This window comes from Nicotiana tabacum, chromosome 8 (genome assembly GCF_000715075.1).
Source record: "Nicotiana tabacum cultivar K326 chromosome 8, ASM71507v2, whole genome shotgun sequence".
NCBI lineage: Eukaryota > Viridiplantae > Streptophyta > Magnoliopsida > Solanales > Solanaceae > Nicotiana > Nicotiana tabacum.
Window position 1 is genome coordinate 117,677,909 of NC_134087.1, and position 72,089 is coordinate 117,749,997.

The 72,089-nt window shown below is 39.3% G+C and overlaps 1 protein-coding gene and 1 pseudogene across 9 annotated transcripts; one reads left to right on the plus strand and one right to left on the minus strand.

Moving 5' to 3' along the window:
• The first annotated feature begins 11,156 nt into the window (after positions 1–11,156).
• LOC107772674 (ABC transporter A family member 2-like) lies at positions 11,157–15,735 on the plus strand (annotated as a pseudogene).
• LOC107793820 (ABC transporter A family member 7) lies at positions 14,923–36,618 on the minus strand. 9 transcript variants are annotated; one of them, XM_075219564.1, is made up of 20 exons: positions 36,422–36,616; positions 35,982–36,264; positions 35,805–35,884; positions 35,516–35,645; positions 35,070–35,189; positions 34,852–34,976; positions 34,052–34,213; positions 32,443–32,605; positions 32,245–32,370; positions 32,054–32,137; positions 30,696–31,057; positions 29,335–29,535; positions 29,025–29,134; positions 28,825–28,909; positions 28,514–28,642; positions 28,312–28,417; positions 28,019–28,107; positions 26,515–26,565; positions 26,031–26,353; positions 14,923–15,404 (listed from the first exon to the last, which is right to left on the minus strand). In XM_075219564.1, exons 1-19 carry the CDS (start codon positions 36,476–36,478, stop codon positions 26,075–26,077), a joined length of 2,742 nt encoding a protein of 913 aa, XP_075075665.1. In that variant the 5' UTR covers positions 36,479–36,616; the 3' UTR covers positions 14,923–15,404; positions 26,031–26,074. The 9 variants fall into 9 exon arrangements, 8 of the variants coding, with proteins under 8 accessions (XP_075075665.1, XP_075075666.1, XP_075075667.1 ...); XM_075219565.1 differs by having other exon boundaries at positions 35,516–35,636; positions 36,422–36,614; XM_075219566.1 differs by lacking the exon at positions 26,515–26,565 and having other exon boundaries at positions 36,422–36,612.
• Between the last annotated feature and the right edge of the window lie 35,471 nt (positions 36,619–72,089).

The window sequence follows — 72,089 nt, forward strand, 5'->3', positions numbered from 1 at the left end:
TCTTTACTACTTCGTTGAATGATTTACCTACCGCTGAAACCAAATGGGCATAGTAAGTTGGTTCCAAGGCTTGAAGGAAATAGTCTACCATTTCACTCTCCTTCATAGGAGGATCCACTCTTGCTGCCTGTTCTCTCCACCGGAAGTCATACTCTCTGAAACTTTCATTGTGTTTTTTCTCAAATTTTGTCAAAGATAGTCGATCTGGGATGATTTCCAGATTGTATTGGAAATGGTATGCAAATGCCTGTGCCAGGTCATCCCAGGTGTACCATCTCCCATGGTCCTGGCGTGTATACCACTCCAAAGCTGATCCGCTTAAACTTTGACTGAAGTAAGCCATCAATAATTCGTCCTTTCCCCCAGCTCCTCGCATCTTGCTGCAGAAACCCCTTAAATGGGCTACTGGGTCGCCGTGCCCATTGTATAGGTCAAATTTAGGCATCTTGAAGCCAACTGGTAATTGTACATTTGGGAACAAGCACAAATCCTTGTATGCTACACTGACTTGCCCACCTAACCCTCGCATGTCTCGGAACGATTGTTCTAGGCTTTTGACCTTCCTGAACATCTCTTCTTGTTCAGCATTTTTGGCTGGATTGTCAATTTCGGTCGGGAGGTCAAAATGAGAAGTAGTTGAATGGATTTCGGAGGCTTTGAGGGTGGGCTCCGGGGGGTAATATTGGTTGTCTTGGGCCTGGAATGTAGGCTCACTAGGAAATTTGTGGAGTGTAGCTGTGGGAGGTGTCACAAAGATAGGAGTTTCAAGTGGAGGAAAGTATGGAACTGGTTTAGGAGGGGGAGACTGCGGTGTCTGAGAGGTGGTGCCTCGGTAGTGTTGGTAGATGGGGAAATTTGGGGATAATTCAGTGGTAAGATTATCCTGAGTTTAGGCCATTGATGGAGCCGGGTTGGTTGGGTAAGATGGGGGTGACTGCCTTGTAGACCAGGCCCGGTACATCTCAGCCATTTGCTGCTTGAGTTTAAACATCTCTTCTTTCATTTTCTCAACATCCATCTCCTCTAGCTCAATACCTGTGTCAACATCTGGGATAGACATACTTTCGGGTATTGGTCCTTTTGATCTCGTGTGATAATGATAATATGCCAGTATACTCTTTAGAGAAACTAACTGCTTGAATTCTGGAAATGAGCAAACTTGTTAGTTTTGAGAGTTTAATACATATATAATTACACGTTGAGATACAATGCTCTTAGACAAATAACCCATTTCTATTATGCACTTGCTCGGCTGCTTGTGTCATCCCAGCTTTTCTTGGTCTTTTATTGTTGTTCAATCTTATTTTATTTTATTATTCTTTTTTTATATATTTTTTATTGTGGTGAATCTTATAGAGATTGCCTACGTATCATACCCCCGCATGAATTAGACCTTGCGTAGTTCGTACATAAGGCAAACACTTTTATTTATTCTTGAAAATAATACCCAGATGGAACAGACATTACATTTGAAAACCTTATAAGAAAATGGTTTGAAATACACATACCCAAATCAAAATAAAAGACACAACTCTTAACATCTCTTATCATGCTCCACTTTCCACTTTTGTTGTCAATTATTGGATTATCTGCTCAATGTGGGGCTTGACCTGGATGACCTCCCAGCGTACGATACATCCTTTCTAACTCCATTGCCAGATGACGGGCAAAAATAGGTGCATGCTCTGTAAACCTTTCATAATCCATTCCTTGGCAGTTTACATAACTTTGAGAGGTGTAGACCGCCAGGTCGTGGATTTGTGCCCTGAAATCTTGGAGACGTTGGTCTTGGTTTTGCAGCTGCTGTTGGCAAGTGGTGGCTATATCTCTGATACGGTCCTCACGATCTAAAGCTGACTCTAACTGAACTCGGAGTCTGGCCAGATCGAGTCTTGCCTGCGCTCTTTCTCTGTCGATGTCTGCTTGTTGATGTTCTCTGTTGTATCTTCTCGCCTCTTCCAGTTGTGCACGAAGTTGGTCTTCTGAACGTATCCAATGGTCTTTTTCCTTTTTGAATTGTGCCCTGTCTTCTTCGGATTGCCTTACTTGGCGTTCCTTATTAGATCTGGCTTCTTCGTTTAATTGTTGGATTCTTTCTTTAGCTTTGCTCAACGCCCTTTCGTTTTCTGCAAGAATGGAATCATAATCTTGCATTCTTTCAAAAAGATTGGTGATGGTTTTTTTATCCTTCCAACTCCTCATTGGTGTTTCAGAAGCTCTTTTCATTTTTTGAAATCGAGCGTGAAGATTTTCATTCTCACAAGCTAAACTCTTTTTCTCGCCTTTGGCTTCTTGTGCTTGCAAATCTTTCTCCAGACTGAGGCTCCTCGGATTTTCCTTTAGGGCATGGATAGTTGCTTTGTACCCTTTTTCCTTTTCTCCCCAAATCAACCGCTCTTGGATTTTATCATTAAAGTTTTGAACATGGGGTCTTTTTGTTGGCCTTCTTAGCTCGGGTTCTGGTACATCATCCACGCGAGACCGTTTCTCAAACCACCTTGCATATCCAGGATTTATCTCACCCCTTGTAGTGTCCGGGACTTGAGTATCACTTTTCAAGTATCGACATCCATTCCACATCTGCTGAATTAGAGCCTCGGGAATAGTGGCTTCCGGGTGTAATTAGATTACTTGCATACTCAAATCTTCATCATCAGGAACTACTTGGTATCTCCCTAGTTGTCTTAGAACTCTTAGTGGCACATATGGCTGGATGCTTCTCAATCCCAATAGTAGCAAATAACTACTTGAGGTTGACATGTGTATCACTTCCCTCATCGGGAGCCATCCCAAAGTCCACTCAATTTGATTTGCCATTAAAGCCCTTAGATGAGATACCCATGCTTCTATCCCTTCTGGGGACTTATAATCTTTTATTCTTTCCTCATAACTTTCGATGAAATTATCATTGCTTGGCCCATACTGTATGATCTTGGGCTGATGTTGGAGATGTTCAATCACCCACATTTGCAACAAAATTTTGCATCCTTCGAAGACTTTTGCTCCTGATTTACATAAAGTCAACGCCCGATAAATGTCTGAGAGAATGATTGGGACAAGGGTATGATTTTCCTTGGTGGTGAGGACCTGCACAACTTTCGCGGTGCGAATATCAATTGTTCGCTCTTTGTTTGGGAAGACCATGATTCCTAGAAAAGCCACTATGAAGGCGAAGCGACGGTGAATCTGCCAGGTGTCTTTGTTTTGCTTGTTAGTAAGGCCTTTCTCATGAATTTCAAATCCATCTGGCTTTCCGAACCTTGAATACAAGAAGTTGAAAGAACAACATCTGTTGATGACATTGCTTTTCCTGATTTGGTTACTGATGTTCAGAAGACCGAAGAATCGATGTACCGAGGGAGCCTTTGTGAATATCAAGTTTTGATTTCTTAGACTTCCGTCAAAACCAGCATATCCAGCTATCTCCTCTAATGTAGGAGTAAGCTCGAAATCAGAGAAACGAAAGACATTGTGAACAGGGTCCCAAAAAGTTACTAACGCCGCAATCAGATCATCACGTGGTTTAACTTTCATAATATCCGTGAGATTTCCCAAATGCTTGACGACCCATTTTTGACCATCTTCGCCTAACTCATACCACCACATTTGAAGCTGAAATAGAAACTCGTCTGTATTTGTGGATGGGGGGTTTTGTGTGGTGCTCATTTTGTATCTGAAATTTAATTTTAATAAAATCAAGACTCATTTTGAAAATATATACTAAAAAAATCATTTTCAATTTTTATTTATTAAACACTTTTTATTTCAAGATTTAAAACTATTTTTGGGAATTTCATAAAACAACCCATTTTATTCCTCGGCCCTCCCAATGATTTCGATTAAGCTGGTCAACAAGCAAATCCGAGGCAAATGAATGCACAGGTAGCAAGTAGGATGCATCAGGATGGTCTTTTTATTTCGGGTTCACCTGTCCTAGACAGACCCAACCCCTGTGTTGAGTCTCCAAGGCCAAATGTACATGATGCAAATAGACGTTCCTACTAGGGATCCGGTACATGGCTGGGTTATTCTAGGTGAAAAACCTGAGGCATATTGTTCTAAACCTGGCTCACCCAAACGGACAGTTTGAGCCGAAGTTGGGGCAACGTACCGGGAGCACGAAAGTCTACCCGGCCTAGTTACTTGTCCCAACTTCGTCTTATTTGGTATGACCTTTGACAGAAAGGTGGGCCACGCGCACGTGTACACCATAAATTCAGAAGACTCAGAAAGAAGGGGGTTTCGTAGCAATTAAATATGCACAATTCAAATAATATTAAAGAAGTAAAAATTTCATTTAGCATATTGAGCATATAATCATGTAAAAATCAAATAATAAATAAAGCCAACTATAACAGTTATTTTAAGCTCGAATTCTTAAACCCTGAACCAGTGGTTCTGGGTTACATAAAAATCCCCAGCAGAGTCGCCAGAGCTGTCGCACCTACTTTTTCCGCCCCGCGAGGGTACAGGGAGTTTTCTCCAATTAAAGGACAGTCAAAACGGGATTTGTTTATTTGTTTCAGAGTCGCCACCTGGGAATTTTAAGGCGTCCCAAGTCACCGGTTTTAATCCCTGAATCGAGGAGAATATGACTCTGTTTGTTATTCTGCGAACCGGAAATCCCGAGTAAGGAATTCTGTTAATTCGGGAGAAGGTGTTAGGCATTCCCAAATTCCGTGGTTCTAGCACGGTCGCTTAACCATTTTTATATTTGGCTTAATTATCTTGATTTACTAAATACCCTTTTTCTTGTTACCTGATTTTATTACCGCTTTGTTTAGATTGTTTACAATTATATAAACGAATCACGCGTACGTATATTCGTATTATATACCTTTTATAATTGTAGAGAATCGTGCCACGCATACGTGTATACAAAAAGGTTGATAATATTTTTTATATTTTTTTATTATAAAAAAAACATATGTTCAAAATTAAAAAGAAAATTAAGAACATCGTCGCCCTTGTATGATTAAACAATAAACTGTACATCTCGGGTTTTTAGGAAATTAATTTTCTATTCTCCGAAAAATTCCTTTTATTAAATATTCGCTCGAAGTTGCGCGAACGCATAATCCGAATTACTTTTAGAAATATAATCAGGTTACGCGAACGTATCCCTAGTCACAAAAACATTCTTGATGGTAGTATAAATTTGTTTACAAATTGTTTATTACATCCATATTATTTTATATGAAAATCATGAGAAATCCTTATTTGAGTTACCCTTAAATTCTTTGAAAAGAATTCACAATTTATTAAGTGTTGACCGCTAATTATATTTTCGCGTGTGAATTATATTCCTCCGAGCCATTCAAATTTTAAGAGTAAAAATAAACGTATGATTAATACTACCATTTTTCTTGTAAATATAATATATGTATATTCAAAATGTGAATGGCGTATAAAACTAAAAAAATCGATTCATGCAAAGAAGTGATATTTTTTAAGAATTTTCATCGTTCTATTTGTAACGAATGCTATTTTTACACTCTTAAAATTGTTACACATTATAAATCCAATCTCCTTCTACATTGCTTGTTCCTAATCCGATAGACATAATTATTTTGATTAATTCTGCTTATGATTGAGTTTGGATTATACATAATCAAACCAATTCGATTCTCAATCTATGTGAACTATTGCTAAACACTAATTTTCGCATTGTATAAATTCCTAGGCCATATGTTATTAAGAAAGAGAACAAATCTACCTGTTGACTTAATAAGATGATATTACATTATTCACCATAAGATGATATTACATATAACATTATTCACCATATTTCAACATTGTGAACATAACGGTGGATTGTACTAATGCATCTTTCAACTATTGATTATAAGCATAACCATTATTATGCCATATATGAACAAAATAAAACTAACATCATTTGATCTACAACTAAATCGGATGGTTAAAAAAAATAGGCTAGCGATATAGTTTTTGCCATTTCCATACTATTCTTTACTTAACTAACAATGCCACAAGACTTAATTAATGGCCAACTTTATGCCATATTTCCTATTTTTTTGATAATTCAATCAAAACTATACATAATGAAATTCTGAAATATATAACACTATTACAACACTTATACAAACTTCAAATGGGAATGATTAACTATAGACATTATGTCAAACATACTACCATGTTAAATAACTAAACCAAAACTGAAATTTAAACTAATAGATTAAAACGAGTAAAAGACATAATTATAATCCCAAACTTCATTTTTTCTTCCAATGTTCTTTTCACAACATGAATCTTAAAATATGTACCTGGAAATGAGGGCAGAAGGGGTAAATTTCAGCAGTAGCAGCAGTAACAAAATCAGCAGAATACCAGTATTTCCACAGATTTGAGCAACAAAAACAGGACCCGAGGAACCCAGATATGCAGGAGCAAAGCTTCTTAAAGAATTTCAGATTTTAAAACCAAGCAGTATCAACAAACAGACCCGGACAGATTCCAGAAAAATAATGTTTCAGATTTCCCTTTCCTTTTTTTTATTATCTGTCTCAGACTCTATATGTATATGAGCGTGCTTTTTTTTTCTGTTTCTTTTTTCTATTTTTCTTCTTCCTTTTCAGATTTCTGTTTCTGCTTTTGTGTGTTTTTTTCCTCTCTTAACTTCTATCCAGATTTTCTCTCTGTGTATATGTATTTCTGTATGTATTAAAATCTCCGTCCCTCTCTTAAAAATCTGCTTCCTGTATTTATACAGGTCTGCCCCTTTCCTTTTAGTGCTGCCTGGACCCCCTTCTTCTTTTAAAAACCAGAAAATCCCATTAAAATCTGCTTTTACCACTTTAAATCACATTAAGTGATCTTTTCCTGATTTTCAGCATTCCCATTACCCTTTGTTTCCCATTATTACATTAAATTATATCCATTACACTCCACTATCAGCGCACTACTATTATCAAATTACTCTCACTGTTTTATTCCTCAAATACCCCTGAAATCCTACTGTAATTACTGTTCTTAATACAAAATCAGAACAGATTCTACACTCTGTTCAAACAGCTATAACCAATCCTATTAACATTATCTAATCAAATCTTAACACAGTTGTATCTAATCGACCCTTGTAAACTTGAATTCAAACCCAACATCACATTAATATTACACTGAATTCAGCATAACAATTCAAACTGAACTTCAACATTTAACTAAAATCAAACAAAAACAGGAGCATTGTCAATATACTGACAATGCCCTGAAACTTAATGTTCAAAAATCAACACACACACAACATTCATTTGACAGACTCATTGAGCTATAAGGATGATTTAATTGACGAGTATTAATCAACTGACTATTTATAACATTTGTCAAAAAATATAAACAGATTATTTCAATCAGCATTTTCAGAAATAAGGGTCCATAATATAACTAATCGACGAATTTAATCGAGTCGATTACACATATTGAAAACAATCACAACAAATAGAAACAATGCCACAATTCTGATCAAATAAACAGGTATGAGGCAGAATCATAGAATCAAATGAAACAAATATGAAAAATTACACAGACAACTAAAATAGGCAACAATATACACGTAGGAAACAAAAAGAAATAGGAAAAATACCTCTGAATCTTTAAATTTACACGGACTCAGACTCAACTTGGATTCGGACCTTTTTTTGAGGCTGAACAGACTTTATTCGAAGTATTCTCAATTGAGAATACCTCGATTAAAGTCTCTTAGACCTCAATCCCTCACTTGAATTGGAAAAATTCCATGACTGGAAATTTTTAGGGTTTCAGATTTTTTGATTTCAAATCCGAACATTTCTAGGTATATTCGAATCAAACCAATGGTGTTCTAGGCACGAGGGGGGTCAGGCGGATAACTGGTGTGAGTTTGAGGTAGGTTGGGATAGGGTCAGGTTTCACTCGAATCTTCAGATGAAGATTCGAGCAGTTCCAGGAGGATTCGAACCATGCTATTAACAGATCCGTAGTGAGGGTAGTTAGGGGAAGCTGTGGTGTTAATTTGGAGGCCATTGGAGAAGATAAGGTTTTCAGGCCAACCTTCGATTTAACATTCGAAGGGTTGGGGACTGATTCGAAGGAAACTGACACCAGATCCGTAAAGAGGGGGTTGTGAGGAGTCGAGGGTGTTAAGGTGGGGTTGTTTGGACTACCGGAACCGCCGTGAGGCAATTTCCGGTAGGCGGTGTACGGTGGTAAATGGCGGAGTTCATCAGACCTCTTGAAAGAGATGATGAACAGGACACAGGGGTGGGGTATTTGGTTTGGGGGGCTGGGGTGTGGATTGGAGTTATATACGAGTGGGGTGGATTGATCTCATCCGTTGGATCAATTAAGATGCACGGTTAAGATCAATTCACTTAACCAAACGATGTCGTTTGGTTTAAGTTGGGGGAAAGGGGTCAGCCCGGGGGTGATATGGATCGGGTTTGGATGAGTTCCTGAGGCCGTTGGATCAAGATAGATGAACGGTTCAGATCTGATAGCTTAAAACGCCGTCGTTTCATTTAAGCAATGGCTGAACTGGACCGTTTGATTGAAACGAATCAAAGGCCCAAATTTGAAGTGCCCATACGGCGTCGTTTGGATTTGGTTGTATGCATACTGGACTTGGCCGGGTATTTTGATTGGGCTGTGGGAAATTGGTTTTGTTTAGGCCTGGATTTTAGTCCAGGTCCGATTTTTATTTTTATAACTTATTTTATATTTCCTAATTTTAATCCTAATTATAAAAATTCTAATTAAAATTATAAAAACAAAGTTATCCTTACAAAATATTAATTATTATTTTTTATCAACTATTTAACACATAGACAAAATGTTAATCACACAGTGAAACATTAAAACTAGAACAAATGCATATTTTTGTGATTTTATTTAAATTATATTTTAAATGCCTAATTAAATCCTATATATGCATGCGACATGTATTTTTATTTTGTTTTCGTTTAATTATAACAAAACAAACATTTACGGACAAAGCACAAATAATTAACAAATGTCACACCAATTCTAAAAATTGCACACTAAGAGAATTTTGTTTTATTTTTTGATTTATTTTAGAGTATTTTTCGTAAGGCAAAAATCACGTGCTCACATGATGTAAACCAACTTATCAAGATAAACTTTCTTGAGTAGAAAATCTGGAAATTATGCTCGAAATTAAATTATTGAGCAAGTTACCTCGTAAAACATCATATTGCGGGTTAATAATAATCGCACATGTAACCATCTCATAGATGCATCTTATGTGGTATACATGTCAAATGAATGGGTCCATATTCACCTTTTATATTTCCAGCATTCATGGGATTCAATCCCAGTTTTAGTTGGTCTATTAATTAATGAGAACAAACAATATAAAAGAATTCGTTTAATATTTACCCATGTAGATTCTCTTTTATTTTTGCACATCATACTTAAATTAATATGGCTAAACCAATTATGCCAACTGAATAAATTATCAATATTGATAAACTTCTGATTTACACATGGCATGTGCATTATCAATAAACTCCAAGTTTATTATGATATGAGTTTTTATATCAATAAACATCTACTTTATTGTGACATTCTTTTATTTATGTAGTACAAATTGGAGAATAAAGCGGGTAACTTTTCACATACATATTATCCCACTACAAGTTGTAGTAATAGAAGATATTAAATCTTTCCTTTATTTATAGTCTCAATATAATCAACCGTTTTCGCGTGTACTTTGGAAACTGAATAAGTTTCTTTGAGATTTACTACAACATAATACCTTATTGGTAATCAATTGTGTTTCTCCAAAATAGTAATAATTGGCTCTTCCAGAACTCTCAATTAATTTGGTACTACCACATATTCATCAACATCCATATGATGAATATCTCTTTTAAAGAGAAAGTTATATCATTATGGTTATGGTCAAAATTATATGCAAGATCTGTTTCTTGCATTACCGTTGTCTTTTAATAATTACATTGCCAAAATATTTTGGCGTACAATAAGTACGTGATTAACGATCATTTATGCCATAATAATGACATTATTTTCTTATTTCCTCTCAAACCTCCCTCTACAGGTGAGTGTGGTATATTCACTACCACTAGCACGCTCATATTCTTCCAACAATGAATATGTATTCATAAATTAGATGTTTTCACATTCACATCATGAATGGACAATAATCATTTATATGTGTTTTATAAAATTTCATGTTAAATCGATGACAAATATTACTTTCACAGAGTGAAGGATTATTTTGAGAATCCTTATTGTTCTCATTACCACAATAATGACGATTATAATTTCGTCTATTGTCACGTCCACATCCATTGATACATTCATAGTAATAATTTTGTCTTCTTTCAGACTTATCACATACTGCTATCACATTCTCTAAAGGGAATGAGAATGGAGTAAATTCAGTGGGACGAGTTTTCAATTCTTTGCCCACAATCATACATGAATTTGATCATGGCAAGACATAGAAATTTTACCACTTTGGGTGGTTATAATTTCTTTCAAACTCCATTAGAGTTACAATCACAATTTATCGTCTTTGCTTGTATTTAAAATCAAATTATAGAATGTCAAGAATTTGAAAGAGAAAAGTCAAATACTTACATTAAATCCTGAATTTAATCATGAAGGATGTTCATGGAACAATTGACAATCATTATGCTCAATCCCAAAGCTTCTACTCAATAGGTTAAAGTCTTGGCTGATAATGTGTTATAAAACAATAAAGAGAACAAGAGCAATATTGCAGAGAAAGAGAGAGGAAATTCTTATTGAATTTTGGGATAATTTACAATGGAATAAGATCCCTCTATTTATAGGGGAAAAATGACTTAGCCACAAAGTAAAACTCTCTACAAGATAGACATTCACTCTAAATAGAATTCTATTCATATCAGGTATAATTAAAACCGGTAAAGAATACGCAAAATGGTAGTTCAACATAAGCGCGAGTTAAGGTAAGAAAAATTAAAATTCATGGCGGGTAGGAGTAGCAGTAGGTTAGCCTTGTATGTTTTCCTAACAGAAAAGTACGATTTAGAATGAAACATGGTTGAACGTTAAAAACATCCCTTCCACATAAATCGGTTAGTCACTAGTTCAGATCAGTGGGTTTATTATTTAATCATAATAAACAAGGAAAGACAAGGAAAGTTGGCTTAGAGAATTTGAAGAGATAGAGAAGAAGATCGAGAGAAGAGCAATATGGAATTGCAGGGGGGAATCCCTCTGCTGGTGCAACAGTACAAAGCATTATTCAAGAAAAATTATTTACTGGCATGGCGTAACAAGCCAGCCACATTCCTACAGCTCTTCTCATCACTCTTCTTCATCTTCCTTCTCTTCGCCATTCAGAAAGCTAGCGAAGGTGGCTCGTCCTCTGTTGAGAAGGATTTGCCCGACCCTGAACCTCTTGTCGCCCCACCTATCCCCCCCTGCGAGGACAAGTTTTTCATTAAGGTCCCTTGCTATGATTTCATTTGGAGTGGCAAAGATAGTTAAACTATTGGTGATATTGTCAGAAGAATTATGGCTAATAATCCTGGTAGGCCTATTCCTCCCAACAAGGTATGGATATATAATGGACCACGTACAATCACTCGCGCGTTTCATTCATTCATTGATTTTCATTCTCTTTCCTTTCTTGTACAGGTTCTTGCATTTAACACCAGAGAAGAAGTGGATAAATGGCTTTTCAATAATCCTGTGCGTTGTACTGGAGCTCTGCACTTTAATATAATAAATGGAAATATTATCAATTATGGTATACAGACAAACTCTACCGAAGTCATGAAGCGAAGAGTTTTTCAAGATCCAACTTTTAAGTTCCAAATCCCACTTCAACTAGCAGCAGAGCGCGAAATCGCGAGGACTCTCATTGGAGGTAGGTATATATGTGATGTTGTTATGATTCATTTACTAGCTAGATATATAATGATGGTTTCTTCTTTAATTTTCTTTCAGATCCAAATTTCCCCTGGGTTGTCAGTTTAAAGGAATTTGCACATCCTCCTGGTGAAGAAGCCACTACCACGTCTAGTATGGGGCCAATCTTTTTCCTGGCAGTTACTATATTTAGTTGTCTTCCAAATCACTGCTTTCATCACTGAAAAGGAACTCAAGCTTCGACAGGTATATATCGCCTTTTAATTTTGCCATTTTGATACTGTCGAAAATATTCATTGGTTTATATTTGATTCTCTTACAGGCAATGACTATGATGGGTCTCTTTGATACTGCTTATTGGTTGTCATGGATCACTTGGGAAGGACTCCTCATTTTCATCTCTTCTCTTCTCACTGTCATCTTTGGAATGATGTTTCAGTTTGATATTTTCTTGCGCAATAACTTCATAGTCGTCTTCCTTCTCTTTTTCCTCTTCCAACTTGCTATGGTATGTATGCCTCCATGCATATAAAACTTTTACCTAATACATTCCATACAGTTTTTACTTATTGAGATATATAATTATGTTCCTTTTGCAAGACTACTTTTGCATATTGGCTGTCTGCTTTCATAGACAAGTCAGCTTCAGCAACAACTGTGGCTTTCTGCGTCTTTATTGTTGGTTTCATTACTCTGGTAAGGCCATATCTTGAAATGGTTTATTAATTAGTATTACTTGAGTAGAATAACATATATATTATGTTCCACTTCTCAGATGGCTTCAGGTGGTGGATATCCCTATTCAAATGCTTATGACCAAAGCCACAGGAATTGGTGGTCCTTGTACCCACCAAATCTTCTTTCTGCAGGTCTTCAGTTACTTACTAGAGCAACTGAAACTCCTAAAGATCCAGGTATTAGCTGGAGTACTAGGGCAAAGTGTCTACCTGCTGAACCAACGTGCGTAATTACCATGGTAAGACTAGACCACACCTCTCAATTATTTGATTTCAGCATCTAATCTATATATATATTGCATGCAACTAATATATATATTGTTTTAACAGCATGATGTATATATAGGGCTCGTATATATAGGGCTCGTGACATTGTTTTTTCTCTTTTTCGTTCTGGCTGTATACTCTGACAATATAATTCCAAATATCTCTGGTGTGAGAAAATCAAAATTCTACTTCCTATTTCCTGGATACTGGACTGGTAAAGGTGGAAGTAAAGTGAGAGGTAAACACAAATTTACTAAACTGTCTACTACTACTTTTATAATAAAGCTAGTCCGTTAATTCCTTTTTCTATGTTAGAGGGCGGTTGCTGTAGCGTCTGTTCAGGTTCATTGCCAATGCCGCAAATTACTACACCAGATGACGAAGACGTTCTTACAGAAGAAAACACAGTTAAAAAGCAAGCTATGGAAGGTGGATATTCCAAGATTGCAGTTCAAATTCGCGGCCTTATCAAGACATCCTGGAAAGTCAAAAGGTTTCTGTTGTTTATCAACAACTCCTCCTTTCCATAGTGTCAAGGTACTTCATCTCTATTGATGCTGCAAAATTTAGTAATAACAAAAACTTACGAGTCCCTCTATTTCTGACGACCATTCATGACTGTAGGGCTTATGGTTGAACGTCGAAAAGGATCAGCTACTTTGTCTTCTTGGGCCTAATGGAGCTGGGAAAACTACTACGATAAGTTGTTTGACTGGGATTAACCCTGTTACTGTTGGAGATGGTAATAATGGCTTAGTTTCTCACATTGTATGATCGATCATTCAAAGTTGCAAAATGTGTTAACATGGAGTGATTTTTTCAACAGCATCAGTATATGATCAGTCCATACGAAGCTCTATGGGCATGACAAACATTCGAAGGATGATGGGGGTTTGTCCCCAGGTAACTCCTCCTCTCTCTTTTTTTCTCTGTACTTTTCTCATTTTAAGTCTCTAATAGAACAAGCTGCGTGCTAATCCCCACAGTTTTAGATTGGAGGAACTGACTCTTTGATTTCAATTTGTAGTTTGATATTCATTGGGATACATTATCTGGTCATCAACACCTTCAGTTTTTTGCCAACATTAAAGGTCTACCCCCTGCTTCAATAGACACGGTATTACACATATGCCTAAACTATATCAATCCTCTTATACCAATTCTTCTATGGGTAAACTTATAAACAAAGCTGTTTCAAATATTACTAAATCAGTTCTTCTATCAAAAACAGGTTGTAGAGAAACTATTAGCTAAGTCAAAAATCACAAAGGTAGCAGCCAAAATGAGATCTTGTAGTTACAGTGGAGGAATGAAACGACGACTTAGTGTTGCTATAGCCCTTATTGGAGATCCAAAGTTGGTTATTTTGGATGAACCGGTAGGTAGTGGTAATTAACTAGAATTCTTACTTTTATGCTAAAAATAATTTTTGTTCAACATTTTCTTTTCATGATACTCTGTAGACTACTGGTATGGATCCGATAACGCGAAGGCACGTTTGGGACATAATTGAGGATGCTAAAAAAGGGCGTGCCATTATCTTGACAACCCATTCAATGGAAGAAGCTGATATCTTAAGTGACCGCATCGCTATCATGGCAAAGGGAAGGCTTCGTTGCATTGGAACTTCAATAAGGTTGAAATCTAGATTTGGAACTGGTTTCATTGCTACTGTAAGCTTTTCTGGGGAGACGACATCTCAACCTGAAGCTGTGAAACAGTTCTTTAAAAGTGTATGTCAATAGATACTTCTTTTACTCTCTTTTTTTCTCTTTCAAGGACTGGTAGTAATGACATATAAATTCTACTGACAGCAGCGTTTGGACGTGGTGCCTCAAGAAGAAAGCAAGTCCTTCCTAACTTATGTTATTCCTCATGACAAGGAGAGGGTGTTGACGGTAATACCTAGAATATCTTAAGAATTTAACTTATATATACTGCCAGTATAAAGAAGTTAAACTCATATCCGTTTGATGATTGGCCTTTACACCTATCAGGACTTTTTTGCTGAGCTTCAAGGTAGAGAGACAGAATTCGGCATAAAAGACATCCAGCTCGGTCTTACAACTCTAGAAGAAGTTTTCATGAACATAGCTAAACAGGCAGATATTGAAAGTGCAGCAGCTGAAGGAAGATTTACAACTCTTACTTTGAGTACAGGGGAATCAGTTGGAGTAAGTCAATTATCAGGATCTTCATTTACATAATATTAGTACTAGATAAAATTTGGTGGAAAAAATTTTAAATCTAAATTCATGGTGGAATAAGTGACATTTCTTCTTACTGTTCAGGTACCTGTGGGATCAAGATTTGTGGGAATTCCAGGAACAAAATCTCCACAGAATCCTGGAGGTATTATGGTGGAAGTATATTGGGAGCCAGATGATTCTGGTAGACTTTGCATTTCTGGTCACTCGCAACACATGCCAATACCACCTCATATTCAACTACCAGATCCTCAAAATGCCAAATCGGCTAGACCCCTAGGAGTTGTAATTGACCCTGCACAACTCAAAATGTTACAGTTATAACAAAATATTAGGAAATATAGGGACCTAGGTACGTAAACTCAGATAAAGTATGAGATCAAAAGTGTCCACTGTGCATAGTCTTATCCAATTCGAGTCTGAGTTTACCATAAGCAGCTAGCTCTTCAAAAGGTGAAAGTTTTGCAGTAGGAGCCTTTAGTTTGTTGATTTGGTTCAAAAGTTTTGCATATCATTTACGTGTATAGGACCATAGGTAACATGTCGTAAATTTTGCAGTTTTCTTGTAACACAAGTATCTCCTTTATAATGACATTTTTGGCTAATGTATAAGCATATTTACGACAGTATCATAGTGATACCAATTTTGCAAGTTTCACTTGCATATACAGATTTTTTCTGCCAAGAATATAGCACTTTATAAATTCGTTACTAGTTTAAAGTGCTTTCTGTGGCTCAGTGATGGTGAGAACTGAAGTGTATGAATAGAAATCTCTTGGTAAAGTCTAAGTGATGCTTTATTTTGTAAACTCATCTATGTGAGCTTCCATGTGACCAGGAGGTCACGGGTTCGAGCCGTGGAAACAACCTCTTGCAAAAATGCAGGGTAAGGCTGCGTACAATAAACCCTTGTGGTCCGGCTTCGTAACCAGTTCTAAGTCCATTGAAAGGAATAATGGTAAGTTAACAGTAGATGTAAACATATTCAGATTAAAATGAGTCCTTATTATACTAATAACATATATAGAGAATCCATATCACTAAGTCCAATTATTCTGGGATTGACGCTGTAACACTCCTCAAAATTATAAAGTTTCGAGACACGCTAATTATAGAATTAAATTATTATTATTATTATTATTATTATTATTATTATTATTATTATTATTATTATCTTGCCTATAGTGAAAATAATATATACACACACACTTAAATAATTGGATATACAATTAGAGGAATATTAATAATTTTTAATGTTAGTAATTACTAAAAGTATGTGTAATAAAATACTACTTAAGTCAAAAAAAGAAAAAGAAAAGGGGAAGCACGTGCCAAGTAAGGCCATAAAGGGCTGTTGGACCAAACATAATAGCCTCACAGAGGCGTGAATACTTTACAAAAGCAAACAGAATTAACATTCTGTTTGCTCGAGAAATAGAGGCACCAACTATTCACGCAGGGCAACGAAAATTCTAGGGTTCTTCATAACTCACTGATTTTTTTACTCAGATATATAAAATTTCCTATTCTCAATTACCCTACAGTAGTAATAGGTAAGAGATGAATAGTTAATTCCCTTCTTTCTCCATATCAACAATAAATTTCATGTTTAGGTGTGAAACTTTAAAATTGATTAAAATGCACTGGTTGTTGTAGAATCAATTGTTTGACTGGTGTAAATTAGACTGGGGTCTACGTATTGGCTCGAGAAGTTTTGAAGTGAGTTGATATAACCCTTTACTAAAGTGGTTTAACTCACAAAAGCACTCACACAAATGTTTGATGAATTGCATAAAAGAGTTAATATATACTTAATTGGAGTAGTAAGTACCTATTAGCTTAGAATTATTTTCTAGCTAAAGTTTAGATGATTACTTGGATATATGTGCATAAATTTCATATTTTTATGTTATTCTTATATGCCATTTTCATGTTGAAAATTCATGAAGGATCAAGAACCTTTATAAATACTTTTGAATGTTTATTTCATTCTTATACCATGCCTTACATTTAAGGATACTAGTATGAGTATGTATAAAAGATTTAGACTTGAAAAGTTACAAGAAGAAGTTTTAGAAAGAAAAGATTTTTGGGAGTATCCTTTATTCTGAGAAGGGGTCATCGTCCAGGCCTAGGGTCCTGACCAAGGCGTTGACTTCCTGAAACTACCTATTCGATCAGGTTGGGATCGAACCCGTGCCGATCACACGGTGACAAAGACAAAATTAAGTCAGGATAGTTGGAACTCCCAAAGTATAAAGTGAAGTATTTTTTTTATAAGAAAGAAAAAGAAAAGAATTTTATTTAGAATATTCATAAACTGCTATTATGCAATTATTTAGAATTATTCTTATAAGCTTTATGTTTTACATGCATTTAGAACCTTTGCGCATAATGTATATGTTATTAAAGTTTCGCCCCTATTGTTGAAACTCGCTGAGTATAATGGATGGTACTGACGTTCCCTTTTAGGAACCTACGCTGGTCAGCGGTACAACGTAGGAACCGGATTTGCAGGCGAATAGGCTACGAGTTAGGACTTCCTTCTCTTCCAGTGCTATTGGTGAGCTCCGCTTTTGTTCGTGGAGTATTCCTTAGAGCCATCTTTATTTAGTTATTTCTTTGTTACTTAGAGAATTGGCCAGGAAATCTCATGTCTTGAGCAGTGCATCAGTTTATCAGTAGAGGCTTCATAGACATAGTCGTTGGGTTAAGATTCAGATGTTTTTGATAATAACTTAGCAGTATTTTATTGGTTACTATGAATAAAGTTTTGGAGTTGATTTATTTAAATGTTTAAATTAATCAAAAGTATTTGGTTAGAGTATTGCCTTATTGCATATAAAGTTTGGAGTTATCATAGATTTGATAAGCAGAGATGGTTCGCTCGGTCATGTTTAGTGATCGAGTATCGGTCTTGGCTTGTTCAGAAAATGGGTCGTGACAAACTTGGTATCAGAGCCTCAGGTTTATGGAGTCCTGAGGGTCTATAAAGCCGTGTTAGTAGAGTCTTGTTTATGTGTATGAAGTGCGCCATACTTATAAACAGGAGGCTACCAACATTTAGGAAAAGTCTTATTTTTCTCATACTTTAGATCGTGCAGTAGATCCTGCCCCTAAGAAATTATCTAATGTATTCGTTTCTCCAAAACTCACAGAAATGACTCGTACTCGCAACTCTGACACCAACACTCAGGATGCTGCTCAAGAAACTATTGCTACTATTGTGGCTCAAGACAGAACTAAAAAGGCTTCAACTCAAAAAAGGAAGGGTAAATCTACAAATGGGGTTCAAGTACCCCGGGTTGAACATGAAGAAGGGGTGGAGCATGATTATCCAGTACCTCAAGATCCAGTGCCGCCCCCAACATCAGCTCCGGCTCAGACAACTATATCTCTAGAGGTGAGTCAGATGTTTAATGCAGTCAACAGTGCTATGGAGATGTTTAAAGCCTTCATGGACAACCAGAACGAGAGAAGAGATGAGATTTCACCTCAATCAAATAGACATAACAATTCTGAGTCGTCAAGAGTGAATGAATTTTTGAAGTTGAGTCCTCCAGTATTCCATGGTTCTATAGTTGACGAAGATTCAATGTTGTGGCTGGAGGGTGTGAAGAAAGCCCTCCGAGCGTAAAAGCATTTGATGATGAAGCTGTAGAGCTGCCTGCTTACCAGCTTAGAGATGTGGCTGGCGCTTGGTTTGAGATGTGGGAGAAGGAAAGAGATGAAAATGATGGTCCGCCTACTTGGGAAGAATTTGAAGAGGCTTTCATGGCTAACTTTATCCCGGAAGAGGATAGGGAATCTAAGGCTACAGAGTTCGAACAGCTCAAACAAGGGAATAAAAGTGTGCAAGAGTACTACATGGAATTCATAAGGTTAGCTAAGCATGCTCCTCACATGGTTAAGACAGAAAAAGCAAAGATTCGCAGGTTTGTTGGCGGTTTGGCTTACCACATTAAGGATACGACATCAGCTGCAGCGGTAGGAATGACAGCTTTCTCCTCTGTTGTGGGATTCGCCAAGCACTTAGAAAAGACAGACAACAAAGGAGAGAAGAAAAAGAGCACAATAAGAAAGCTCGGATAGCAGGCAGGTTTAATGGTACATCCAGCGGAGGTGAAAGGGATTCCTCTAATAAGGAGTCATTAGCACCAGCTCTGTCCAGTCATCAGTCAGGTGGTGGGTCTTCCTTCAAACGTACCCAGAGTTATGGAAATCAGTCTCGCCAAAATCAGAATTTTAGGACATCATCCTCACATAGCCAGAGTCATGCTGAGCAACATTCACACCAACAAAGTCTTTGTGGAACATGTAAACGACAACATTCAGGTCAGTGCAAGCTTGGGTTTCATGGTTGCTACCATTGTGGAAGCATTGGTCATATAAAGTCCAACTGCCCAAAGTTGCGATGTAATTTCAGTGGTGGATCAACTCGTCCTTCTAGTTCCTCAGCTACTGCAGTTGCACCACCTTAGGGTCGTGGTTCTCATAATCAGATCGGGCATGGGGCAAGCAGAGGTGCAGATCGAGTTACTCAGGGAGGGGGACAACCCCGTTTGTTTGCTACACTTTATCGTCAGAGTGCAGAGGCATTTGCAGAAGTTATTACAGGTATAGTTTTAGTCTGCTCACATAATGCTTATTCCATAATGGATCCAGGTTCAACGTTTTCATATGTGACTCCATACTTTGTAATTAACCTCGGACTAGAACCTGAATAACTTAGTGAGCCATTCCTAGTATCTACTCCAGTTGGCGAGTCAGTGAAAGTCACTAGAGTCTATAGAGGTTGTATAGTTTCAGTCCAAGGTCGCAACACCAAAGCAGATCTCATAGAGTTAGAAATGGTGGATTTTGATGTGATCATGGGTATGGATTGGTTGTCTTCCTGCGATACCATGTTAGATTGTCATGCCAAGATAGTCAGGTTCCCATTTCCAAATGAAGAAGTCTTAGAGTGGAAGGGTAGTTCAGCATCGCTTGTAGGTAAGTTTATTTCTTACCTTAAGGCACAACGAATGATCGGTAAGCAGTGTCTCGCCTATTTGGATCACATTATTAATCAAGAATCAGAACCACCAGCTCTCCAGTTAGTGCCAGTTGTTAGAGAATTTCCATAATTTTTCCCAGATGACCTTCCCGGACTTCCTCCCGAAAGAATCATAGACTTCGGCATTGATCTCATGCCAGGCACACAGCCCATATCTATACCTCCTTATAGGATGGCTCCAGCAGAACTTAATGAGTTGAGAGAACAGTTGAAAGACCTTCTGGACAAGGGTTTCATCAGATCGAGTGTTTCACCGTGGGGTGCCCCGGTCCTGTTTGTCAAGAAGAAAGATGGGTCTCTCAGAATGTGTATCGACTATAGGCAGTTGAATAAAGTTATCATTAAGAACAAGTACCCACTGCCAAGAATTGATAATTTATTTGATCAACTTCAGGGTGCAAAGTACTTTTCAAAAATATACTTGAGTCGAGGTACAATCAGTTGAGAATCAGAAAAGAGGATATATCGAAAACAGCCTTTAGAACTCGCTACGGGCACTATGAATTTCTAGTGATGTCCTTCGGGTGGACAAATGCTCCAGCTGCATTCATGGACCTCATGAACAGAGTTATCAAGCTATTCCTGGATACCTTTATTATTGTGTTTATAGACGATGTTTTGGTGTACTCTAAGAGCAAGGAAGATCATGCAGAACACCTCAAAATAGCCTTGCGGACCTTGAAGGAAAATGAGCTTTATGCCAAGTTTTCAAAATGTGAGTTTCGGTTGCAGTCAGTGGCATTCTTAGGCCACGTGGTATCTAGTGAAGGAATAAAAGTAGACCCTCAGAAGACAGAAGCAGTCAAGAACTAGCCTAGGCCGACAACGCCAACCGAAATCAGGAGTTTCTTGGGGTTAGCTGGCTACTATAGAAGGTTTGTGGAGGGGTTTTCCTCACTTCCAGCTCCATTAACTAAGTTGACTCAAAAAGCATTTAAGTTCCAATGGTCAGACGCTTGTGAGCAGAGTTTTCAAGAGTTAAAGAAGAGGTTGACCACTGCACCTGTGTTAACCTTGCCGACAGGTTCGGGTGGGTTCACAGTGTATTGTGATGCCTCCAGAGTGGGCCTTGGTTGTGTTCTTATGAAAAATGGAAAAGTTATTGCTTATGCTTCCAGGCAGTTAAAGAATCATGAAAAGAACTACCCCACACACGACTTGGAGCTTGCAGCAGTAGTGTTTGCATTAAAAATATGGCGACACTACCTTTATGGCGAGCATTCTAAAGTGTTTATAGATCACAAAAGCCTCCAGTACATTTTCAAGCAAAAAGAACTAAATTTGAGACGGAGAAGGTGGCTCGAGTTATTGAAAGATTATGACATCAATATCTTTTATCACCCGGGCAAAGATAATGTGGTAGCAGATGCACTTAGTAGGAAGTCAATAGGTGTCTTGGCCCATCTTGCAGTACAAAGGTGATCTTTTGGTCAAGAAATTCAAAAACTAGCAAACGATGGAATTAGATTGGATGAGACCGAAGAAGGAGATATAACTGCTTATGCCTTAGCGCAATCCTCCTTTGTTGTGCATGTTAAGGCTAAGCAAGACGAAGATCTGTATTTAGTGAAATTAAAAGAAGGAGTTAGAAGCAAAGAAATCACTGCTTTCACTCTAGGAAGTGACAGAGTTTTGAAGTTGAATGATCGGTTATGTGTGCCTGATGTAGATGGTCTTAGGAAGGCCATAATGGAGGAAGCTCACAATTCGAGGTACTCTATCCACCCAGGTTCTACCAAAATGTATCTAGATTTGAAAGAGTTGTATTGGTGGAAAGGCATGAAGAAACAAGTAGCAGATCATGTGGCTAAATGTTTAAATTGCCAGCAAGTCAAAGCCGAGCATTAGAGGCCTGGTGGCCTAGCTCAAGACATAGAGATACCACAGTGGAAGTGGGAGATGATTAATAGGGATTTCGTAGTAGGTCTACCTCGCACATACCGTAAACATGATTCAATTTGGATTATTGTAGACCGACTAACAAAGTTCGTGCATTTCCTACCAGTAAAGACGACAGATTCCGCAGAGTAGTATGCGCAGTTGTACATCAAAGAAATAGTCCGATTGCATGGTACTCCAGTTTCAATCATATCTGATAGAAGCCCTTAGTTCACGGCGCATTTTTGGCAGGCATTTCAGAAAAGATTAGGTACCAAGGTCAATTTAAGCACCGCTTTTCATCCACAGACCGATGGCCAGGCAGAAAGGACCATTCAGACTCTCGAAGATATGTTGTGTGCATGTTTTATAGATTTTGGAGGTAATTGGGATGGTCACTTGCCACTTATAGAATTTACTTACAATAACAGCTATCAGGCCAGCATTGGTATGGCTCCTTATGAAGCGTTGTATGGGCGGAGATGTAGGTCTCCAGTGGGTTGGTTTGAACCAGTAGAGGTGCCATTGATTGGTCCAGAGTTTGTTTGTGAGGCTTTGGAGAAAGTTCAACTAATTAGAGAAAGACTTAAAGCAGCTCAGAGTCGTCAAAAGTCTTATTCTGACAAGAGGCATCGTGAGTTAGAGTTCATGGTTGGTAATAAGGTGTTTTTGAAAGTTTCACCAATAAAAGGAGTTATGAGGTTTGGTAAGAAAGGGAAACTTAGCCCTAGATTTATCGGACCTTATGAAATTCTAGAAAAGAAAGGAAACGTGGCTTATAAGCTAGCGGTACCCGTTGAGTTGTCCTCTGTTCATCCTGTCTTTCATGTGTCTATGTTTAGAAAGTACATTCATGATGAGTCGCATATAATACCTGCCGATACCATAGAAATTAAAGAAGGTTTGACTTATGAAGAGGTACCTATATAAATTCTCGATAGACAAGTAAGAAAGTTGAGAACAAAAGATATAGCATCGGTAAAAGTTTTGTGGAGTAATCATGGTTCAAAAGAAGCTACGTGGGAGGTCGAGGAAGATATAAGGAAGAAGTATCCTTATTTATTTGAGTAACAAGGTAGGTGAACTTAGGTTTGGCTTGACATTTATATTTCATTTATTAAATACAAGTTAGCAAGTGTTTATATCCTTCCTAGATTATATTTAATCGTTGTAGTGATCTAGTTTATGCTAGAGTATATTTAATTCATTAAAGTGATTTACTTTTGCTAAAGTGTTGTGCTTTAGATTCTAGTTAGTTATTGTAGTACCTCCTTGCTGGAGCGTGAGTAATTAATTTATGAGTTGTGTATGGTGCCTATGAATGGCCTGTTATGATATATTTGGTTGTTGGTGGTGTATTTGTGGTATTTGTGACAGAGATATTTTTTGGACAGTCCAATTTACAAGGGAAACTCTGTCAAAAGTTTTGAAAATTTAGGGAGTTAGCGAAAATTTTGAGTCCCTTGGAAAGGTGAGTAGGGCTAAGAAAACTTAAGAGGCTCAAGGACCTAAGAAATGATTGTTAGCATAAGAATAAGGCCCTAGCAACATTCGAGGACGAATGTTTTTAAGGAGTGAAGTTTGTAACGCTCCTCAAAATTATAAAGTTTCGAGACACGCTAATTATAGAATTAAATTATTATTAACTTGCCTATAGTGAAAATATATATACACACTTAAATAATTGGATATACAATTAGAGAAATATTAATAATTTTTAATGTTAGTAATTACTAAAAGTATGTGTAATAAAATACTACTCAAGTCAAAAAAAAAGGGGGAAGCACGTGCCAAGTAAGCTCATAAAGGGCTGTTGGACCTAACATAATAGCCTCACAGAGGCGTGAATACTTTACAAAAACAAACAGAATTAGCATTTTGTTTGCTCGAGATACAGAGGCACCAACTATTCACGCAGGGCAACGAAAATTCTAGGGTTCTTCATAACTCACTGATTTTTTTTACTCAGTTATATAAAATTTTCTATTATCAATTACCCTAAAGTAGTAATAGGTAAGAGATGAATAGTTAATTCCCTTCTTTCTCCATATCAACAATAAATTTCATGTTTAGGTGTGAAACTTTAAAATTGATTAAAATGCACTGGTTGTTGTAGAATCGATTATTTGATTGGTGTCAATTAGACTGGGGTCTACGTATTGGCTCGAGAAGTTTTGAGGTGAGTTGATATAACCCTTTACTAAAGTGGTTTAACTCACAAAAGCACGCACACAAATGTTTGATGAATTGCATAAAAGAGTTAATATATACTTAATTGGAGTAGTAAGTACCTATTAGCTTAGAATTATTTTCTAGCTAAAGTTTAGATGATTATTTGGATATATGTGCATAAATTTCAGATTTTTATGTTATTCTTATATGCCATTTTCATGTTGAAAATTCATGAAGGATCAAGAACCTTTATAAATACTTTTGAATGTTTATTTCATTCTTATACCATGCCTTACATTTAAGGATACCAGTATGAGTATGTATAAAAGATTTAGACTTGAAAAGTTACAAGAAGAAGTTTTAGAAAGAAAAGATTTTTGGGAGTATCTTTTATTCTGAGAAGGGGTCATCGTCTAGGCCTAGGGTCCTGACCAAGGCGTTGACTTCCGGAAACTACTTGTGCCAAAGTAGGGAGCACACGAGCCGAGGGTCTCGTTACTGAGAATTTACTTAGCCATGCTAAGGTATGAGACATGAGCACCGAGAACCATGAAGCGAGTGGCACCTCGCGGATTGGGTCTATTCGATCAGGTTAGGATCGAACTCGTGCCGATCACACGATGACAGAGACACAATTAAGTCAAGATAGTTGGAATTCCCAAATTATAAAGTGAAGTATTTTTTTTTATAAGAAAGAAAAAGAAAAAAAATTCTTTTAGAATATTCATAAACTGCTATTATGCAATTTTTTAGAATTATTCTTATAAGCTTTATGTTTTACATGCATTTAGAATTTTTGCGCATAATGTATATGTTATTAAAGTTTCGCCCCCTGTTGTTGAGACTCACTAAGTATAATGGATGGTACTGACGTTCTCTTTTGGGAACCTACGTTGGTCTGCGGTACAACGTAGGAACCGGATTTGCAGGCGAGCAGGCTACGAGTTTGGACTTCCTTCTCTTCCAGTGCTATTGGTGAGCTCCGCTTTTGTTCGTGGAGTATTCCTTAGAGTCATCTTTATTTAGTTATTTCTTTGTTACTTAGAGAACTGGCCAGGAAATCTCATGTCTTGAGCAGTGCGTCAATTTATTAGTAGAGGCTTCATAGACATAGTCGTTGGGTTAAAATTTAGATGTTTTTGATAATAACTTAGTAGTATTTTATTGGTTACTATGAATAAAGTTTTGGAGTTGATTTATTTAAATGTTTAAATTAATCAAAAATATTTGGTTAGAGTATTGCCTTGTTGCATATAAAATTTGGAGTTATCATAGATTTAATAAGCAGAGATGGTTCGCTCGGTCATGTTTAGTGATCGAGTGCCGGTCCCGGCTTGTTCAGAAAATGGGTCGTGAGGCATAGTTAGTTGATTGCTTGATATCCTTTGCCAGAGTGTTCTTAATAGTACGTTATATTTTTACAGACCTATAGCTCTTTAGTTCGGTCTTCTTTTCAAAAAAAAATCGAATCAATTGAGACATGCTATATCAACTAGAATGAAACATTTTCTAAAATTACAATTCTTTGAGACCACTGTTTAATTGTTCAAAGATCTCAATTATCAATGCTGTCACACAATATCATGCAAACCAAGTTAGTAACAATAAAATGGCAACATTTATTTATTCATGAGTACCTCATGCTTGAGAGTGAGGATACGGGCGATAAGGGCAAAGAAGAACCTTTATGTTCTAAGTAACAAAACCATGATCCTTTATACCACAAATCAACAATCATTCTTGTCTAGAAAAAGAACAACTTCAATTCACATCTTACAAGCAAAAGAATGAAGGATTCAAGCAGATGAAACTTACTGTATAACATCATGCTTTAAGATTATTAGTAGAACTGTAAATCACTATGCCTCAGTTGCCACCTTGATGAAGACATCCTCCAATGTTGTGTCAGCCAAACCCCAAGACTGGACTGGAAATCTCTCCTTTGCTTGTCTAACTGTTAGGAACACATCTGAAAATTTCACCTCATCCTTTGGCAGCTCAAATTTCTGAGTTCCATACAAATGATATGTCTTCTTCGCATTTGGAGATAGATGTTTCACTAAGTCTTCCACTTCACTTCCATTTTCGGGTGATGTAGTCATGGTGAACATGTAGGATCCCCCGTACCTAGCCTTTAACTGCCATTTCACAGGTCAACATATTACATACTATATGGTCAGAAGGATGTTCCAGCATACACACTATAGCTTTACCAGTAAATAAAACTCTCCATTCAGCGGGGTTATACAGAGGGAGTTTCTGCTAATTGGACGGTATAGAGGTAGCGATTTTAGAGTACCATGATTTCCGATGAGGCGTCAATTGTTAGAAATAGTGCCTTCGGGGAAATCTGATAGAAAAATATAAATAAATGGTCATGAAATAAAATCACGGTGGGCCCACTTCCCAAATACAGTATGCAGAACATTAAAAAATGAACTTAGCTTCCAATATGAGCAACCTATGGGGCAATAACACGTAAGTATTTATAGAAATACGGGAATTCATCCCTCTCCATCCGCGAGGTCATAAGTTCTTTCTTTTGTTATCTACAGATAAGAACGAATCGGATCGATTCGACTGATATGATAGATGGAATGAGAGTTTGTGTTCTAATTGGTTAGGACTTTGTTTCCCTTTCATTATCTTCTGCTCTACTTGTATAGGTTGGGAAAGGGCCGGGTGAATTACTTTTGGGAGCTAAGTCGAAGATCTCGGTGATTTTATGAGTGGTTGATAAACTGCGATTGCACTTTTCTTTAGAAAGTCCCATGGCTGTGAGGCTTGGCAGATAAAGAAAACGGTGGATACTTTTCCGGGTAGAAGGTGACAACCCAAGGTGGCTCTTAGCTACACATCAGTGCTCAAATTCCTTAATCGTTATTGCCCAGGCTTCGATGATCAACCCCGGGCACATTTAGGTTTTGATCTTCGGCCATCCAGGTCCTCGGGACCCAAAACTATATTATTCAACTATATTTCCTTTAAAATGAAAAGATGCAAAAGGTGTTGATACTTCCTATCCACATAGAAACCTCTCTCTTCCACACGTTACCAGTGGATGCTACAACCGCTATCACTTTGGCAGCAGGATGGGAATAAAGGTTGAGGAGGCAGGGAAGAAAAGGTTATTTGCTATTGGTTTACCCTTATATCAAGCCTTGGTACGGCCTACACACGATGGATGAAGGTTTTGGCAAGGTTAAGAATGGATGGTACCTATAATCAGACCCAACTGTAGCAGTACTTGAGAAGAATACGATGTGCATTAAAGCTAACATGTTTATGCAGACATATTATGGGCTTTGAATTTCATACTCATTGAAAGTATGCTCATCTCATATTCTGCAATTTAAAATTCACTTCCAGATTCCAGAATCCACGTTTTACACAAGTTCATTGATCCTTAACTTGTTTCAGAGCCTTCCGTTTTTGTTAACAAAGAATTATGGAATCGCATAGATTTTTCCGGTACTTCTGCTCTAAGATATTCATATGGATCAATGAAATGAGCATCACATGATGAAAATTAATAAAATTTGATCACACTAGATAAGAATTTAGCAATCATATAATGGAATGATTCAGCAATAAAAAAAAAATATCCAAGCTCCAATTGCCACTCTCCCCACCCTACGCACGCCCACTCCTTCAATAGATGTTATCCTAGCTAATTCAGTAGGAAACTAATCTAGAATAATACCTTCTTCCAGCAATTCCGAAAACAGATACAAGCCTCAAATGTGACGGTCAAGTTCCAAAAAATTGAATTGTAAACTAGCTGGTAAGATCATAACAGTCACCTCATCTGTAGTTCCCAAGCACTGGAAGTTTCCATCCACAAAGATACCTATCCTATCACAAAGATATTCTGCCTCATCCATCGAGTGTGCTGAGAGGAAGAGAAAGAAAAAAATGTTATCCCTAAATGACAGCAGAATGGAACATAGAGCCTAAGTTTGCTCCATTTTCTAAAGATGCATAACAATGTTACGGGCATGTAATTATCGCATGGCAATTGCAGGCAAGACTTCAAGACAACTAAATAGTAGCAACCCAAAACAAAACTTGTATAAGTAAGAGTGGAGTAGAGTACTGGTGAGAATGATTGCTCTATCTTGCTTTGCATGCTTCACGACATCCCACAACATTTTACGTGAAGCAGGATCAAGTCCGGTGCTGGGCTCATCCATATAGACAATCTTAAAAAATTTGACTTCTGTTAGTAATAACCAACTGGAACCCAGAACTTCAGGACAATTTCAAGGCATAATATAAGAGGACAGATCTGTACATACTTTAGGGTCCCCAATCAATGAAATGGCTACACTGAGTCTTCTCCTCATACCGCCACTATATTTTTTTGCTAATCTGTCAGCAACTCCTCCTTGGGAAAGATTAAAACTTTTAAGAGATTCCTCCACTGCCTGTTGCAATAGGATAGTATCAAAGAGAGGAAACCAAAATGCATTAAACAGTAAATCATCGTGATATAGGGCTTTCTCGGAATATCACTAAACAAATTAATAAGAAAACTATCCAAACTGTTCCTCAATTTTGGCTTTAGATAAGCAGGTGTTGAAATGACGTTGATGGTTATGTTACATACTTGGCTTAAAGCAGCACCCTTGAGATTTTTCAGTCTTCCATAAAAGAGTAAGTGTTCCCTTCCTGTTAGGGTATCCCAGAGCAAGCTAATAAGCATTGGAGAAACAGAAAAATGGAATGAGTCAACACTTCAAAATTCAAAACAAGAGCAAAAATGACGCCGCAAGTGTTCTTGGCCATGATGAAAACAAATAAACTTACTCATGTTGTGGACACACACCCATGCTACCATATATTCCGTTCATTTGAGTCCGCAAATCTAAACCCTCAACATACGCACTACCAGAGCTTGGCTCCAAAAGCCCAGTCATCTATCATTTAGTACCATAGCTTGCTTGATAAGTTCCAACATATTGAGAATGATAGGAAAAGAGTGCAATTTACATAATTCACACCAGATCTTTATTTACCCCATGATAACATGGCGTATGGTTTTTTTTCTTTTCTATATAACATGGTGTAGGTGGGTAGCTAAAATTCGTTCCCAGTTACTTTAGATAATTTTACTAACCATGCCAATAAAAGTAGTTTTGCCTGCACCATTTGGGCCAAGCATGCCAAAGCATTCCCCACGCGGTAATGCGAGAGTTAATCCTTTAACTGCAATTTTATCAGGGTTCCCATCCTTTCCTGGATACATCTTTTTGAGGTTGTAGCAAATGGCAGAATAATTCGAATGTGGCTTTTCTAGCAACTGTTCAACCTTCTCTCTCTGCAAAAGAGAGCCAGAAAACGAGAATGAGATGACTCCAGTATAGGCATAGTGCAGGTCAATTCAAGTGACAGCGACTAAAACACAGAAAGCCTCCAAAAAATCATATTGAAGCCATAACTCAACCTCTAAAGCTAACTCATAATATGAGGATTTTCCAAGACAGTATAAGAAGACAACAACCTATACAGTGAACCAATGTGAGACAATATGACACCCATGCACGGTCAGGCCAAGGCATTTCAAATGTGGACAACATAATATATGGGAACCAATATTGGGTAAACTAAGAATAGAAAAGGGTTTGACTCTGATACAATGTAAGAAAATAGATTTTCCGTCTAACTCAATCCCAAAAGCTAGCCCATGAGGTAAAGATTGCCAAACTCAGAAGGAGAAAATAGCTCATTCCCTATCCCCGGCTTCCCCCTCCCCCTCCCACTCCCTCCCTCCTCTGCATGCCTAGGACTAGACATCTGGCTTAAACCTCGATGTACCCTTGGTGTAATTCAACTCCAAAAGCTAGCTCATGAGGCGAGAATCGCCCAACACCATAGAAATATAACATCCCGTTACTTCAACTAACATGGGACACTTAATACCCTGCATGCCTAAGACTGGACATTTGGAGCATGAACAATAAAACTTGGGGACCCAACATTTGCTAAACCAAGAATTGGGATGAGTTTTCCTCTAATGCCATGTTAAGAAAATCAACATTGTCCAAAAATATACAAGGAGACAACAACTCATTCTATCAACTAATGTGGGACTCTACCACCCTCCCCAAGGTTAGACATTTGGAGCGTGAACAACATAATATCGAGGCTCAACATTTGGTAAACCAAGAGTGGGGTAGGTTTGACTATGATATCATGGATAGAAGTACACATAGGACCTAGTTAAACCCCAAAAGCCAGCTCATGAGCTCAGTATTGCCCACAATCATATAACAAGACAACAACCCATTCCCTCAACCTATGTGGGACTCATAACAACCTCTGCATGCTCATGACTGGATATCTGGAGCGTTGACAATATATCTTTGGGGCCCAACTAGTTCGAAGCATTGTGCTTGCATTTATGGTCCATGAATTCATGAACCACTTCAAAGACTTTTGTACATGAAAATCTTAAGTAAAGGAGGCAAGATGAATCACCTCTTCGGAAACGTCATTGTCTTCAATTTGAACACTAGATTCCGCGCTCTGAAAAGAAGGTTTCTCCAATGATGGCGAATGCTTCTTTTGAGAATTTGGCAAGAAGAACAGAAGACTCCGACGGTTTCCACTTCCAGATGATATAACTTGGTCAAAGTAATAGGAAACAATCAGAAATACCACCCACTCCATTGACATGATAATCAGAACCTCTCTCATGCCATTATTGCTGTTACTAAGATACTCCCAGGGCATCCCATAAGTCCCTACCCTGAATCCCCCACGGGCATACTGGGACAGCTCATATAACCCTCGATAAAGAGAAAATCCAGGGTATAATTCCATGAAAATTATCCAACCACCTACTCCACCAACAAAAAAAAGAAAAGAAAACACCCCATGTTATTGTGGATGAGAGATACAAGTAGAATCCAAATATAATGAATAAATGAAGAAGAAAAAAGCATTAGACCAGAAAATAAAATTACTGCTTGAAGTAATCCACCAGAATTTCTATTTCTACTGAAACACAACAGGAGTAGATAAACAGCCATAATTGTCCAAACCACCAGATCAGGTGGAGGAATTATACCACATTGGTTGTCCAGAATACATAATGGTGACAGGCTATGATGGATCGGAACTACACCATTCTTTTCAGAAGTATTTGTAAGAAGTGTCTTTGGAAAAGAACATGGAACATCAATTAATAGATATTGCCAAATTGATGGGCTTTTTTTCCCTGTGAAAATGATCTATTTAAGATAACATGAAAAATATGAAAGGACAGTCGACTGTTTCATTTGTCATAGGTACAAAGAACCAAGCGATCTCGCAGAGAAGCAGACTGATCGGATGCGTAACTCGTAACGCAATTTTAGGCCTTCCAACATGTGGACATGCCTTGTTTCCTTAACCTTGAGCTGATCTAATTATTTTTCCATTTTGATCCTCTAAAGCTACTTGGAAGAGAAGACAAAAATAACGAGTCAAAGGCTACATCTAGAGCTGCCACCTCCCAAACAGCCAGTAAAATATGCTCAAGTGGACTTAAGGAATGATTAAGATACAGAAAACAAATTTATCTCTCTTATTTTAGATCAGAGGATTAAGATAAAGTTTCCGGCAGCTTTGCACCTAATCCAAGATGTATTGAGCAGTATTTATCGTGTTATAATGTAAAAGACATCAGTTAAAAAGAGTACAAGATCAGTTCCTTGATAACAAAATGAGTCTTATAAAGTTGAGTGAGTTGGCAAAGCTATAAAGTGCCCACATTTATCAGAAGATAATTGTCTACCACAGTTAAAGGTAGAATAATAGATTTATGAACAAAGTAATTGGGTTAACCTACTTACGAGGAAATGATGCATCATCAACTAGGGGCTGGAAAAGGAGAAAAGCCAAGATCCCCGTCCCAAAGACAATTGTATAGGCAACAACTGCAACATCCATTGTTAAGGTTATTATTCATGAAAATCGATCCTCTTTTGAGTTGATTACTCATGTACTGCAAAGAACTTCTACAAACTTCTGCACTGGAACCAACCTGAGGCAGTCTTCAGATTTGAGAATACTGCAGCTAATAGAAAGGCCATAGAGATTTGCAGGTTTGTGAAGACAAAGTAAAAGATGCACTGGACACCATATGAATTCAGCTTGAAAATCGTTAACCCTGTAAAACAAGAAAATATATTGAACCAGCTCGTGTAAACGTGAAATAAGCAGCTGAACTGTGCCGTATTACCTGTCAATACACCAAATCCAAAATAACAGCACATGTAGATCAAAGATATGACAACAAAATATGCGTAAGTAATCATCCAATAAGGAACATCTCCAAGGCCATGCATCTTAATCATGATCCGTAACTTCTGTTGCTTCTCGTAAACCAGCGATGATAATATAACCTACATTAAAAGAACTGTCCACTTATATCAAGATGGAAGAAGTGAAGCAGTTCTGTAGTCAGATAAGTTTATAACTCTACATAGAAAATGTAAGAAAGTAACTAATATCCTTGTCTTAAATACCAAAAGAATCATACTCTTGCAATTTTTGTTCTCTGGAAATGCCTTTCAAGTAGGAAATTATGATCAGAAAGACATAGTAATTTCAAAAAGATAAACATTTACTTTCATGAACACGGAGCAGTTATGGTTTTAGTCGTGCATGTATCGGATGTCAAAACAGGGCCCATCCCGTGGTTGCATCATTTGGCTTTCAACTTTGAATATAATCACGACATAAAACAGTTACCTAAAACATCTAATCTTTTATATTATGAAAATGGTCTAACCTATGATATTCGATCACTAAGACTATCACACCTAATTATGAAAGAACACACAAAAGTATTGATCTCAGTAATTCTGATATATTCCTTTCTTCTCTTAGTTATTAACAAAATATTTATGAACTTTCTCAAGATAATGGGATAAACTAAATATTATACCAATCACAAGATTTTTATGCAAAAAAAATTCTAAATTCTAACCAAAACTTGGATATACCTTAGCTCCTAATTTCTATAGGGAAAAACTTAGCATGAAGAGGAAAAACTGTTGAAGACATAATTAAGTAAATAAAAGTGTATTATCTCTAATAGCTTAAGCTTTTAGATGAGATGGTCACACAGTTCAACAAAAACAAAAGGGAGAAGGGGCTTAAAAGTTAATAATCATGTAAGATCGATTGAAATTGGCTCTTGAAAGTTTTAACAAAGAATTATCAACTGAGAGAATCTTAAGCACTAAAATGTATATACATTTTTGTTTCTCCAAATGAATGCTTTTGAACTTGTTTGTTATATTACATTACATAAAAATGTGACGCGAAGTCTTTTTGTTACAATTTATGCTTATTTAGGGAAATGGAAAGACAGAACTTCAATTTTCTTGGAGCATTAGATGTATGTATTTTTGTTCTGAACTCTGAAGTGAGGATAACCATACACTTCATTTGTATGGTGCTTTTGCAAATCTAGATGCTGTAAAGGATTTGGAAACAGCCTACTATCAAAAAGTATCACATGAAGTGGATCTTTCACCATGTAATTGTAGTTATAAAGTAAGTATTTGTGACTGGACTAACTTCAAAAGTGGATTTGAAGTTCCAGGATCAGCTCTAATGTAATAAACGAAAACAATAATAGAATATAAGTAGATAAAATCTTTTTTTCATAACAGCTGAAGCTCGAAAACTATATCTATGGACCGCTAAAATGACTTCAACTCGAAAGAAAGTAAATCATCAAAACACTAGAAACGTCTAATAAATGATAAATGCAATAAACTTCCACCAGAAAAGCATCTTTTGACGCAACCATACTCTTCACAAACTAAATAAATATTTACCGGAAATATTTGTAGAATGACCCATGTAAAAAAGACAATATTGAGAAACGTAGATATGTCATCTGGCCTTCGGAAGCCACCAGGAATTGGCATCTCAGCTACAAAATCTAGAACCATCTTCGTAGAGGGACCACGTAAAAACTGGAGATAGGCATTCGTTACCTACACAGAAAAGCATAAGAATCTCATATGTCCAACATGCTGCCAACAGCATTCAAATATTGTTGTACAATCAAGGAAATTTAGAACAATAAAATGTGAAATACATTGCATCAAGAAGAAGGTGTGCAAATGTTGGCACCAAGCATTAGAACTTAGATCAAGTTAGTATTTGCCAGCACATATTCTCAAATGTTGGCACCAAGCATTAGAACTTAGACCAAGTTAGTATTTGCCAGCACATATTCTATTAGTAACCAAGCTGTCTGTTGCATCTTTAGTTTGTTCGTTATAGAGTCTATCTAAAAAATACTACTTATAAATTTCAAGCTTTCATATATTTGCTCCTTTATCTACACAATTTCTCATGATTCCTAATTTGCTATGTTAATTCAAGTTCGCATTACTACTTCCAATCAAATGATGCTCTCTCACTATTTGTTCAAAGCTTGTGGTAAGGAGAAACATCATTTGATGCTGAAGATGAAGATTTAGGTTAATTTGTAAAAGCAGCAAGCTCCACCTGCTAAGTACAATCCAACAATTAACTGAAAAGAAATTAAGAATATTTAAACTATATAGCCTTTTTATTGATTTGGTAAAGCTTCTATTCAGTGCATAAAAAGGGTATAGGGATATACCATATTCTCAGCACGGGGTATTTTCAACAATTGAGGTTCATCACCTAGATGAAATTCCTCATAAGTAGAATTGTATTGAATGTTGACGTTGAAGTTCTCTCCACTTGTATCCAAGAAATCATAAGCTGTGGGAGACGAGAAAAGTATCAGTGGGAAGCATATCCCTGCGGGGATATCAAGACGTGAAACTATAAATTCCAGGAATCTAAGAGAATAACCTGCCAAAACTTCATTTAGTTTCCCCTCTGTATTTCCTTCTCTGAATCCTTTGAATTGCTCATCATTAATCTCCGCAGAGGTATTGCGCCACAAATTTAAACCTTCCACGCATATGACCTCTAAATGTGGTGTAGAAGTAAAATTTAGTGCATGTTACAGACTTCTACAGTTTAAAAATATTACTCAAGAAGAAATTGGGTACATTATAAGCATATAGAATGCCTAAGGACAGGGAATGAGCAAATAAAACTCACACTAAGAGTCGGATTAAAAAGTTTTGCAGAGTAGCATAAGAAACGATTGAACTTCACGGGCTTCATTTTAAATTGTTTTTTTACTGCATAAATCTGATGACATTGCAGAACTTGGAAAATAAAACAAAAGAGATAGATCCAGCTATGTTCTAAAGATATTAGCACCAACAGACAGTATCAAAAGACATTACCAAGTTGCAGTCCTTCTGATGTGGAGTTTGTGGAGAGCGAAGGTATTGCAGCAGAACATTGAGGTCGCACATGAAACAGTAAGTTTGGGACATATGACGAATAATAGCTGATGTTTGTTCCCTGAAATATCTTCCAAAATCACATATTACAGAATGGTAATAAAAAACATGATAAGCAGAATAAAGACTTCAAATTTGCTACAACCTAACTCAACAATCAAGACCAAGATTCAAGGATAGGAAACAATAGAAAATGAGGGAATCAGAATGAAGAGGAAAGAGAACTCACGAAAACCCCATTGGCAATAGTTTCAAAATCAGAAGTTGAATTTGGTTCAGGAGAATCTATGAACAGATTCCCAGCCACACCTACCACAATTCACAAATTAAATTTAGAAAAATTGAGCAGACTCACCCTTTTTTTTAGGGTACTAAAGGTAGCATATGAGAAAAACAACAAGTTTACTTTCTCCAAGGGTTCTGTTGTTCCCTGTGATAAGTACTGTTGCAGGACAAGAACCAGTTTCTCTGCAAGACGCATCAGGCAAGCCAGAAAATGGCAATGAATCGGTCTTCACGGCACGAAATTGGGGAGAAGGGATTTGCAATAAAGGAGGAAATTCATCAGGAATGGAGGGGCCTTGTTTCTCTCTTTTAGCTTTGTTGCCGTAGCTTTGTAAAACACCTAGCAATATAAAGAGAAGTGCTGGGAACAAAATCACCTTCAAGTGTGACTTCACATGCCGTTTCTAAAATGTGGAAAATAAACCAAAATCAATAGTCAGAAACTATATATGTGATTTCTCTTATTCATGTGACTAATGAAATCAAACTCAAAGAAAAAGAATCCAAAAACAGATACAGAAACTCGGTAATTATGAAAACAACGAGTTATTGATCACTTACATGGTATATGAGGTTCTTGCGGAACAAAGCATTAGCTTGGTTCAAAAAGTGAGCCATTGATGAAAAAACGTTACTGTTTCCGAATCCGAATAAATACAAGAGAAGAGCTGGGAATTGGGATGTCCCTTTTACTTCACATTGGTGCAACTAAGTGCATGTTCGACTTTACCGATGAATATGAACTGATGCCATTTGTAAGCTTCTTCAACGGTTTTCTTTATGCCAAAATTACCCTTTCTGAAAGTCTAAAATGCCCCTCTCGAGTTTCTTGTCTTAATAATTTGTTGTCTTAGAGCCCCGACAAATATATATACTCTCTCCGTTCCAATTTACGTGAATTTGTTTGATTAGGCACGGCGTTTAAGAAAAAAAAAGACTTTTGGAATTTGTGGTCCTAAACAAGTTCAAATAGGGCCTAGAGTATTTGTGTAGTTATAAAAACTTCTCATTAAAGGTAAAATTGTAATGTTAAGCTAAATTGTTACCAAATTTAGAAAATGTTCATTCTTTTTGGAACGGACCAAAAAGTAAATAGGTTCACATAAACTGGAATAGAGGGAGTATAAGACACTAGGAAATATGTTTTGAAAACATCTGTTCAAACACATTTTCATCTCAAAATTAAACTTCACTCAAATCAGATTTTTCAAAACAAATTTGAAAATCTTTGGACAACTTAATTCGTTAATTACAATGAAATCCAATTAGAATATCCACGGCTAGCAAGAAAGAAGCATCCTCACTGCTGCCTTGTATATCATCATTAATCTCCATATTGATCTCCGTTTATGTAATATTCTCTACCTATTGAAAATGGTTCAGCATTCATGACTGATACCAACAATTTACCACCTTTTAGATAGAGGCAGACTAGAAATTTATATACTGAGATTAAAAAAATATATCAGGATGTCAGAATTCGACTTGAGCTTTTGACCTAAAGTAATTTTTGTATGGGGTAAAATTGGTTTATAATAAACGGAAAAGGTCCAAATATGTTCTTGAACTATATGAAATTGAGCACATTTATCCTTCGTTAATACTTTAGCTCATATATGCCCTTACCGTCACATAGTTGGTCCATATATGCCCTTTTCAAAACGGATTCCACCCAAACGAACTAGAAGGGGAAAAAACATAAGAAAGAAAAAAGAAGAAAGAAAAGAGAAAGGTAAAGAAAAAAATATTAATAATAAGAAAATTAGTGTTTGTAATACACTTTAATACAATTAAAGAAAGAGCTAATTAGTTTGGGTAGATTCCATTTCGAAAAGGGCATATAAGCACCAACTATGTGACGGTAAGGGCATATATGGACCAACTATGTGACGGTAAGTGCATATACGGGCTAAAGTATTAACGAAGGATAAATGTGCTCAAATTCGTATAGTACAAGGTCATACTTGGACTTCCTTAGATTAAATGATCGAATGGTAAAGTGACACGTGGAGCCGAACACAGGTAGAAAGCAAATCAAGTAACAACCAATACCGGGAACAACAGCTACAATAGGTGTCGGATAGACCCCAAAGGGGGCAAGGTCAATGTGAGCAGATCAAATTTTTGTCATCGGATAGCAATCAATAAAGAATATTCTTAGGCATCAAATAGGCAGTCGTTACAGAGAATATTTGCATTCATGATCTGTCGTTACATATTCATCACTAGCTCCTTTATTGTCATTTATGAGGGGCTTGATCCTAGGATCTTGTTTCTCCGGATATAGCTATAAATAGTAGGTTCAACAGCCATCATAAGAGACGAAATCCTTGACAAAACTTATGTTGTATTCTATTTTCAAGCTCAATCAAATAACTTTATTTTCTTTTTCATTGTTCTTATTTCTGTCCTCGGAGGCGTTGCTCTCCGAGCCAAGCTTGTCATTTCCTTCAATTTTAATCGCTAAGTTTTATTTTTAATCTTATTTATTTACTATTTGTGGATCAAATCAGTTCACTTGTATATAAACCACGTAACAAATTCAACTATATCGTTTTCTGGGTAAAAGGTTTAGCGCCTACCGTGGAGCTTAGACAGAGTTGATCCTTGCATTTATTACTAACTTATTTGAATCTTTGTTCCTTGGCAAAAAAAATCAAAAATGGCAGCTAACGATGCCAACATCGCACACAACGTTGAGGGACATGAAAATCTACCTCAACATGAGGATTCAATCAGTGACACCCACAACTAAGGGGACGAGGCAACCCCGGTTCATAAAGGACAATATCATCGGCACGTACGGGAGCCAACTTCTGATGACATGGAAGAGGAACACATTGTGAAAATAGTGAGAATCTTAAGAGAGAAACAGAAAGCCATCGTGGGCTACCTTTCAAGATAGGAACAAGTGATGACGGAATTGAAGCAAACATTGTCAAGCGCTTCCAACAACGCAAACGGAAGGGGTCCGATTCTTCCCAGCGCTCCTGCAAAGAGCTGATAAATATACCCGGTGGGGTAAGGTCGATTTTGACGGTGCCGGGAAGACTAGTGGATCTGGTAACGATAATAGTAATGATTCATTCAAAACCAAGCTCATGAGATTTATGAGGGAAATGAACAAACGAATGGATCAAAATGTGAAGGAGTTTCATGCTCGAATGGATCATATTCTGGGTGCACCACCAGTTTTGAAGGGCCTAGATTCGAGGAAGTACACTTAGTTGTCATTTAAACCAAGCACAGCACCGGAGTTAAATCCGAAAAGGTTCAAGATGTCGTACATACCAAAATATTATGGGACTTCGGATCCTCAGGAGCACATCACAACTTATACAAAGGCTGTGAAAGGGAACCATTTGGCTCAACATGAGATTGAAACGGTTCTTCTGAAAATGCTTGGAGAGACCCTCACGAAGGGAGCCCTGACATGGTATTCACTCTTACTTGAGCATTCAATTGACTCTTTTGAAATGCATGCAGATTCATTGCCTATGTCGAGGCCAGAAAGGTCCAAGCTAGGAATGGACATATTCAGGAGTGCACAAGGTGATTCTGAACTGTTGCGAAATTTCGTGATCAGATTCTAGAAAGAGAGGATGGTGCTACCAGTCGTACCAAACGAATGGGCAACGGAAACGTTCACAAAGGGTTTGAATCTGAGGAGCTTCGACGCCTCCCAAAAGCTGAAGAAAAGTCTGCTTGAATTCCAAGTTACTACATGGGCAGATATTTATAACCTCTATGAGTCAAAAATAAGAATAGAAGACGATCGACTCGAGTTCCAAACATCAACTAAGGGATGGGACCTTTTGTAACTAGGTGGTTACGTCAATTTTTATCTTGATTTCAAATTTTATTTTCTATCTTTGAGATTTTGTTATGGATTAAAAGATACTGTTATTTTTTTAAATAAAGATCATGGCAGCTCATGAACAGAGGCGGATCCAGAATTTTAAGCTTATTGGTTCCTATAGCGATCTCAAGTTAATCTACGTGATAACTGGACCAACAAACTGGGTTCAAAGCTAAATATTCTTATATTTTTAATAAACTTTTTAGTACAAATACAGGGTTTATGAAAAAGTTACTGGATTCATGGAATCCGTAATGTTTGCTCTAGATCCGCCCCTGCTGATGAGCATGCACCTCGACTAGTTCATTAGGTATCTGTTACCTCTCACCAGTATTTCACTAGTCACTAAAGTTTGATTTTAGGGGGGAAATTACCTTAAGTATTAATTTGAACTCTGATCTCCTATTTTTTCACTTACTTCATTAAATATGATGAGGTCTCCCCTTGGACAAATCTTCTTATAACCAAATACATCAAAAACTCCCTCAAGAGCAATTCTTTCATATAGAAAAGCCTTAATATTGGTTGGGAAGTTAGCTCTAAAGGCACTGCCTGGACAGTAAGTAACACTTTGTCTTTTGATGTCTGGAACACACGATGGATTCCCAATTGCCAACCACTCCAAAATAACTCTAACCTAAACCTTACGCTTAAAGACCTCTACCAGAATAACACTTGGTACCTAAACCTTACGCTTAAAGACCTCTACCAGAATAACACTTGGTCTTTAAATAAAATTTCCTTTGACATTCCTCATATGATAACCAACAAAATTAATTCCATTATCTTACCAACTAGTAACCTAGATGATAGAGTTTATTGAGGGTGGATGTAAGGCCCCATCAAAAAATTTCCTAATGATTAAATATTTTAAAGTGCGACTTCGGGGTTAACACGTCATTTCTTAAAGCATAAGTAGTATCATATTAAGACAATGAGCTCCAAATTCCATTTTGATTGAAGCATTAGATTCGTATTGAAATTTCGAAGCCATAGCAAAATGAAATGTGGACATTCGGACATCGTATGAGAAAGTTATGTCCGTTTCTGTGTCTTTCCCATCACCAGCATCCAGGGTAGCATGGGGCGCTAGCCCTGGCGCTGGGAATTTTTGAGATTATGGAACCAGCGCCACAGGTAGCGCCCCATGCCACCTGCTGTGCTGCAATATTAAGTTATATATGGGGTTTATTTTTTCCCACTTTATTTGGACGAACCTTGGGGTTCTTCTTCACTCTCTCAAGACCTCCAACTCTCCCCATTTTCAAGGTAAGTAATTCCTACTAAGTTGGTGTTTCATTCCATCAATTCCACCCTAAAACTAACTCAATCCTCCATAAAATACTTAGATTTTCAAGAAATTTCTTCAAGAACTCAAAAGGAGAGTTTTGCAAGATATCTTCCAAAAGGTAATCCAATACCCTTAGGCTTACATGCATGGATTTATTATGGGAACATGAGTATGAATTAAGTATTGGGACTCATAGGATGGTGATTGGAAGCCATAGTTTGCCAATTTAAATACATAACCATTGTAGAGATTGAAAGGTAATTATTTGATGAAATTTTGTTGGTTGGGTGTGGATAGATGGTTATGCATGTGATGTTGGAAGTTATAAAATATTTAAGAATTATGGGGGGGGGGGGGTAAATTGTTGGTAAATGACAGTAGTTGGATGAACAAATTCTATGGCTATGAGATATAGAGATTTATGCCTACTATGTGTTTGATAAAGTGTCAAAACGGCCTAAAACTATGGAATTTTTACTAATGATGGTTCCATTGGAATTGATATTGTAGATTGAAGTTTCTTAGTATAGTAGATCATTGTAGTATTATTAAGGGATGAATTTCAGGTATGTATGGCTAAAACCACCTCTTTTTTGAATTGAACCCCTTGGTGTTCATGCTATCGGTGTAAGTCTCAAATTGATTGTTATAGAAGTTACTATTCCGAAATGTACTTGCATTGAAAAATATATGTACAATATATGTGTTCCAAGGCTTTCATTATGTTATCTTATCATTTGAAGATGTGTTAAAAATACGGAATGTGTGCTACAAATGCCTAGACTTCAAGTCAAATTTGAATATAGATTGTTATGCCAAAGTATGTGAAAGCCTCTATATGCCTAAGACTTATAATCGCTCACGTGTGTACTTAATATCTTGAATTGAAAGGCTTGTTTTGTTGAGAATGATGATAATGCTTGAGATTGATTAAAGTGAGTATGAAATATGAAATACGGCCAAAGGCCAAGGTATGATATAACAATTGTGGCCAAAGGCCAAGGTATGATATAACAATTGTGGCCAAAGGCCAAGGTATGATAATGCTGGTGTTGTTTAAGGCTTTTATTAATTTTATGATTACTTCCTTCTTGTACTATTGTTCTTTCTAATAAGATTATGTTTAGTTATACATACTAGCACCATTCAACGGTACTAACGTCTCTTTTATCGGGGGCGCTGCTCTTTAAATGGATCCAGGTGGTTCCATAGCAGGCAGTGTTGACCAGCGTTAGCAGTACATCATCCTCCTCCCAACAGTATTGGTGAGTCCCATTTCCATTCGGGGTCATGCATCTTTTGTTCATTATGTATCGTACTTGAGGTATAGCCGGGGCCTTGTTGCCGGCACTTTTGTAGTACTCTCTTTTGTATCTATTTAGAGGCTCCGTAGACACTATGTGGGTTGTATATGGGTATTAGAAAGGTCAATGGATTATGTTGTGTTTTAGACTTTTGTTCCGCTCAATCGTAAGGATGTGTGTATTTTGAAATTTAAAAAAGATGTAATATGTGAAACGATTTAGCAATGTTTACATGATCTTCCTATTGTTTAATTAATGAAAATATGCCTCATCTTGTGCATAAGTGAGTTCGATAGAAGGTGTCTAATAGGCTTGTTCGACCGAGTTCACTCGGTTGAGCGCCGATTGCGCTCCCCGAGGTTAGGGCATGACAAACTTAGTATCAGAGCCTAGGGTTTTAAAGTGTCCTAGGATATCTCGGAGTCGTGTCCTGTAGGGTCCTTCTTATCGATGTGTTGTCGCCCACATCTATAAGTTGGAGGCCACATGGACATTTAGGAATGCTACCCTTCTTCAACATTCTAGATCATGCGATAAAGCTTGACTATAAGATTGTTTTCTAACTCGTGCATTGAGAATCAAGGTAAGTTTAAACACTCTTTCATCTATTCCAAGTAATGTTGTCATATGACATGAGAAGTGGGAAAAAGGACTGAATATGAAGGAGATGGAACATCCATCTTGTTGAACGAATGGTATGGACATATAAGATAAGCACATAGTACCATGAGCATACTTTATATGAGAAGTGTTAGACGTGATTACCCACATCCAAAGAGATATTGATTTGATAAATGAGACATAAGCTTGAATAGCACATGTGGGTAGTGTGGGAAACATGTAAATGATCCTAAGTGTAAAAGAAAATTGGTTATATAAGTATGTGATATATGGAAGGCATGACCAGGAGACTAATGGTGAGAGTGTAAGTCTCTCCTAGGAGATAAGAAGTTATGAAAGGAGAGTCAATTGAACCCAGAATGAGAAGACCCTTGTACTATAAATTTTATCAGAATCCAAAAATGTACGAAGTTGTATTACACTCCTAAAGGATATTGATATGAGGAATTAGAATCCTAGTCCTGTGTGGCTAAATAAGAGCAGAGAAAATATGAGGTTAATACCATGGTAACTTAAATCTCCCTAATAGTCGAATATATATATATATATATATATATATATATATATATATACGAGTGGATAGAGATATGAGACATATGTCCCTAAAGTTGCTAAATTCAAGACTTGTGCGAAATCCGGGACATTCGCCCTAAGTGGGGGAGGAAGGGCTATAGTGAGGCCACTTAAATATAATGAAACAAGAGTAAGACCATATAGCTATAATATTTGAATATTTTGTTGAGGACATGTGTAGTCTAGAAAAGTGTTAATGGGTGACGTGATTCCCTGAAAGGATATGCTGATGATAGGCCACTAGTACTCCAAGAAGGTTGAACGTTAAGGAAAGTAAATTCTTCTTACATGGCAATGTAAATGACAGGGTCAACGATCCTAGAAGCTAAGAGTAACGTTTGTAAAGGCATTTTATACTTGTTAGAGGGTCAGGAATAATGGAACCCAAGAAAGTATGATAGCTCAAATGTGAAAGGTTTCGAGTCTTTAGAATGGGTTAATTATGGATTTGCGATTTAATTAAAGTTCCAAGGCTTTAAGAAAGGCAGAACGAGTGAGAGAAATAAATGTGATGCTATAATAACCCAAGAGGGCATTTGGACTTGATGGAGAGACTCTTAAGAATCTTACAAGCAAGGAAGAGTTAAGTGAAACGCGGGTGAGCACGCTTTCCCATGAATATCCCAACAAATGTTGAGTAGTGAGCAGGATGAATTCCCAACTAAGGAAAAATACCACGTACCATATGGAAGAGTGCATAGCTATCCGCTAATTAGGAAGAGTGAGGCGAGAAGAAATGGGAAGAAAACATATAAATTGAGATGGTCATGGTTATCATAAATAGTTTGTATCAGAATGGTGGACTCGCTCATAGAACAAGTGTTAATAGAAGGTATAAAGAACTAACTGTAATGCAACCGACTTGGGTGACACTGAATATAATTAAAAGATCTAGAGAGAGTTCATGTCTACATATTACAATGGAAAGTGAGACTACTGGTGCTGAAGTTGTGGTATGATAAACTCAGCAAACCATGCACAAGAATACTACGAGTTCATAGGAGACAGACAAGAGTGTGGCACAATAAGGCTACCAACTATGCACTATGAGCAAAATGCAATGGGTATGAATATTCCAGTTACGAAGAAAAGATGGTACCAGCATATTTTCCAGGCCAGAGGGCGATCAAAAAGGGGGAAAAACAACACAATCTACCCAAAGGGCAAAAGAAAGGTTCAAAATAGATTGAAAGAGGATGAACACTTGTTACAGACCAAACACGTTTAATATGGTAGATCTTAAGCCGTAATATCAGGGAACTCTATCGGTAGCTACAATATGGGGAATGAGGTGAGTTACTCATCGAGGATGAAATTAGGTGGACTAAGTCTTACAAATAAGAGTAAAACCAAAAGTCGTTGTTGAAAAATCGAGGAGGATCCCAAGTTTCAAAGAATGCCTTGTTTGGGCCAGTGACTCTTCCTAGATTGTATATATATAAAGAGTGTTAATATATATGTTTTGGAGGTGTTTAACAATAAAGAGGGATCGTGAGAATGTTCACAATGGAAGTGGAACAGTTTCTTAAATTCTATAAGGCCGTAAGGGGAGAAGAGATTGGCTAAGAAAAGTCTGAGCTCAATGTTACCTTACATTTGATGCAACCATGCAGGTTGATGTTATCAGGGTGTGTGCGCAAGCTAGCAGATGTTATTCATTTGAAACAAAAGGGCCTATGAGAAAAATCATTAAGTAACGTCTTTTGTTGAGAATTTGGAAGAGCGAGTTGCAAGTATACACAGAAGATTGTAACCATATCAGAGAAATTATTGTAAAACTCAATTCCTAGGAGGTCTTATGTAAGAGAAATGCGATAAAGATGTTTTATTAATGGTACAACATGGTAAGGTGATAGTTTATGCCTTTAGGCAACTCAAGAATCATGAAAAGAACTATGCAGCACATGGCTAACTTGCAGCAATGGTATTTGCATTAAAAATTTGGCGCTAATGTCGGTATGGGGTCCATGTGGATATAGTCGTGGAATTGAATTTGAGGTAGAGGAAATGGCTGGAGTTACTCAAAGATTACGACATCGATATTCTATACCACCGGAAAAGCCAATGTTGTGGCGAATGCTCTTAACCAAAAATCTATGGGTAGTTTGGCTCACTTGGAGGCACATTAAAGGTCATTGGGTAGGGAGGTTCATCGATTGGCTAGTTTGGGAGTTCGTCTTGCGGAATCTAGTGAAGGTATGGTAATTTTACAAAATAGAACTGAATCATCGCTTGTGGTAGAGGTCAAGGAGAAACAGTGCGACGATCCATTGTTGGTACAATTGAAGAAGAGTATTCATAAGCATAAGACCACGGCTTTTTCTCTTGGCATGGATGATGGTATAGTAAGATACCAAGGGTGACTATGTGTTCCAAATATAGATGGTCTTCAAGAAAGAATCATGGCTGAAGCTCACACCTCTAGGTATTCTATGCACCCAGGTTCTACAAAAATGTATCATGATCTCAAGGAAGTCTATTGGTGGAATGACATAAAGAGTAATGTGGTGTACTTTGTGGCGAAATGTCCAAACTTTCAATAAGTGATGGCCGAGCATCAAAGGCCTGGTGGGTTGGTACAAAATTTAGAAATTCTAATGTGGAAGTGGGAAACGATTAATATAGACTTTGTGGTAGGACTACCGTGCACTCCGCGCAAGTTTGACTCAATTTGGGTGATTATGGACTGACTCATGAAATCAGCACACTTCTTCCCAGTTAAATCTACTGACACAGCAGAACATTATGCTCAGTTGTATATCAAGGAAATAGTCAAATTGCATGACACTCCAGTTTATATCATTCTGGATCGAAGAGCACAGTTCACAGCTAACTTTTGGAAGAAATTTCAGCAAGGTTTGGGTACACAGGTAAATCTTAGTACACCCTTTCATCCACAAACTGAGGGGCATGCAGAGTGAACTATACAGACGCTTGAGGATATGTTGCGTTCTTGTGTTCTTGTCTTCAAAGGTAGCTTGGATGACCATTTTCCCCTCATAAAATTTGCCTACAATAACAGTTATCATGCTAGTATTCAAATGGCCCCATTCAAGGCGTTATATGGTAAGAGATATAGATCTCCCATTGGGTGGTTCGAGATTGGGGAAGCTGAATTGATAGGACCAGACCTCGTGCATCAAGCTATGGAGAAGTTCAAGGTTATGAGCGATTGAAAACTTCTTAAAGTTGTCAAAAGTCATATTCGGATGTTCGTCGTAGAGATTTTAAGTTCAAATTTGAGTATTCTTGAAGATTTCCCCTATGAAGGGTATAATGCGGTTTGGAAAGAAAGGGAAATTGAGCGCGAGATATGTCGCGTACAGAATCATTCAGAGGATTGGCCAGGTGGCGTACAAGCTTGAGCTACCACCTAAGTTATCATTAGTGCACCCAATATTCCATGTGTCTATATTGAAGAAGGTAGTTGGAAATCCATTGCTTATTGTGCCAGTTGAGACTATTGAGGTTAATGAAGAACTGACTTATGAAGAAACTCCAGTTGACATTCTTGATAAGCAAGTCCGAAAGTTGAGAAATAAATATATTGCCTCCGTGAAAGTGTTATGGCGAAATGAACTTCCATTTTGATAGAAGCATTAGATTCGTATTGAAATTTTGGAGCCATATAAAAAAGAAATGTCGAATTCGGACATCGTATGAGAAAGTTATGCCCATTTCCGTGTCTTTCCCATCGCCAGTGTCTATGGTAGCATGGGGTGCTAGCCCTGGCACTGGGAATTTTTGAAATTCTGGAACCAGCTCCACAGGAAGCGCCCCACGGCACCTGTGGCGCTACAATATTAAGTTATATACGGGTTTCATTTTTCCCCATTTCATTTGGATGAACCTTGGGGTTCTTCTTCACTCTCTCAAGACCTCCAACTCCACCCATCTTCAAGGTGAGTAATACCTACTAATTTGATGTTTCATTATATCATTTCCACCTTAAAACTAACTCAATCCTCCATAAAATCCTTAGATTTTCAAGAAATTTCTTCAAGAACCCAAAAAGAGGGTTTGCAAAATATCTTCCAAAATGTAATCCTACACCCTTAGGCCTACATGCATGGATTTATTATGGGAAATGAGTATGAATTAAGTACTGGGACTCATAGGATGGTGATTGGAAGCCATAGTTTGTCAATTTAAATACATAACCATTGTAGATATTGAAAGGTAATTATTTGATGAAATTTTGTTAGTTGGGCGTGGATGGATGGTTATGCATGTGATGTTGGAAGTTATAAAATGTTTAAGAATTAGGGAGGAGGAGGGGATAAATTGTTGGTAAATGATGGTAGTTGGATGAACAAATTCTATGGATATGAGATGTAGAGGTTTATGCCTACTATGTGTTTGATAAAGTGTCTAAACGGCCTAAAACTATGGAATTTGTTACTAATGATGAATCCATTGGATGTTGATATTGTCTATTGAAGTTGCTTAGTGTAGTAGATCATTGTAGTATCATTAAGGGACGAAATTCAGGTATGTTTGGCTAAAACCCCCTCTTTTTAGAATTGAACCCCTTCGTGTTCATCCTATCAGTGTAAGTCCCAAATTGACTGCTATAGAAGTTACTATTCCGAAATGTACTTGCGTTGAAAAATATATGTGCAATATATGTGTTCCAAGGCTTTCATCATGTTATCTTATCATTTGAAGATGTGTTAAAAATACTGAATGTGTTCTACAAATGCCTAGACTTCAAGTCAAATTTGAATATAGATTGTTGTGCCAAAGTATGTGAAAGCTTCTATATGCCTAAGACTTATAATTGCACATGTGTGTACTTAATATCTTGAATTAAAAGGCTTGTTTGTTGATAATGATGATAATGCTTGAGATTGATTAAAGTGAGTATGAAATATGAAATATGGCCAAGGGCCAAGGTATGATATAACAATTGTGGCCACTAGTGCCGATGAACTGAAAGACATGAAATAAATATGAAATGAGATGATTGATAGAAAATGGTAATGTCTCGGGCGAGACGGCCTAGCTAATCGGGCCGTGATCGGACACATAGTGGTAATTGTGCTGGAAATTGAAATTGGAATATGAGAATGAAATTGTGATTATGGTTAATGTCTCAAATGAGAATACCTTCCCAGCCGGGTCGTGATCGAACTCCACATAAGAATGCGGTGGTATTGTGGATGATGTTGTATCAGTATTAAAGATGTCTCAACCTTAAGCTATGGAAATTCACTTGAAAGCTTATGTGATCCTTAATTTGATGTTCTGGTGTTGTTTAAGGCTTTTATTAATTTTATGATTACTTCCTTCTTGTACTATTGTTCTTTGTAATAAGATGGTGTTTAGTTATCCATACTAGCACCATTCAACGACACTAACACCCCTTTTGCCGGGGGCGCTGCGTCTTAAATGGATGCAGGTGGTTCAATAGCAGGCAGTGTTGACCAGCGTCGGCAGTACATCATCCTCCTCCCAGCAGTATTGGTGAGCCCCATTTCAATTCGAGGTTATGCATCTTTTGTTCATTATGTATCGTACTTGAGGTATAATCGGGGTGTTGTTACCGGCACTTTTGTAGTACTCTCTTTTGTATCTATTTAAAAGCTCTGTAGACACTATGTAGGTTGAATATGCGTATTAGAAAGGTCAATGGATTATGTTGTGTTTTTGACTTTTGTTCCACTCAATCGTAAGGATGTGTGTATTTTAAAATTTAAAAATGATGTAATCTATGAAACGATTTAGTAATATTTACATGATCTTCCTATTGTTTAATTAATGAAAACATGCCTCCTCCTGTGCATTAGTGAGTTGGGTAGAAGGTGTCTAATAGGCTTGCTTGACCGAGTTCACTCGGTTGAGCGCTGGTCACGCTCCCCGAGGTTGGGGCATGAAAGGGAAGAGGGACACATGTGGTTCCTTCTCTACTAAGTCTTGCTACAAGCTCATTAACGAGTCTCGTAGTGATCAAGTGTACAATAACAAAAACTTTGACTGAATCTGTTCTCTACATTGTCCCAAAAAAATAAAGTTTTTTCTGTAGCAATGCTACCATAGCAGAATTCCATGTAAAAAGTACTTACAACACATAGGCATAAATATAGATCCAGCTTACACGTTCTGTAGAAATGAAGAAGAAGATATCCAACATATTTTTCTATGCTAATATGGCCAGAAGTTTTTGAAACTCAATCCTACGCCAGCCTCCAAATAAAATGAACATAAACCAAAATAATCATTGGCTTATCTATCTAAGAAACCTCAACCCCTATGGCTTCAACTTAACCACAATACATCACATCCTTTATCGGCTTCTTCTGTCGTAAAACAAGATCTCGAGTACAAACTTTTCACTAACAGGGAGAACAACACTTCCAAGAGAATTAACATAAGTATTAGTTGGCATGCACCACCCCAAGGTTGGTACAAATTTAATGTCGATTGTGTTTCGAAACAGCAAAACTGTCTCAGGGATTGGTGGGCTCATCAGAAATGATGACTCAAACTAGTCACTAGGATTTATAAAGTCAATCCATGCAGATTCTCCCATCCATGCAGAACTCCAAGCACTCTATCATGGATTAGCCATTGCAGCAAACCATAACATAACTCCATTAGAAGTGGAAAGGGACTCCACAGACGTAATACATTACCTCCAAAATGGATACAGAACTTACAATAATATTATTTTTGATTGAAGGTGGTTAATGGCCAAAATGGGGCAAGTAGTTCTCAGGCATAGCTGTAGGGAAGGGAATGAAGCTTCTCACCTAATGGCAAGGGAAGGATCAAAGCAGTCTACCATAAATAAACTTATGTGTTTTGTTGTTCCATTTCATTTTGTCGAGTCCAGGGTGCTGGAGGACAAAAGAGTCCAGGGTACTGAAGGACAAAAGAGGGCTTGTTGTAGTACGAACTATGTTATTTAAAGTTTGTAAAAGTCTAGCTGAATTAAGTAATATTGATACCATCCATGGTATCTGTGGAAGTAGCAATGCTACATGTAATAGTGCTACAATATTTTAGTCTTTATGAATAAAATGTTCGCATGATCAAAAAAAATATGATTAGGTCACACACTTTAGTACCAAAAGACAAACAATTTCTTCTTCTTTTTGTCTTAAATATTTTAACCAACTGCATGCTTATTTCAGTATAACTAGACATTGGAGATGGAAGGGTGATGATGGAAGAACAATGCAAAAAGATGTAAAAGTGAAGAGAAAAGTGTGTAGCCCCCTCCCCCCTCCTTTGTTTGGTTTTTGCAAGAAATGAAAATTTTCAATATATTATCCTTCCAAATAAAGTCCCACAAAGAGAGAAATTCTTCTTCTTGCAGTTTCTCTTTCTTTTCTTTTTCTGTTGTCTGAATACAATCAATTCAATGATAGCAATTGATAATTTATCTGTATACGGTCAAAATCGGACCTCTCTAATTTGATATGACTAACCAAAATCAGGGTGGTAGATTAAGGCTCAATCTCGGTTATATATCGGACCATTGTACGAAGATGGATTGGTAAGCTAGTAGATCAATGGCTGATCAAGGTCGAGACCAGCTGTGATCGAGACCGAAGCGAGAGAGAGTTCAAGCGAGATAGAAGGAAGCCTGCTAGGTAGAATAACAGAAAGCTGAGATATCCGTGACCGGGCAAGGATCGTGGCGGAAATCTCGGCACGTATCAAGTCAAGACCGGACATTTAGCCAATCATGGGATTTCCTTTTGTATTTAGAATTGTTCCATAAGTAGAATTCCTCTACTATATCAAAAGTTCTGATCATTTTGTAAATATATATATATTCATGCATAATCAAGCAATATACTACATTTTTCTCTCTTAAACTCTCTTAAGCTCCACTGTTCAGTTCACACGTTTTCAATAGCATACTCATTTGGTTCGAGGGCGATTTAGCTCGAGGGCCACAATTGTTCATCACATTGGTTTGCTTTATTTTACTATTAATTTTTAGCATTAATTCTTATATTTATCAGTTTGTGTCAAGTGAAATCACATATCCTTAAAACCACTTATAAGTTTAATTGTTATCCAATTTTAAGGGTAAATAGTTTGGCGCCCACCGTGGGGCTAAGGATAATAGTGATTTTGTGGTATAATTTTCATAACACACACTATTTTACGCTTGTTCTTTGAAGTGTCTTTGATTTCAGGATCAACATGTCAAACTCTCAAGTAGCACCCTTACACACAGACAATGGCCTTGTCTCCATGGCTAGAACGACAACATAGCCGCCCCGGGAAACGGAGTACCTCCAGTCAACCCTGATGGAGCCCCGACCGTAAACCCAATCGACGTCAGCTCCCATATTGCCATTAAAGGGAATTTGGCCGTCGATCCAGAAAATAGCGTTCATAGAGATGCTCGAGCAGCCAATTAGAATGCACAAGACGGTGAAAAAGGTGGGATTAACCTTTGAATGATATTCGAAATGTTGCAGACTCAACAGGCTGCAATAGCGCAACTCCAAAATCAGAATCATGCACCAAGTAGGATCGAGCTCGAGCCATCACAAGAAATTTTTCCTAGAGCCAAATCGGTGCCAAAGAGATCGAATGGAGGAGAATCGGAGACCAATCTTGCTATTGTAAAGATGTTGGAGGAACTGACAAAGAGAATCAATATAGGGGAAATGAAGATCGAGGAAAATGATAAGAAAGTGGAAACTTATAACTCCAGGGTCGACCGAATCCTGGGGGCACCACCGATATTGAAAGGACTAGATTCCAAAAAGTTTGTACAGAAACCTTTCCCCCCCCCCCCCCCCCCCCGATTGTGGCTCCGAAGCCAATCCTCAAGAAGTTTTATATGCCCAAGACCCCGAAGTATAACGGGACAACGAATCCAAATGAGCACGTCACCTCATACACGTGCGCCATCAAGGGAAATGACTTAGAAGACGATGATATTGAGTCTGTATTGCTGAAGAAGTTCAAGGAGACTTTATCAAAGGTTGCTATGATATGGTGTCATAATTTACCACCTAATTCTATTGACTCATTTGCTATGCTTGCAGATTCTTTTGTAAAGGAACACGCTGGAGCCATTTAGGTTGCTACAAGAAAGTCGGACCTTTTCAAGATAAAACAAAAAGACAACGAGATGCTTAGGGAATTTATAGCTTGATTCCAAATGGAGCAGATGGATTTGCCACCGGTCACCGATGATTGGGCTGTTCAAGCCTTTACTGAAGGTTTCAACGATCGGAGTTCCATAGCTTCACAACAATTAAAGTAGAATTTGATCGAATATCAAGCTGTCACTTGGGCTGATGTACATAATCGATACTAGACGAAGATTAGGGTCGAAGACGACCGGTTAGGGGCTCCTTCTAGGTTCGTTTACCCGGGCAGGACCATCGACAAAGCTAAAATGGACATTGATCAGGATCCACGGTCGAACAGAGATCGATATCAGCCATACGATGGAGATCGAAGAAATAACAGGCCTGGACGTAATCCTGTTCAGAATGATAGAAGGAATGATCGAGGACAGAGCTCCCGAGGACTCATGAGCAAGAGTGGTTTTGATAGAGATGTCGGGTCCAAAGAAGCACCTCGATTGTTAGAATATAGCTTCAACGTAAATGCTTCCGCCATATTGTCGGCCATTGGATGTATCAAAGATACCAGGTGGCCTCCACCTTTGTAGACCGATCCGGCCTAGAGAAATCCAAAACAAATATGCAAGTATCATGGCACCCATTGTCATAAAATAGAAGATTGCAGGTAGCTAAGGGAGGAAGTAGCCCGATTATTCAATGAGGGGCATCTTTGAGAATTATTAAGTGATCTGGCCAAGAACCACTTTAAAAACAGAGAATCGAATAGACAGAACAAGCAAGAAGAGCCACAACACGTGATTCACATAATTGTGGAGGGGTCGATGTTACTAAAGGATCGATATTTAAACGCACCAAGGTGACAATCACAAGGGAAAAGCAAACTCGAGACTACTTACCAGAAGAAACCTTGTCTTTCAATGATGAGGATGCAGAAGGGATCGAACAACCTCACAACGATGCACCGGTAATACCTATCTTTATGAGTAAAATTTAAGTTAAACGTGTGTTGATTGATCCAGGTAGCTCGGCCAACATTATTCGAGCAAGGGCCGTGGAACAGCTCGGCCTACGAGATCAAATTGTGCCCGCAACCCGATTACTTAACGACTTCAATATGAAAAGCGAAACCACCAAAGGTGAAATTATTTTACCAGTAAATGTGGCAAGGACCATCCAAGAAACAAAGTTCCATGTGATCGAGGGTGATATGAGGTACAATGCACTGCTCGGAAGGCCTTGGATCCATAACATGAGGGCAGTACCCTCGACCCTTCACCAAGTTCTAAAGTTCCCGACATCGGAAGGGGTCAAAATAGTGTACGGGAAACAACCCGCCACCAAAGAGATGTTTGCAATCAATGAAGTGATACCGGTATCGACACGTTTATCAGCAAAAGGATCAGATTCAAAGGGAAAGCAGGAGGTCAAATAGCAACCACAACCACCATCCTCGATCCAACCGAAGGAGCAAGGAACTTACGAGGATGATAATTGTATGATACCTCAATACTTCATAATCCTCGATGATTCTGACGCCACAAAATCAGTGGTTGAAGAGCTAAAACATATCATATTGATCGAGCATCAGCCTGATCAAAAGGTATACCTAGGCATGGGGTTAACTCCTAAGCTCAGGAAAAAACTTATTCAATTTCTTAAAGCTAATATAGATTGTTTTGCCTGGTCCCATCTCGATATGATAGGGATCCCACTAGAGATCACTACTTATAAGTTAAGCTTCGACCCGAAGTTTCACCCAGTGAAAAAAAAGGATGCCCCAATCCGAGGTAAAGCATGATTTATCAAAGATGAGGTAACCAAACTTCTCAAAATAAGATCCATTCGGGACGTAAAGTATCCCGCATGGTTAGAAAACGTAGTGGTAGTCCCTAAGAAGGGAAACAAACTTAGAATGTGTGTAGATTATAAAGACCTGAATAAAGCATACCCCAAGGATTCTTTTTCTTTGCCTAACACCGATCGTATGATCGATGCCACTGCCGGCCACGAGACTCTCAGTTTCCTCGATGCCTACTCCGGGTACAACTAAATACAGATGAACCCAAAGGACCAGGAAAAGACCTCATTCATCATGAAGTATGGCACCTACTATTATAATGTAATGCCATTCGGACTAAAAAATGCTGGTGCAACCTATCAATGCCTAGTAAATCGAATGTTCGAACAACAAATAGGAAAATCTATATGTTTACCGTGAAAATGGTAATAACAATTAAATTTGATTATGGGATTCTAAAAAAGCGTGATCTATTTTTATGCTAGTTTGTTGAGCAGTTGATGCTATATGTGAGACTTAAAAATAAAATGAGAGTTAAGGATAGGGCAATAATCAAACCATTAGGCCAACTATCGGGGCCTCGAGCTTGTCGATTCGGGGCCTCGAGGTCGATTCCGGAGTCCGACTGTGAGCTATCGAAGGAAGTCGAAGGGTGACTAATAGTTATACTAAAATTAACGGAGGCTCTTTGTGTCCAATGATGAGCAATAAATTATGAACAAATATGAAGATAATAAATGAAAGCAATAATATCAAGAGAGTATGTTAGAGAGCAAATAGAATGTTCTTGTATATTTCGTGTGGAGCAACTGAAGCAACAGGCTTTTACAAGATGACAAGGGTCCTCTTTATATAGGAGGGCAATCCCAACATAGTACAAAATACATTAATTACAAAGATAAAGGGATAGGAAAGCTAGATGACACCCTGATCTAGGGCTAGGATAGTTCACTAGGCTCTGTCAGTCCTAGCTGTGTACATTGGGAACTCCCCACTCCTACCATAGATGTGGTCGACATTATCCCAAGGTCGGGCGTCACGAACCTCGAAGGGGAAATTTTATCGTATCCTTGAAACCTTGAGGCTTTGAGACGATCTTCTAAGGTGCCTTGATAACGAGAAATTGGACCCTCCGATTTCACCGTACATAAATAGTCTTCGCATTTCTTAGAGTGAAAGTGATAAGAAACGACCTTGAACCCTCGTCCCCTTCGATATTCTTGCGATGAAGGCAGTCACAAGGTGCCAAAAGACGGTGCACATATAGCCTTCGAAGGCCTCCACATTGATTATGGTTGTTAGTTGCCCCTTGGTTTTCTTCAATGCGCATGCGGGGCTTCTATAAATATTCCCCTCCTTGTTCTTCCCAACTCATTATATTTCCAAAACCCAATAAAGGTTCCTTCTTCCTTTACCCTTGTTCTTTCCTAGGAACGCGACTCCCTTTTCTCTCTCTGAATTTTCTAGCAATGGCGAAAGCTTCCGCTTCTATTTCCTAGGAGAATGTGGCCTCATCCTCTTCTCTTTTATCTCAAGGTGAAATGACAATGCCTCCTCGTGCTGAGGAATGCATTCCAGGATCTTTTGCGATGGCTTCTGATTTCAAGGTCGAGAGGCCTTCTTCGAAGTCGGGGTGAAGTGAGCCCGTGACTTAGTATATTAGCTCGATAATAGACGTCGGAAGAGTGAAAAATGATTGTCGTTAGGGGACATAGTGCTTATGGAGATACCTTCTTGGGAGGAGAATATTACAACACACAAAATAGGTTTCCTCAGTGTGTACACTTATCCGTTTACTCTAGGGCCAGTGGGGCCATCTTCGCCCCCGATCGACCCCGTGATTCTCGACTTCTACCAATGATGCCAAGTGAACCTTAGCCAGATTCATCCTTCATTCTGGCGTGTTGTTTACATGATCAGGTAATACGTGAACATGATCGGGGAGGTTCCCTTCACCCTTGATCATCTGATCAAGATGTATAGCCCCCGTCTCTTCCGTGGGGGCCTAATCAAAGTCCGCTGCCGAGCCTCGAGGGCCCTTTTTGCCTGCACCAAGGAGCCCGGGAATGGAAGATGGATAAGCCGCTTTGTCTGAGTAAGGACTTCTGACCTGATCCCGGTGGAAAAGATGTCGTTTCCCAAGAGGTGGAATGTGGAACGTATGTAGACACATTATCTAGCATTCCCTTGCTTCTCTTTGAATATGTTCTTCCACGTATTTAACTTTTCTTGCTAATGCAGCCGCAACAATTTACCCTGGTGCAGTTTCGGACCTCTCGGGTTGGGTCGGCTGCCTGGACTCGATTTGCCCGTATGCTGAGCCAGTGTGGCGTGATTTATCCCAGACCCGCTGGGAAGCTAAGGATCATGGTGAGTCTCTACCCTTGCTGTAGTCATCCTTTTCGACTTAAATCACTACTAGCAGCGCTCTCGTTCTCTGTGCTTACTTCTTGCATTTGTGTAGGTCTGGGGGTAGCCCTTGATGAAGGGAGCATTACCCGATGGGGAGGGTGATTTGGTACCTGATGAAGGGAAGAATAGACAAAGGGATCCGTTGGATGGGCCTTCTGAATCTAAGAAGATTAAGGCGGAAGAAGCTAAGGCCGATCGGGAAGCTCTAACCCCAGAAACTGTGGGAAACCCTCTAGTTGAGGGTGAGAAGGAAAATAGCTTCTTGACAGTGCCTAAGGGAGGGATAAACCTAGCCGATCTTGGGGCCGTGGAGATGGTGGCTTCCGAATCGGAGACTGATGTCGTTGCGGTCCCACTTCGTGGCGGATAGACAACTGAAGGAGTATCAGGTTCTTCCCCCGAGCTAGTCGGTGGTCAGAGTTCCCCTCGATCTGGGGTGCCTTCATCAGGAGGTTTGGAGGGGGATAGTTCTGGGACCCTGAATGGACAAGGGATGGTTGTGACTGACCTTGCCAGTGCCGTGGTCGTGATTGATTCTCCTCAGGGAATGACCCTACCTTCTAAAGGAGTGCAAGATGCTCCGTACGAAGAATCTCCTGATGCGGGGATGCCTGTCAAAGGTGGAGATGTGATCGAAAGGCTTCCAACCATTCCTGAGGGAGTCTTTGAGATCAATGCTTCACTCGTCTTTTGTGAGATGAGCACACTTTGCGAGAAGGTAATCTTTGCAAGCCCTTCCTATCGCTCGGGCCTCGGTTGCCTTGACCTTTGTCTCTCTAACTTATCTTTTTTCATGGCTTCAGGCCCAGGCGCTTTACAATCAGACTTTCACCCAGTATCAGGTCGAGGTGACCCCTCTCGAGCGTGAGAAGGCTCTCTTTACTGAACAGGTTATCTAGTCCCCGTTTGCCATTATCTGAATGTTTTGCCAGATCCCAGTGTTTTAACGTCTTGGATCTGATTTGTGCAGTTTGAGAAACAAGGTGCCTTGCTGAGGGAGGAGCTTCGGTCCAGAAACTCCGAAGTCTCTGAACTCAAACGGCATGAGAGAGAGATAACTTCCGAGAAGGATGCCCTCTAGGAGAAGGTGACCTTAGTTGGGCATCAGCTTAGTGAGGCGAGGGAGGATAGTAACAAGTATAGAGGTCTTCATTATGAGTTGGTAGCTGCATTATCCAGGATCATAACTGAATCCGAGATGCTTATATCTTTGCATGGAGAGGATGCTATTGCGATAAGCGCTTAAGCCGGAAGGGAACCTGAGGGGGCCGAGCCGAGATTGACTCGGGCAATGGAGCGTGATCGATTAGGATCTTGTGGGTAGACTTTTGGGGACATGCATGCGGGAGATATCATTTTGTCCGCCGAATTCGAGAGGGAGGAGACCCTAGAGAAGAGAGATACTGCCTTGCTTGCTTTCGGAGGTGCGCCGAGCAGTGGCTCAGGAGGTGACAAAAATGAAGGCGGAGCCTTCAAAAGGGAAGAGGCCATCAAAGAGGGGCCGCTGAAGGACCCGTAGTTGTCGGGGCGCAAGCTTTAAGAAGATGTAGGTTCGATGGTAGATTAGGATTCTATTTGGTTTTCTCTTTGTAAGGGTTTTTTCAAGACTTGTAAGCATGCCCTGGAGGTTATAAGAAGGCTTTTTATTTCCTATTCCTTCCTTCCTTTTTGTTTTTCGGAAATTCTATGTGATGTACTTTGACTTTCGACCAAAGGTCCCGAACTTCGGGTTAAACCCTCGGGCTTCGCTATCATCGAGCGACTTGGCTTTTATGTATCCAGTCGGTACAACCTTTGATCTTAGCACTGGTGACAGTGACTCATATGCACTGGGTTGGTCCCCCCATTTTAGAGTAAGTTGGCATTTGAGCTCTTGTGCTTTTGCTTTCAGGCATTTTTATTAGATTGAGCTCAGTATCCGAGTCGGATCTCGACTTGAGTTCATCTGACCCTCAAGTTTTTAGAATTTCGAGTTGGCCCTTAGGTTATTACGCATTGGGTTGGAGCGACCTTATGTGTGGGCTGGCAACTATAGCTCTTACGCCTTGGGTCGAAGCGACCTTTTATGCCGGCTGGCAATAATGGCTCTTATGCCTTGGGTCGAAACGACCTTTTATGTGGGCTGGCGACAATGGCTCTTATGCCTTAGGTGTGAGCGACATTTTATATGGGTGGCCCTGGGCTCATTAGCTAGCGACAATGGCTCTTACGCTTTGCTCTTAGGAATATTTAGTTAACTATTCTAGGTTCGGTCTCCGAGTCGAGTTTCGACTCGAGCTCATTCGACCCTCAAGTTTTGTATTTGTATGGGCTGGCGATAGTGGCTCTTACGCCTTGGGTTGGAGCGACCTTTTATGTGTGTGGCTTTGAGGCACATTAGGCTGGCGACAATGGCTCTTACGCGTTTGGTCGATGCGACCATTTATGTGCGCTTTATTTTTCCCTCGATAAGGATTTTGAAATGGTGCTTGCCTGACTCTTCGTCGGCTTAATAAGAAACCTCGATTGTGAGTCATTATATGGCGATTTGAGCATCTCAGGAGGTTTAGCTCAGAGGCTAAATATCTCGAAGCCGATATTTAGGAGCTGATGTGGTCGAAGCTCTTTTGCCTGTATCGAGGGTAGCCTATTTAACCGGTTTTTTTCGAAGTAGATTCGAAGTAATTGAAGGCCTATGATTTTGCAGCGACAGTCAGGCGTCCCTGAGTCACGTTAGTTTGGCTAGTACAGCCTTGTGCCCGAAGTCATTTGTGTTCAGTCGGAGCCTTTGAATCCTGAGTGAAGTAGTTTCGGCATCTATATCGAGGGTATGCATTTTTAGGGGTCTTACAAGTTCGATATATAGCCAAAACTTTGAGATCGAGTTTATGACTTTTAATAAGGTCTTACAAGTTTTACATGCCTTTGAGGTCTTATAGTTTTGGATACTTGGTACAAGTATTGTTCATGCCTTGCTCGAGGTCTTACAGATATAGTTGTTGCCTTATGTAGGTCTTACGAGATCGAGTCTGCCCGCTCGAGGTCTTATAGCCTCGAGTTTTGATAAGTCGATGGAGGTGGCGCTTGACGAAAGACCCAAGTCGTCGAGGGTTTCTTGACTCGGGAGCTATTATTTGCAAACTTGGTATTGCCTCATTGAGGTCTTACGATTTTGGCGATTCCGACCCTGAGGTCATGCAATTTTTGAGATTTCGGCGTTAGTCTCCGAGTGTTCGACACCTTTAGTTTTGGAGACATTTTATGATCTTGATGTTGCCTCGTTGAGGGCTTACGAGTTTGGAGTTTTAACCCGGGGGTCGTTTAGGTACCGAATTGTTGATGCCAGTCTCCGAGTGTTCGGGACATTTTTGGCAGAGGAGTCCTCTTTGCTAAAACGTCGAGTTTATTTTGAAGCGTGAAATGCTTTGATGAAAAGTGTACTTCGATTACCTGGTACAAGTACACATGGTTTTGCCGTTAAAAGCTTAGTTGCTCTATATGGGCATGGTTCGATCGATCGTTTGTCCCGGTACATTACTTTTCCTATCAAGGTCCCATTTGGGGTGTCTTGGCTTTCCCGAGTAGGTGACCTTCCGGGGGGAGGCCCCCCAATATTCAAGGTGGTTTGTAAAATAAATCTCGAATACTTGTTGAGTCTCCTTTAGGTGCTGTATGGCCGTTGCCTCGTTAAAAACCTTGCCGGTAAAACCCTTCTAGGGATAAAATCCGGTCGAAGGAAAAGAGTGCAACAGGTGCTCGAGGATGTTCTCGGAATTTTCTATCAGATGCCCTAGCAATAATATCGTTTTAGCATTGATATGTTCCAATTGCTTGGAAGTTGTTCGCCCTCCATGGTACCGAGCTTGTAAGACCCTTTGCCGACTACTTCGAGGACGCGGTATGGTCCTTCCCAATTTTGGCCTAGCTTTCTTTCATTAGGGTTTCGGGTGTTAAGGGTGACTTTCCTTAGAACCAAGTCCCCGTCTCCGAAATGCCGGAGGTTTGTTCTCCTGTTATAATATCTTTCGATCATTTGCTTTTGGGTGGCCATCCAGACCAGCGAGGCTTCCCATTTTTCATCTATTAGTCGAGGGTCGTTGTCATGGCCTCGTTGTTCGATCTTTCAGTGGTGTGTTGGAATCTAACGCTTGGCTCCCCGACCTCCACTAGTATCAAAGCCTCAGCGCCATATACTAGAGAGAAAGGTGTATCCCCTGTGCTTGATTTTGAAGTTATTCGGTATGCCCATAGCACTATTCGGTATGCCCATAGCACTTCGGGCAACATTTCTCTCCATTTTCCCTTGGTATTTTCCAGCTTCTTTTTTAAGTTATGGATGATGGTTTTATTTGTGGACTCGACGTGGCCGTTTGCACATGGGTGGTAAGGCGTCAATAGGATTCTCTTGATTTTGTGATCCTCAAGGAATTGTGTTACCTTGCTCCCGATGAACTGCCTTCCGTTATCGCATGTTATCTCGGAAGGAATCCCGAATCGGCACATAATGTGTTCCCAGATTAAGTTAATGACTTCCTTTTCTTTTACCTTTTCGAAGGCTTGCGCTTCCACCCATTTTGAGAAATTGTTAGTCAAAAATAAAATGAATTTAGCTTTACCTGGTGCCGTTGGTAGGGGCCCGACGATGTCCATCCCCCATTTCATGAATGGCCACAGAGATAAGACTGAATATAGTTGTTCACCGGGTTGGTGAATCATAGGGGAAAATCTCTGGCATTTATCGCATTTTCGGATGAATTCCTTAGTATATTTTTCCATGTTGTCCCAGTAGTAGCGTGCTCTGATTATTTTTTAGACCAAGGAGTCGGCACCGGAGTGATTTCCATAAGTACCCTCGTGAATTTCTCGAAGTACGTAATCCGTATTCCCCGACCCCAGACATACTGCTAGGGGGCTGTCAAAAGTTCTTATATACAGAGTCTTGTTTTCATCGAGCGAGAACCGGGTTGCTTTGGTTCACATGGCCCTCGATTCCTTTGGATCCACGGGCAATTTTCCCTCTTTCAGGTAATCAATATATTTATTTCTCCAGTCCTATGTTAGACTAGTGGACTTAATCTCCGCGTGACCTTCCTCGATCACTGATTTAGATAGCTGAATAACAGCCCCGGGGAGTAAGTCATCTTCTTCAACAGACGATCCCAGGTTTGCGAGGGCATCGGCCTCGCTATTCTGCTCTTGATGTACATGGACTTAATTCTATTCTTTGAAGCGACGTAATGTGACTTGGATCTTATCCAAATACATCTGCATCCTGTCTTTTCGGACCTCATAGCTCTCATTCACCTGGTTCACTACCAGGAGTGAATCACATTTTGCTTCAATAGTTTCAGCTCCCAGGTTTTTGGCCAGTTCTAAACCTACAATCATAGCCTCATACTCGGCTTCATTGTTAGTCAATTTTGCAGTTTTTATAGATTGTCTAATTACGCCGCCCGTATGTGGCTTTAGGACTATGCCGAGTTTGGAACCTCTCACGTTTGTGGCGCCGTCAATGAACAGGGTCCATACCCCGGAAGACATGCCTGATTTCAGTAAAAGTTCCTTTTCTACCTCAGACACAAGGGAGGGCGAGAAATCGGCCACGAAGTCTGCCAGAATCTGGGACTTGATGGTCGTTCGAGGTTGATACTCGATATCATACCCCCCGAGTTCGATGGCCCATTTGGCCAATCGACCCGATAATTCGGGTTTATGCAATATGCTCCAGAGGGGGTATGTCATTAGAACACAAATATGATGGCATTGAAAATAGGGTTTCAATTTTCGCGATGTGCTTATTAACGCAAGAGCCAATTTTTCAAGGTATGGGTACCTAGTTTCGGCATCCCCTAGGGTCCGGCTTATATAATAAAAAGGGAATAACGTACCTTGCTCTTCTCGAACTAGCACGCCGCTTACTACTATCTCGGATACGGCCAAGTATAGATATAATGTTTCATTCTTCTTTGGCGTGTGGAGCAGAGGTGGGCTACTCAGATATCACTTCAACTCTTCTAAGGCACGTTGGCATTTTTGAGTCCATTCAAAGTTGTTCTTTCTTTTGAGTAAAGAAAAGAAATGATGGCTCCTGTCGGGTGACCTGGATATGAATCTGCCCAGAGCCGTTATTCGACCTATTAGCCGTTGTACGGCCTTTACATTATTTACCACCGTGATTTCTTCGATGGCCTTGATTTTACCGGGGTTAATCTCGATACCCCTGTTTGATACCATGAAGCCTAAGAATTTGCCCGAACCCACTCCGAAGGCACATTTCTCGGGGTTGAGCTTCATGTTGTAACTTTTGAGGATGTCGGATGTTTCCTGCAAATGTGTTAAATGGTCCTCTGCGCGTAGGGACTTAACTAGCATGTCGTCAATATAAACTTCCATGGATTTGCCTATTTGACTCTCAAAAATTTTGTTAACTAGACGCTGGTATGTAACCCTTGCGTTTTTAGTCCGAAAGGCATTGCATTGTAACAGTAGGTACCATACTTTGTGATGAACGAGGTCTCCTCCCTGTATTTGGGGTTCATCTAAATTTGATTGTACCCCGAATAATCATCGAGAAAGGTGAGGGTCTCGTGGTCGGCTGTAGCATCGATCAGACGATCGATGTTAGGCAATGGGAACAAATCCTTAGGATACGCCTTATTTACGTTTTTATAGTATACGCACATTCTTAGCTTATTTCCCTTTTTAGGTACCACTACTACGTTGGCCAGCCATTCGGGGTACTTTACTTCTCTGATGGATTCTATTTTAAGGAGTTTTTTACCTCATCCTTGATGAATGCGTGTTTTATCTCCGACTAGGGTCTTCTTTTCTGCTTCACTGGTTTAAACCTGGGGTCGACACTCAATCGGTGGGAGGTTATTTCCGGTGGGATACCTGTCATATCTAAGTGGGACCATGCGAAACAATCGATATTGTCGACAAGAAATTGAATGAATTTTTTCCTAAGTTCGTGGGTTAACCCCGTTCCCGGGTATATCTTATGATCGGGGAGGTGTTCGATCAAAACAACTTGCTCCAGATCTTGGATTGTCGATTTTGTTGCATCCGACTCTTCGGGGGCAATGAAAGTTCGAGGAGCAAGGAAATCTTCTCTGTCATCCTCGAGGGTCTGTATGCTCCCAAACATGTCTGAGGTCGGGAGCAGGGGGGTCGACTCCTCCTGGTAAATCGTGAACATTTCTTTCGCTGCATGCTGCTCTCCATATATAGTCGTTATGCCATTCTTTGTTGGAAATTTAATCATCTGGTGCAGGGTTGGTGGTACTACCCTCATGCTGTGTATCTACGGCCTGCCAAGCAATGCATTATACCTTATGTTACCATTGATGACTTGAAACTTTGTGTTCTGGACCGTGCCGGACGTGTCAACTGGGAGGGTGATTTCTCCTTTTGTTACTTTGCCGGTCATGTTGAAGCCGTGGAGAACCCAGGAGGCGGGTATGATTTGGTCGAGCAACCTAAATTGTTCTACTACCTCTAACCTGATTACATTGGCCGAGCTGCCTGGATCCACGAGTACACGTTTAACTTGAACGTTGTTTAGAAGAAATGAGATTACCAACGCGTCGTTGTGTGGTTCTGTCAAGGTCTCGAGATCCTCTTTGCTGAACGCGAGGGTGTCTTTGGCTACGCAGTCTCGAATCGGCCCTTCTATTATGGTGGATATTTTTGTCCACTTGATCATGGGCCCTTGGAGAATGTCGATCCCTCCAATAATCATATGAACGACATGCCGAGGGATCTCTTTTTGTGCCCAGGTCGGAACAGACACACCATTATCTCCCCGGTTCTCCAGGTGGTTGTTTTCATCTCTATTTACTGAGTTAGGTATTTCGACCTGAAATTTGAAGATCTTGGACAAGAACAGGTGTGAAAGATAACTTGCGTTATGTGACTAAACCAGCAAGAAAATAATCACAATTATTTTTAGCCCCACGGTGGGAGCCAAACTGTTTACCGTGAAAATGGTAATAACAATTAAATTTGATTATGAGATTCTAAAAATACGTGATCTATTTTTATGATAGTTTGTTAAGCAGTTGATGCTATGTGTGAGACTTAGAAACAAAATGAGAGTTAAGGATAGGGCAATAATCAAACCATTAGTCCAACTATCGGGGCCTCGAGCTTGTCGATTCGGGGCCTCGAGGTCAATTCCGGAGCCCGGCTGTGAGCTATCAAAGGTAGTCGAAGGGTGACTAACAGTTATACTAAAATTAACGGAGGCTCTTTGTGGCCAATGATGAGCAATAAATGATGAACAAATATGAAGATAATAAATAAAAGCAATAATATCAAGAGAGTATGTTAGAGAGCAAATAGAATGTTCTTGTATATTTCGTGTGGATCAACTGAAGCAACATGCCTTTACAAGATGACAAGGTCCCCTTTATATAGGAGGAGAATCCCAATATAGTACAAAATATATTAATTACAAAGATAAAGGGATGGGACAGCTAGTTGACACCCTGATCCAGGGCTAGGATAGTCCACTAGGCTCTATCAATCCTAGTCGTGTACCTTGGGAACTCCCCACTCCTACCATAGCCGTGGTTGACATTATCCCAAGGTCGGGCGTCACGAACCTCGAAGGGAAAATTAGACCGTAGCCTTAAAGCCTCGAGGCTTTGAGAAAGATCTTCTGAGGTTCCTCGATAACGAGAAATTGGACCCTCCGATTTCACCGTACACACTATAGAATTTTATATTGATGACATGCTAGTAAGTTCCTGCGAGCAAAAGACCATTTAAAATATTTCCAGGAGACTTTAAATATACTAAGGAAGTACAATATAAAGCTCAACCTAGAAAAGTGTGCATTCGGGGTTAGCTCGGGCAAGTTTCTCGGATTCATGGTATCCAATCGGGGGATCGAGATCAACCCCGATAAAATTAAAGATATCGAGGATATCAAGGTTGTAGATAATGTAAAGGCCGTGTAGAGGTTAACCGGGCGCATAGCCGCCCTGGGTCGATTCATTTCGAGATCCTCAAACAGGAGTCACCGATTCTTCTCACTGCTTAGGAAGACGAACAATTTTGCTTGGACTCTGGAATGCCAGCAAGCCTTGGAGTAACTAAAGCAGTATCTATCGAGCTCGCCGCTGCTTCACACCCCTAAAGTGGACGAACAACTTTACCTATACTTGGAAGTCTCGGAGATAGCTGTAAGTGAAGTCCTGGTCCGAGAAGAACAAGGTACGCAATTCCATGTCTATTATGTTAGTCGGACCTTAGGTGAGACCAAAACTAGATATCCACACTTAGAAAAATTAGCGCTTGCTTTAATAAGCGCCTCTAGGAAACTAAAACCATACTTCTAATGTCATCCAATATGTGTTGCGACAACTTATCCTCTTCTAAATATCTTGCATAAAACTGAACTTTCAGGTCGATTGGCTAAATGGACCGTTAAAACCAGTGGGTACGATATTGAGTATCTACCCCGAACCGCCATCAAGTCTCAAATATTGGCAGAGTTTGTGGCTGACTTTGCACCAACCCTTGTACCTAATGTCAAAAAAGAACTGCTGATGAAATCGGGTACATCTTCGAGAGTCAGGGCCCTCTTTACGGACGATGATTCAAACGTGAAGGGGTCCGGACTAGTCATAGTACTAAAATCACCCACGGGTAATATAGTTAGAGAGTCTATTAGAACTACAAAATTGACTAACAATGAGGCTGAATATGAGGCCATGATTGTAGGTCTCAAAGTAGCTAAAAGTTTGGGAGCAGAGGTCATAGAGGCCACGTGTGATTCTCTCCTCGTGGTAAACCAAGTTAGCATTACTTTTGAAGTACGAGAAGAATGAATGCAGAGGTACTTGGATAAATTACAGATGACTCTACATCGATTTAAGGAATGGACCTTGTAGCATGTACCTCGAGAACAGAATAGCGAGGTCGACGCTCTTACCAATCTAGGTTTATCGGTCAAAGACGATGAACTCAACTCGAGGACTGTCGTCCAACTCATGAGGTTGGTGATCAAAGAAGGCCACACCGAAATAAACTCCATGAGTCTGACCTGGGATTGGATAAACAAGTACATAGAGTACTTAAAGAACGAGAAGTTCCTATCGGATCTAAATGAGTCGAGAGCTCTTCCCATAAAGGCAACACGATTTACTTTGTCCGAAAATGGAATGTTGTTTAGAAGGATGTTCGATGGACCGTTGGCGATATGCTTGGGACCAAGAGATACCAATTACGTCCTACGAGAAGTTCACGAAGGCACTTGTGAAAATCATTCCGGTATCGAATCGTTGGTTCACAAAGTAATTAGAGCGAGATATACTGGACCAATATGGAAAAGGATGCAAAGGAGTTCGTTCGAAGATGCGACCAATGCCAAAGGTATGTGCCAACGATTTACCAGCCCGGAGAGCAGCTCCATTCGGTCTTATGCCCATGGCCGTTCATGAAATAGGGAATGGATATCGTCGGCCCTCTTCCGTCGGCCCCTAGTAAAGCTCAGTTTATTTTATTTATGATTGATTATTTTTCTAAGTGGGTTGAAGCACAGGCCTTCGAGAAAGTCAAAGAAAAAGAAGTCATAGACTTTATCTAGGATCACATCATATGTCGATTCAGGATGCCCTCCGAAATCGTATGTGATAATGGAAAGCAATTCATCGGTAGCAAAGTGACTAAATTTCTCGAGGATTACAAGATCAAAAGAATCCTATCGATGCCTTATCATCCCAACAGGAACAGACAAGCCGAATCTATCAATAAAACCATCATTCATAACCTTCAGAAAAGATTGACCAATGCCAAAAGGAAATGGACAGAGATACTGCCCGAAGTTCTATGGGCGTACCGTACAACATCGAAATCCAGTACGGAGCAACACCATTCTCATTATTTTATGGCGTTGAAGCTCTAATCTCGGTCGAAGTCGGAGATCCCAACATCAGATTTTGATATGCAACAGAAGAATCTAATAATGAGGCCATGAATACGAGCCTAGAATTGTTGGATGAAAGAAGCGAAGCCGCCCTCGTCCGATTGACCGCTCAAAAATAGCGGGTTGAAAGGTATTAAAATCGAAAAACCAATCTTCGACATTTTAACATCGGGGACTTGGTGCTAAGAAAGCTCACCCTCAACACCAAAATCCAAATGAAGGAAATCTGGGTCCGAACTGGGAAGGACCGTATCAAGTTTTTGAAATCACCGGGAAAGGCTCTTACAAGCTCGGCAAAATGAACGACGAACAATTACCGAGCAACTTGAACGTATCACACCTAAAATAGTACTACTACTAAGGTACGGCCCTTTCTATTTTCATTTATATTTTAAACTAACCCTTGTAGGTGTTCGATCAGAAATAACGATGGACTCCTCGACACGAAGTCTTTAGGTCTGAAAGCACGCGTTGCACTCTTTTTTCCGTAGACCGGTTTTGTCCCAAATGGGTTTTCCGGTGAGGTTTTTAATGAGGCAGCCATTGATCGTGCTAACTTAGAACAATTCAATAGTATCCAAGGCTTCTTTACAATAAACCTCAAATACTGGGGGCAATACCCTCAAATGTTTATTTTGTTGCGAGGAAATTACTTCATGGCATCAGGGTCTTGATAGGAAAATTTGTAAGGGCCAAACGGTCAAACGAATCGTACCCATGTAGTTTGCTCGAGCCCTGGCATAGAACATGTATGCATGTATAATCAATTATAAAGAGAAGTATTTTTCCTTGCCAATATCTCATGTCTTAGAAAAGTTCTTCTACTTTACAATTTCATACCATCTATCTATTATGTAAACAAGCCTAAGGGTCGATCATAACCAGAGTTCGGATAATTACCCCAACAATCGGGGACTACCGTCCGAAAAATAAACGAGATCGAATCGTTGAAATTTCGAGATCATAAGACCTTTTAGGCAACTTTCGATTTTTATAAGCCACGACCACCCCACTCGGGGACTGACACTTCGGGCAAGCTCTAAGTGAAATGGGAAAATTAGCCCAAGCAGCAAATTCCAAACTAAAGAGGCTACGACCAAATTAACACAGCTCGGAGAAGTCTGAATTCCGTAACAACATAGGCCTTCGAATTCTTTCATAAACCGGTTAAAAGGGCTACCCCCTAGCGAAGTCATAAAAGGCTTCGATAATATCAAGCCTCGAAAACTCTAAAGAGTACAAAATTGTTTGAACACTCGAACAATTCTTTATTTCATGCTAAGTCATTTCAACCTTTTTGAACACGAATGATAAACAAAGGGAAAACTTTAAAGGCCAAAAAGGGGAGAAAAGCCTTATGTATATGATTAAACGATCATTTTACAAAGGCTAGATCGGCCAAATACAAAATTTGCAAAGGCCTAAGGGCTACTTTCACTTCGAGTTCGATAGATCCTTCTCACTCGACTAGAAATCCTAAGGGCTATCTAATTTCGAGTTCGAGCATATACTCACTCAATCATTAAGCTTAAGGTCTATATAAACTCAAGTTCGAGTTATCATTCGGGGTCCATCAATTAGAAAATGTCGAAGGCAAGGCTTATTGTCGGCCCTTACCTTCTCCAAACCATGGACCCTCGGGTGCAACTTCATGATCTTATGCTAAGGCATATTTATCCTTACATGGAATAACAAAAATGACAACTGATTCATAGAGAAAATTTTTATATATTCATTAGGATCTTTTTTTTTACAAGGGCAGCACGACCCAATGGAAGTTCTTTACAAAAGGCCAAAACGACCTCAACAAAATGAGAGAAATTAAGAGCCTAAGTATCCTGGTCATCTCCGGGAGTGGCATCCCCATCCTCGGTGTCTTCTGTACTTTCAGATCTGCTCAAGATTTCAGATTCATCATCATCAAGATAAGCTAATTTCTCAGCTTTAGCTTCAAGCTTCTTGGTGTTCTCGATCTCGGTTGAAAGATCGAAACCCCGAGCGTGGATTTCCTCAACGGTGACCCTACGAGATTGAAGCTTAGCATGCTCGGAAATCCTCTCTGCTCGAATCTGAGCGTTCTCAGCAACTTTCTTTGCTCGGGCTTGAGTAGCCTCGGCATAAGCCCGGTAGATGACCACCACAACATCAACATCATCTTTGGTTTTCTTGACCTCCGATTTAGCCACTTCAAGCTCCATGACTAGTTTCAGCCGAACAGATTTTGCTGAACCCAATTCAAACTGGAGCTCCTTGATTTTATTGGCTTATGCCAAGGTCTTATCTTTCACTCATCGAAGCTGGATTGAAGCCGAGGCCAGTTGGGCTCGGGCAGACTCCTTTCTGAGGCCAAGCGATCCATGTTCTTTTTCCATTCTTCGGCCTCAGTTTTTATTGCTTCTATTTCATTACAGAGCTGCACGATCACATTGAGCTTTTTTTGGACCTGCGGATTCCGACCATCAGTCACCATGACCGAGTCATCATCTATAACTTCAAAGATTTTTCTTACCTGCTCGGAAAATTTGACGTGTTATTTTTGAGCCATTTCTAGCTCTACGCTAAGGCCTGAAGCTTCCATTTCCCTTTGCTCACCGAGAAGCTTGAAGGCATTTTCTCCTTAGTAAGCCCTCGGACCTCGACCTCATGTCGACTCAGCTCCCCTTGAAATCGGAGGAAAGCCTCGTGATAAAGCACTGAAGCCTGCAAACATAGAAGGGAAAGTTATACAAAGGCAGAAAAGTCTAAGTATGAAAATTGCGATAGGGAAATCAAGGATTACCTGGTTTAGAGCCTGTTGGGCTCCGTTAAAAAGACAAGGCGCTCCCACCGCGTCCATTTGGGCTCGATCCTCTTCTTTAATTAAACACCATAGGTAGATGGCCACCCCTATGGGGGTAACAAGAACTCGAGCATCCTCCAAGACTGCAATAACAATTGTTCGCTTTCACCCGGGATCGGCACTAGGGGCCGAAAACTGATTGGTCAGTTTAAAACTCGGGGAAGCCTCGCCTGAGCTTTTCTTCGGAACCTCCAAGTCACTTAAAATGGTGACATCCTCTACCTTAACAAAATAACCACGGAAAGTATCTTCCTCTCCATGGGATCCTTCCCCATGACAAGTCTCGGCGACCTGAGCATCGCGTATCATCGAGTCGGAAACTAAAGAAAACAAGGGGGAATCCCCGATCTCTATTGCCGCAAGTGGATCCTTTAGGCACCGCCTCCGTCTTGGGGAGCCTAGAGCCCGATTTCTACAACAATGTTTGCTGCCTCTTCAACAATCTCTTTTCCCCAAGGTAAAGCGTCTTCATTTTCTCTTAGCTCGGGGACTCGGGCTGAAGTCTCCTTCTCGACCTCATTTAACCTAGGTGGAACATTATCAACTCCCACCAGTTCTGAGGTTCTCCGAACTATGTGTTAGCTCAAGAACGAGCCACCAGCCCGAAATCATCTTCATTATCTTCTTTTTCATCCTTTTCGGGCTCCTCCAGCAGCCGACAGACTGAGTCCATTGTTAAAGGGATGACGCCCCCTTGGGTTTACGAGTTGTCCTCTTTCGAGGCATTTGCCTCTCAGAATCGCAGAAGTCGAAGCCCTCTTCCTCTTCTTCTCCCCTACCAGCTTCGAAGCAGATGATATGGGATGAATTTCTTCATCACCGGACAGAGGCCTCATCATCACCTCTTTCCCAAGACCTACAAAAGAAGCGAAACAAATAAGTTCGGAAAAATGCTCAAACAGTGGTCAAATCATTAAGTCGAGGTGAGAAACTTACAATGGCTACTAGCCTCCCAACGACCCCTCGCCAAATCACTCCATGTGCGCTCTATGTGGGTCAATTGCGATATAAGACTTCTGACTCGGTCCTCGAGTTGGGGGACCGCACCCGGCATCCAGGCAACAACTACATCCAGCAAAACACTTATAAGAAAAAGTGAAAAAATAAAGACAATAAATAGGAATTAGGGACAGAGTCATACTTACATTTCATATTTCATTTATAAGGAAATGGCATACTTTCGGCCGGGATCAAGTTCGAGGTCTTCACTCGAACAAATCGGCCCATCCAGCCCCGGTCTTTGTCCTCATCTATGCTCGAGAAAGGTGCCCTAGTGGTTTGACATTGAAGCTTTATTAGTCCCCCTCGATAGAGTCGGGGGCTATATAGGCATATCAGGTGGTCGAGAGTGAAGGGAAGTCCATCGACTCTAGTTGAGAAAAAATGGAGTAATATCACTATCCTCCAAAAGGAGGGATGAATCTGGCTGAGGGTTACCTCGTACTTCTTGTAGAAATCTATAATGATCGGATCCAAGGGACCCAATGTGAAAGGGTAAGTATAAACACTTAAGAACTCTTCCAAATGAGTGGTGATTGCCTCTTCTGGAGCAGGC

Coding starts and splice junctions, on each gene's coding strand:
- LOC107793820 (XM_075219562.1), bottom strand. CDS start 36,478: ATGGCTCACTTTTTGAACCAAGCTAATGCTTTGTTCCGCAAGAACCTC. Junction 32,606..34,051: donor TCATTCTACAAATATTTCCG/GTAAATATTTAT, acceptor CTTTTAATGTAG/GTTATATTATCATCGCTGGT. Junction 31,058..32,053: donor TGATGATGCATCATTTCCTC/GTAAGTAGGTTA, acceptor TTGGTGGAGTAG/GTGGTTGGATAATTTTCATG.